The 72,089-nt window shown below is 37.8% G+C and overlaps 1 protein-coding gene across 1 annotated transcript; it reads left to right on the forward strand.

Annotated features, from left to right (window-relative positions):
- The first annotated feature begins 11,753 nt into the window (after positions 1-11,753).
- On the forward strand, positions 11,754-38,142 carry LOC146002175 (odorant receptor coreceptor-like). The gene is made up of 5 exons (XM_083139893.1): positions 11,754-12,145; positions 15,288-15,387; positions 15,765-15,869; positions 21,257-21,412; positions 38,092-38,142. Exons 1-5 carry the CDS (start codon positions 11,754-11,756, stop codon positions 38,140-38,142), a joined length of 804 nt encoding a protein of 267 aa, XP_082996019.1.
- Positions 38,143-72,089: the final 33,947 nt, after the last annotated feature.

A 72,089-nucleotide genomic window follows, 5' to 3' on the forward strand; every position in this document is an offset into this window, starting at 1 on the left:
CAGAAGCTGGAGAACTACAACAAAGAATACAATGATCTATTGCTGCAATATGAAGAAGAGAGAAAACAGGAGAAGGAAGAATTAGCAAATTTGACTAATATTTTAATGGGGGAATCCAGAGTTGAAGAAGTAGAAGAGTTAAATGATAAGGAATGTTCTCTTCAGTCTCCTCCAGAACAGGAAACATTACTTTCCAGTTCCAGCATAGTTTTTGCTTCAGGACCACTCCATGATACTCTCGAGCCGTTGCCTCTCGATGAAGAAATGAAGATGCAACCAAAAATGCAACCAGAGATTCAGCCTGTAATAGAGATGCAGCCAGAAATGCACTCTGTAATGCCCTTGCAACCAAGTGTGACTTTCCGCCTACCCGAGATGTTTCCTTGTAAATAAGAATATTGGAAACGAAAGAAGAAAAGGAGGATAAAGAGACTCTTCTACTCTAGCCATCTCTTGCAGAGGAAGAAGAAGAAGAAGAAGAAGGCTTTACAGAGGAAAGGAATGAAGCATCTATTCCACCGAAGCAGATGGAAGAGACATGACTGGCATTCTTCGGTTATTAGGATATGTAGAGATGCTATGCTTTCTTGTGAAGTTTACAAGGGCCGAAAAAAAGAAGTAATTAAAAGACAAACAAACAAAGTAAATTTTCTCATTCCAGTCTAGTGATGGTAGTCCTGATTGTGTCTGGAGGTTTCATACAATTGTGGAGCTAAATAATTAAATAAATGAAGCACTTCATAGATATTAAAAAGTGGGAAGAACACCAGCTGGTCAGCATAATGAAGGGAGGTATGACTCCAGTAAAATGAAGAAATGTAGACATATAAAGTTGAAGAAGAAGAAGATGAATGATAAATGAAAGGTTGAATTGAAGCTTGTGATAAGGGTGCCTACTTGAAGTTATTAATTAATGGAAGGAATGGAGCTAGAAAGAGTCGTTGCTGCCTGGTTCAAACCAATAAGTTTGAACACATTTTCGTTCAAACAAATAAGTTTGAAGGAATGTCATTTAGCCCGTCACACGAAGGTTCTTGAAAGTCAGGGAACGCCTGATGTCAGACAACACATTATTGTGCTTGGAGAAAATAATTTTCACATCCTCTGACACAACTGGAGCATACTTGAAATGCACTAAATCAGTATCTGGGAGTTCTTTTTCAATGAATGAAGTATCAAATGATTTACTAGTTAGCATTTGAGAAATGCGACACAAAGTTGTGTATTACATTAGTTCTTTGCAATTACGCCAAAAAACAAACAGAGAAGGACGTAAAACGTGAAATTGACAAAGATATGCCACAAAACTTTAAAAACATGACCTAAAACATAAAAATATAGAAATTATGACGAAAAATGAACAATAAAATTCACATATTTATAACCTGAGGATCATCTTCAAAATTTAAATACTTAAGAGCAATGCATACTAAGGAAAAAAGATGACGTCATCAAAATCCAAGCCCTGGTTTTAAATATCTATGAAACGTGATATTATGTGATACCCCATTTCATGTTTGCTTATTAGTCGTCAATTGTTTACTGATATATCAGGAACCTAATTTGCTAACTAAATACACGTTGATTGATAAGAATATACCAACTAACTAATTAACTATCTCTCTGGTATTTCTAAACTTGAAGGTGTATTGCCACAGGGTCATATGATTTCCAACCGTCCTTATCCTATGCAAGATCAGTTCACTTTTGACCATACGTTGCAAACTTCATATTACCATTTGGCTCTCTGGGAGGCACTCAAATGTAAACCCCATTTCCCTTAGTGCACAGCGCTAACTGCTTCTAGCTGGGGTTTAAATCCACGGGCAGGATAATCATTTATGTCGTCCTGTGTTTATCCTTCTTTGTGCTGAGTGCCCCTTCACAGCCTCAGCTTTTAATAGATAAGGCTATTTTATTTTTGGGATTTATTCTTGAATGGGTTAGAGAGAGAATGTAAAGATTCCACTTTTTGGTAATTTAGAACTGAGATAGACATTTTATTACTTTAGCTAAGCTCCATCAACTGACACAGAGAAAGCAAACATTCTTCCTCTCAGCTCGTTAGTAGGAAATATCATTGAGCTCTCAGCACCAACAAGAAGCAGACAACATTTGAAGTAAAAACTGTTGAAAATCAACAAATAATCAACTTTAAGCAATGGTGGCCTACGCTGTTGTAGAAGAGTACTAAATGCTTGCAAAGCAGAGAAATGTTTAAAATTAGCAAGTACAGGCATGTCATGTACTACAAAGAGGAAGAAAAATGATATGTTACAGTACACGAGTTTATAGACTTTATTGGGAGTGAAGGATTCAAGCTCTATAAAGGCGATGAGATTGTGGTTCCTACTACTAATGCTTATGGTGGGAAAGTTTCAATGAACAGTAAAAAAATGTGAGGACGTGTCTAAAATTGTTCATTATTTACCAGACAACATAAAGAGTTGTATGACAACATTTATATCATGTCCTACATCCATGCTATATGCTGAACATTCTGATAGTGACTAGCAGTGCTGTACAGAAAATACTGTTCGCAGTAATGCACATGATTCAGGTTCGCCCCTATTTGAAGAAAAATGTTGTCACTTAAAACTTATTATTGATAATTGTTAATGTAAATATTTGGTGGTCAGAACACTTATCTTCCATTCATAGTAATGTTATATGAACTAATAACTCGGTTGGAATGAAAATAAACTGCATTTATTTCTTGCTACGTTCAAACGATCGACAAAAGTAAAACATTCCACATTCCATAACTGGGGTGTAAGGGGTGAGCTTCCACGTAGTACACCCAAATGTCAACCTCACTTCCACGTTAGTGCACCCTGGACTGAAGACTAACGAGGCTCTGGCGACTGGCCCCATGGCCAGTATAATTTTGTTTGTATTGTCCTGTTTTTTTGTCCTTATGTGTGCTGAGTGCCCCTTTACAGCCTCAGCTTTTAACAGCAGTCAGAACATTTTAAATTTTTTAGTTATGCAACGTTAGAGTTGTTATTTGTAATGGTAAGGGGCTGGCCCCCATATAATGTGACGGGAGCAAAATAGCCTAAGTGCTGACGCTCCCAAAATTTTAAATTCAAATTCAAATTCACATTCCATAACTGTGTCAATTTTCGTATTAACAATCGTAAAACAACACAGTTTTTCTGAGTGCAGTTTACCACCACGAATAGCACTGAATCATGGTGTTTTAACATTACCGTAATTGTACGAGGATTGATCCATGAGATGCGTTACTTCCTAGCAAGTAGCTTAGGCTTCTGCGAAGGATGTACGTACATGTAACATAATTAAACGAACACTGAAATGAAAGGTGGCACACACAATTTTGATTTTAATACCTTCACGACTGAACCGGCACAGTTATTATCAATAAAAGGGTTTACCTGTCTCGTGTAGTAGTCCTCGTGAGGTAGCTGTTTCTTTATCTCACACACACTGAAAGTCTATTCAGCAGGTTGCCGATAACTCAAGTCCAAATAACATCTGCCTGTTCTCAAATTCGTTAGACTATAAAACTGAGTGTTCCTCCTGGACTTTAAGCGACAGACTTACACTTAACTTTGTCGCAAGATCCACCCTTTTCTCTCCCTCCATCTCCCAAGCAACATCTTCCTCTCTCTATAACTCCAGGACAACTACTCATCCTGTCTCCAAAAATCTAACACTCTTAACCTATCTCTCCTGCTCCAAGCATAGTTCATTCCCCTCAATTAACATCTCCAACTTTCTCCTCTGCCATTCAAAGCTTCCAACAATGTACAATAACGCCTATCTTAGTTGACACATTCTTAATTTTTCTGTTAGCTGTGGAATGACTGAACTACACAGGGATGTTAAGGATGATACAGAATTTACAAGAAAGTATTGCTTTAGAATATTGTCAGAGCTTCTTATTATAATATCACAATAGATAGTTTTTAATTAATACAGTATTTTAAGAACAAGAACTATTTCCTTGATTTCTCAAAAATTACATTCTATGGAATCTGTTCATTCTTTCTCTCATCCATTATATTGAATGAACCAGTTTTAATAATTGAGTGTGAGAATTTTTAATGTTAGGACCTGTTCTCAATTTCGTTTTAGTTATGTTACGTGACAGGCAAAAATAGCCTAAGAGCTGATATGCCCATAATACCGAAATCAATCAGATATTACCATTCCATCTTCGTCTTGGCCTTCCCATAGGTCTCTTACACACAAGGATCCTAAGCAATGACCATATTAACTTTTCTGTCGTCTCCATACGTGTTACATGCCCACTGGATTTAATTATCCAAATAATAACAGGGACTATAGATTATTCAGTTCAATTTTGTGTAACCTCTAGTACTACCCTGTTGTTTCATTTCTTGAATGAATAAACGCATTTGAAATTTTGGGTCCGTCAGCACTTAGACTATTTTCCACCCGACACATTATACGGGGTTAATCTCCTTAACTTACTAAAATAGAACATAAGTGTAATGTCGGGGGACTAAAATATTCTTACTTGGGTTGAAAGCTGACTGTAAAGGGACACTCAGCATAAATAAGGACAAGACACACACACGCACAGCCCTACAGAGGATTATTTTGGCCGAAGGTCAAGATCCTCGTTAGTCTGCAAAATGCAGTCCAGGATGTACTACATGTAAGTGAGGTTGGCAATTGAAGCATTCCACCGAATAACGCTGTATGCACATTTCAGTGAATGCAAGAACAACTGATAAAACCTGTTGTATGTTACTGGACTACAGTAGAAACAACATAAAACCTTATGCAAACACAGTAGCAATCTTTGGGCAACATCTGACCTTATGACTGGCCAGCTTGTAGCCTGTAGAAGCAGGGCTACAGCATGATTTCACTGGTAACTCAGCACATTCCCAAAAGTGTCATACATCGTTATTCGGTTGAATGCTTCAATTGGGTGTACTATGTGGAAGTGAGATTGACAATTGGGTATCTACGTATAAATGAGGTTAACAATTGAGTGTACTACGTGGATGTGTGGTTGACAATTGGATGTACTACGTGGAAGTGAGGTTGACAATTGGTTTTACTACGGGGAAGAGAGGTTGACAATTGGTTGTACTATGTGGAAGTGAGATTAACAATTGGGTGCCTACGTATAAGTGAGGTTGACAATAGAGTGTACTACGTGGCAGTGAGGTTGACAATTGGGTGTAATACGTGGAAGTGAGGTTAACAATTGGGTGTGTACCAGTTGGAAGTGAGGTTGACAACTCGAATACTACGTGGAAGTGAGGTTGATAATATGGGGGAACTACGTGGAAGTGAGCTTGATAATTGGGTGAACTACGTGGAAGTGAGGTTAATAATTGGGTGTACTACTTGGAAGTGAGGTTGACAATTGAGTGTATTACGTGGAAGTCAAGGTCCGTAGAGCCCGACCCTGTGGCCGAGTGGTTGGCACATCGCGCTGCGACGCCAAGGGTCCCGGGTTCGAATCCTGGTCGGGCTTGGTTGTTTGTGAATGTCCATTCATCACTTTCATCATTTCATCACTCATCCCCATCTTCGCAAATTAGCCAAGAGGCACAAAACGCGAAGTAAAATAAACTAAATCAATCAATCAATCAAGGTCCGTAGAGCGCTAGTTTCCCCCGCTTTTGAAGGTCTTGTCATAACTCGCCTTCTTTTCAGTCCCCATGTTTACAGCCTCGGCAGGGTCTCTGTGTGTCTCATCAGGATGAGACTTCGAGCGTCTGCTATTTCAAACAATGTAAAGCATTCAACGCTCATGTTTTTAAGATAAAAACACATATTGAAGAGCATCGCCACACAAGTTACACAGAAGAAATGAATGTGAGGGTGCAAAGAAAAAACTATAACTAATCAAACTCACAAATTTACTCATGGTTAGTGCTGGAAAGAATTGGAAAAAGAGCAGCACTGGATCCATTGTTTTTGCTTGATGGTATTTTTCCTTTCAATTTTTGGATCCTGCGGTACAAATATAGAATTCGGAAAAAATAATGTTCTTCCTTGACAAAACACGAAGCACTTTCTGTTGTTTTGTATTTACGATTTTTTTCGTTTTGTATTGAACGAAGGACGTATTTAGAGGGGTCTAGGGGGTCCGGACCCCATCCCGAAAGACTTATCAAGTACTAAAATTAGATAATGAAAAATATATTCGTAAAGCCTTTGTTGTATAATATTATTTATGGAGTCCGTACCCAACTCCCCATCCGAAAGACTAATTAAGTGCGAAAATTAAATAATGTAAATATATTCTCGTTTAGCCTTTGTTGTATAATATCCTCTGAACTTATTGGAAGACAATATTGGAATCATACGACTTTGAAGGACAGGAAGGACGTATTTAGGAGGTCCGGACCCCCCTTCCCACCCGAAAGACTTATTAAGTACGAAAATTAAGCAATTAAAATATTAGCATTTGTTGCATAATCGATGGTTATTAATTCCCTTTGAACAACTTTTTAGAAGGCAAGGATTACATTGGGATCAAACGGCATTGAATTACATTACAAGGAAAATTTATGTACATTATTACTCAAAATAAGATGCATAAAATATTAATCAGAAACTTACTTTTCTCCAACTACATGTAACATCATTTTTGTTATTCGATAAATATTCAATTCTTCATCTATTTGACATTAATTTCATTTCCAGGGCACTTGCATTTATTTAAATTATTCCGATCTTAACTACAGGTAAGCTACGTAATAAAGCGCTGTTATATCTGTATTCTTATACAGTATTTTTATCTATTCGTATAATAATATATTAATTTTTGTATTGTAATTAGTATAAACTTGATTTAATATAAATATTTTAATTAAAACATTATTATTATTATTATTCCAGAGACACTTGTTTTGGACCCCCCCCCCGAAACATATTTCTAGATACGTGTCTGTATTGAACAGACGAATCATAGGAGTAATCAAGATTCTTGTTCTCGATCTGACTTACCCAGAACTTTTTTCCTAGCAATCTTGCCTTCACACTAAGGATGGCCAAAAAAATCCAGATTCCGAAAAATCTAAAATCTCGATTCGGAAATTTTACTATATGAATTTCGGGGATATAGGTTTATATATAAGCACTTTCCACTTTTCAGGTCAAATTTAATAACAAAGATCTCAATATGCTGCACTTTAAGTATCGCTTTTATCGCCCAGAGATTCCTCCAAGTACCCACTTTATACGATGCTGACTGGGCGCCGGAGCCGCTTGAACATGTGTAAAAAATCCCGGTTCTCCCACCGGGGATCGCATCCGAGTCTCCAGAATGGTAGTCAGATCATATACTCAGTAAAAAGAAAAAGTCCGCATTTGGCAACCCCAAATTCACACGTCTTGCAAGAACGCTGTTATCGTCACTAAGCTAGTGTAACTGGGATTATCACTGTAGGAACGGCGCCTTTCTTCAGACTCTTCTTTGCTGTAATTCCTACTAATTAGGATTATAAATCACATTCGTAACACATTGGTATAAAAAGAAAAATAGCAACCTGAAATTTGTCTTTCAATAGCATTTGCTCGGAACTCCTTATTGGACGAAAATATACTGTAAAGAATATGGGAATTTTTTGTTTTTTTATATATATTTATGCTCTTGCTGCACAGTGAAACATTATTTATTGTCACCCAGCCACTACAATATGAGACGCATAAAAAATACTGGAAATACACGAATATAAGCGCGAGGAAAGAACAGAGAAACAAGTTTCCCTTGCTAAAGTTAGTGGATACCAAACTTTCCACAGCGATCTGTCATTACTATGACGTCACAGTTTTACAACCACCTCGGCTTGCTCAAAAGGGTCATTATGAACAGACCTTCCAAAGCAGGCGGCAAACAAGTCAACGGACCTTGCTTGCAAGTGAAGTTGGCAATTGGGTGTATTACGTAGACGGATTACCCCTTACGCCCCTGCTTCATTACTTTCAGTTCCAAATATCTTCTCAAGATTCCAGTCCGTGACCAACCTTGAAGGATATTAAACTTCATGGGACTCGTAAGCATGGGCACTGGCAGAATTACTTGTAGGGGTGTGCACCCAGTTTATAAAAATATTTTTGCTAACATCGAGTACTTTAAGAAGCTCCATGTTTCGCTTGATTTAACAGATTACACATACTGCATTTTAGAAAAGTAAATATGTAATTTATACGACTAATTTGCTCTAGGCTAACATCTAACTAAACACACATGCTGAAATTGAAGATATATATTTTTAATGAAGTTAGCTTTGTTATCCATTCAGTCTAAATAGCAATGTGAGATGATGACAGTTTACACCTCTCGGCAACCGCACACACACACACACACACACACACACACACACACACAGGTGGTCGGAAATATCAAACGACACGTTACGTCGCCATGCATGTGACACGCAGATAATTAAGAACTCATTGCTGCGACCGAAACGAAAACGACAGATAGGCTATCCTATTCCCTTGAGTTAAACATCAGTTAGATGCCGGTAAAAAGCAATGGTAGAGGCGAATTACAGAAATGTAGAGTTTAGACTACGTAAACACGGGTTGAATTTTAATTGTTATATAAAAATATATCTTCGTAATTTCAATGTAATAGGTTTTTAAGAAACAGTATATACATTTTCAAAATGTACTTAGTGATACACCAAACTCCCCCTTGGGACCTAGCAATGGGCCGCGCCCCATAGGTTGAGAGACGATCTCTAGACGTATAAAGTTGCTGTAATTTTGCAAATTATTGAAAGTAATTTAAATATCACTTCTTGTACGTATAAGGAGCAGAGATGTTCACCCTCCGGAGGGCGACCCTCATGAGGGCAGACATCACCCTCACCCTCCGGAAGAATCGTGAGGGTGAGGGTGTTGGCGGGAGGTAAAACTGAAAGTTAGGGTGAACCTTGCGGGTAAGATATATTGCTATAAGTAAATTAAATCTTTATTGGAGGGCAATGATCCAAATTTGGGTACCGACGCTGCTATCACTCCATCAACTGCAGGTTCAGCAGGTGGAGTTGTTAGCCTCGGGATCGAATTTTGGCCTGCGCATGGTTTTCTTTGTAAATGCTCCTTCCTCAACTTCATCATATTACCACTCATTCTGATCGTGGCTATTAATCACCTGTGAAAGAAAAGCGACTCTAAATAAAAAAATCAATCAAACGTTCAATTTTTGCGCTTGAAACAGCCATACATTTGACACGATCCAGAGGCATTATGGGAGTTGGACATCTCGAAAATGAGGTATTTGTTACAATCACGCAGTCATAACTTTTTCCTCATTAAAAATCGTTTGAAAAACATTCACCATTGTATTTCTCGTGAAATTCTAGCCTGATTTGATATATCACATCACCCATTTCCCATTCTAAAAAAATTGCGTTGAATTCAATATTATGGCGACCAATATGACGGAGACCGGCTTGGAACACACCAATTTGGTTCCTCCTAGCCCTAACCTGTTTCTATCATGACCAATTGTACCCAGCCTGACTCCTTTTCTTCTTATAGGGGGTGTTAGAGGACTTTTGAATCACCCTGTACACCATACACAATATGCTATTTGGGCTAAAAGAGCACTTATTTATCTAGCTTCTGTGTTTGCTGGGGGTGGGGGACGGTGGAGAGAGAAAAAATGTCGATTGGCGGAGGGATGTCCTTCCTGTCCTCGTCTGGCATTGTTGTTTTAAGAATAGTAACATATGTTTTAAAACAGACGAGAATTGACTTTAGATCTCGTTACCAAATGCGCAGATTCAACCTCTTGGGTGTGGTTTGTGACTGTCCTTTCGTCAATATATTCTAATCATCACTCATAATCCTGAGTGAAGTAATGGAAGAAAAGCGACATAAAGTAACAAAAAGTCCCGGAAGACCCAGGATATACCCATGATCGATACGTTATTTGCCAAACAAAATAATTGAAAATTGAATTTATAATGCCATGAACAATGTATCAGAGGTATTACTTCAGAAAACATGCCAACTGGACATCACTTTTTTCGTGCAAATATACTTAACTTTATGTGTATATCAAAATATTGTTCCAAGCAAATCGCACAAGGAGAAATTGATTAATATTTAGACAAGTTGAGTACTTCAATTATCTAAGTACAAGATATGTAATAAATTACGAATTATTCAATAATGTCCTTGACAGGTCGTTACCAGTAACCTTTTGGGTTTAAACATGTAACATCTTGGTAGAAGTATTTATAGGTACCACAGGATCTGGCAATAGTTACTAGAAATGAAACATTTACATAACTGACAGGAACTGTACCTTGTGCGTTGTGATAGTCTGGATGCGTCTTATGTGAACCAATATTACAACTGATTAAGTTTTTTAATCAAACAAGTTGATAAATTTTTAAGACCTACAGGAGGTTTATCATAAATTTTATTTAAGATAACTAACCATATTTTCATTCGTTTGTATGGCTTGAATATTTCAGACATATATATCAGAAGCTATATGCAATACTTATGAATTTCTAGAAGCTGATACTGGTGAATTTTTAGTGGCAAACGCAGTGCATACAGTCTCTCAGTAAGATATATATACATATTATTGGTAAAGGAAAATAATAGACGTGTTTGCAAATAAATATTATTGAAGAATACATTATGAAAGACAAGAAGGAAACAAATACCCGTGGAGAAAGATATTGAAACTTAGAGCATATTGCTGGCACTGAACAAAAAGTATGCTGTTCCTGTGCATCACAAGCATACTTTTTATAGTCAAAAGTAAAGCAAATGTCACCAACAAATTATACTTTGTCATATATTCTGTGCATATACACTGTTTATGCTAAAGAACCAGAGGAAATTGTGATTTACCTGCAGAAGGTCGACGACGTAAGGTAACAAAAATAGTGCAGAAAAGACGTGAAAACTGCAAGAAAGGATATTTGTATAAAATATAAACATTCATCGGGAAGAATTAAGAAATATGTGACTATGAAACAACCAAGAGACGAATGTGATGAAGAAGCGAGACCATAAATAATTGGAACGCAAAGTTGAGGAATGGAGCTCAAGACATTTGGATCAATAGAAAACGAGAAAGCAGAAAGACGTAAATCAAGACGTATGTAAAATAATCAACAATGAGAGAAAGCTGGAAAAAACAGGATTACGGAAACAAGAAGAGATGCAAAACAAAAAAGGAACACACGTGAAGTTATCAAACATAACACTAAACCATAAAAACCAGAATGTACAGAACCAATGATGTACTACAGAAGACCCTCAATCCATTAATCTATACACTTATTGGAAGTGGAACATGGAGCCCAACGAATGATGTAGAGAGAAAACAGCCAATGAGAATGCTCTTGATTATTTTCAGATGGTCATTATATCTTCTTGTTAACTGTTTTGCGATGATATTATTATTATCGGGCATTACCGATCTCTTCACGAAGATAGGGCGTTTTCATGATGCCATGTTCAATTGCTTAACAACCTTATATATACTCACGAACAACTTTAGGGCTCTCATATTCTTTGTGAACAGGAGAAAAATCAGAGACATATTGAAGTCGTGTTACAGAACAGAGAAATCCAGATTGCTTCTACGGTTTCAAGATGTGAAGAAAAAGAGGTATTTAAGTAGATTCCGTACCACAACAGTACTTTATCTCACAATTTCGACATTGAGCCTTGGTCTGTGGATGCTTGGACCAAATGTAGCGCCACTTCTAACAGTGGGAGATGAACACACTAGGAACAGCTCTTTCATCAAGACAATGCGTTTGCCAACGTGGTATCCATTCGACACGTCAGTTTCCCCTGGTTATGAATTTTCGCTAATGTTTCAAGTTCTTGGTTGCGCCTTTATGAACTTAAGGACTTACTCATGTGACCTCTTGTGGCTCAGCATCTTTCTCTGGATCTCCGAGAATCTTCAGATGCTCTCGACGGCTTTGCGGCAGATTATAAAGGAATTGTCCCCTGCACCTGTAATGTTCTGCCAAAACTGGTGTTCCGCAGAAATTCTGGACAAGGACTCAACTCGTTGCTATGGTGAAGGATTTAGGAGAAAGATCTGTCCCTCTTTGTTAGGAGATCCTGTCGATTCTAAGATCTCATCTATCGAAATGTTTCGGGAATGGATTTTTGTACACCAGAACCTCAGAAGGTAAATATGATTGTTAAATAAATACAAGTGTACAAAATGTCATGTATATGTAGGCCTAAGTTTCTTTTCAAAGACAGCTGTTGATACTTCAGAAACTGCTAGAGTTCAAAATGCTACGACGTAGGAAGCATCTCACGCCTTGCGAGTCAACTCAGGCTTCGTGAAGAAATTTCATCCCAATATTTAGGCTTCACCGAGACTAAAACTAATTTCTCTTGCATATCATGCCATTGGCATGCTCTGTGTGAAAGATCCGGATTCGAAATATGCATTTCTCGCTGAAATTTCTTCCTGTTGCATCTCGTGTGTGTGTGTGCCAAATCTTAAGGTAGTACTTCTTCATATCTCTGGAACTTATCTAAAGTGTAAATCACCAACCCGGAGACCTTCTGTAAACAAATCGTCTCACCGATTCGATGAATCACTGAACACGGAGATCTTCCTGTGCGCATACAACTCGCCATGTTGAAAGTGGCACTACTTCCTTGCTATTCACATGATTGTTTTTAGCAAATAACCAATGTTATAAAATATCATTATGTACAGAAATCTCTAAGCTCATTGAAAGTTATAATGCATATTCCTACAAAATGTTCACACTTATCTTGCCTTGCCATGTCACCAAGTTATTTTACGATTATTTAAAAAAAATCGTTATTAGGATGCTTGTCAAAGTTTCCAACCGCAATTTACGAACTTTCTTTGTCTTGTTATGATCATCATCATCAATATATTTATTGGACTTACAGCATTGAATATGGCTGTTTATGCTCATTATACAAGCCAAATGTATGGGAAATGATTACTGGTGCAAAGAGTTAACCATAAAGGTGAAGCAATAAGTACAAAAGAAAGAGCATTGGGTTTAAAGTGAGACGTCATTTACGGCAGCGTATCTCATACTACAAATTGGCCGTTGTTTTACCTTACGTAATGAATCCTGTAACAACGCTGGATTTTCGTGTGGATTATTTTACTCCTATGAGTTTGCAATCCTTTCTGCATGCACGTGGTTCTGTTTACAGAAGGTCTCAGGGTTGGTGATTTGAACTTTAGATACATTCACGATAGTCTGTAACAGTGTATACTGTAAATATTACTAGTCCGATTATATGAAAATACTGAAGTAAGAAAACTACTACCAATTTAATTTTTTAAGTTGCGTGTTTGTGGAAAAGACAGTATTGGTGAATCATGAATCATTTTACAATAAACTAGTTGAATTGTCGTCGTATTTATCTGAAACTATTTCCTAAAATACTATGCAAAAATTCGTAATCTGTAAACTCCTACAATGTCGACCCCAATTCATAAGAAATTCCTATGATCTCTAGTTTATTTGTAATCTACTTTAAACTTGACTATAGTGTATCGACTATCACGCCTATCGATCTGATTACGTGGGAGGAGCGCACGTGATATCAGCGCACAGCAAGATTTCGTGAGACTAGCGCATAGGATCTCAGGTGTTAGTGGGATTAGCGCACAGTATGATTTTCAATAAGAACCTTCCCTTCGCACTTTTCTTTCCAGACTTGGGATTAGACAACGTGTAGATTAATACACGAAGGTGCTTTAAAAGTTCTTCTATCAGCAGCTTCTATTACAGATTCGTCAACTTTTCAGAACGATCTGAAATCAAATTTACAACTTACTACCGAGAATTGAGGCAACGAAACAAATCTTCAGTTTCAACATATTTGTCTAAAATTGTTTTTATACGCCTGTCGGTTTCAATATACTGTTTTCTTCTCTTGCGACCTGGAATGCCTAGGTCTTTAGCTATAATTTTGGCGCTCATCTCCTCAGCGTTTTCCATCAGTTTCTGAATGAGGAAATAAACATTTGGTTTATGTATTCCCACCATCCTATTTAACTTGTTATTCCAACCTTCCACAGGGTTGTTTGCCCTGTGTCTTTGTCTATAAACATTCCACATGGTTTTCGGCAAAGAAGTATTGTCCAGTCCAGTGTTTTCCTACGTATTTCACACAAAGAGGTTTTTACGTTATCATATTTTGGAATTTCAGTAACTAGTTCATAACCTCTATTCGTCAACTTCCCAAATTCTTGTTTGTAGACGACGTTCACTGGCGTAGACAGTTCCTCCCTTGCTCTTTTCCTGCATACAGACATCGTTTTACAACTTTTAACTCAGCAACATTCGGAACACACTGATGATGTTTTCTTTGCAAAACGTCGTTGTTTAATGTTGTCTCTAGTGATCCCTTTTACTTCAGCCGGCGTTCCTTTACACATCTCCAGTAGATAACATTTTCAGTCTTACGGCCAACACGATACTGATGTCCGTCCAGTAAGAGACAAGGTTTACTCTTGGCACTGGTAATAACTTCCATTGCGTATTAACCTGCAAGAAAAGAAAGAAGAACATTTGAATGTGCGCTTCACCCACGATCTTTTTCTCTCTGTTCGCAGATCACACAGTGCGCTCCTCCCACGTGCGCTTCTCCCACGACACCATCGATCTACGTATAATGATAAGGAAGTTATGTAAGTTCTTACGTGTTAGCTTTACAAGACTATGGTCAAGAACTACTATCATCTTGCAAGGATGGCTATCTTTATGCTTCTATATAACTTATATAAGATGTAATATACATTACACGTACAGTCACGGACACTTCTGTGTTGTAACGCTGACATTAGCACTTCATGGGATTGTTACAACCCAGAAGTGTCCGTGACTGTACATAGTATGTATTTAATGATTCATTGGCTTGTTTCGTTTTACTTCGTTTTTCTGCCACTTTTGCTGATCGCAAACATGAGGATGAATGATTAAATCGATAAAGAGGTAATAATACAACTCAAGCCTCGCTAACCTGCAAAGTATAGGCAATGGTGTCTACTTTGAAGAGAAGTCGACATTTTGGTATTTTCATGAAGGGTCATCCTCTCACAATCCGTGTACATGTATGTGTCTTATATAAGAATTCATGATCAAATGTATGCACGTAGATACTACATGTATTATGGCTAATGCTATGCTAGTGCATATCCACCAGGATGATAAAAATTACACATGTGTTAGGAGATAAACAGGTTCAAAGCACTTTTAATTTTCCCAGCCTGTAAGAGTATACTTTGTTTCAAATTAATAATGCTTTGACATTTATTTCAGGTTCCTTAATGATGTCAATGACGCAATATCCCCGATGCTACTCATGATATTTCTTCTGAGTTCTATAAATCTGTGTTTCCAAGCATATCTAGCCAGCAGGGTAAGGCATGTTCTACTAATTTTGTTGAGATTGAAGGCTCTATGACTGAAGAATTCTATAGAGTTCACGAGCTGTATCTTTTGCGGGAGACTTTGGATACTTCATGAAGAGAGTGAGGCGAAGAGCAGTCGCCACCTACTCCCCGTTTACGTTATCTATAACTCTTACGAAGTAGTACAGTTCGGACTTGGTCAGGGTTGACTCGCAAAGATATAGCTCGTCACGTCTAGCTGAAAATCAGGTTTTTCATTCGTCATCTAATATGAACTTTAGGAAAGGTTTAATCATAGATTCTACAATGTTGCGAATTAAGATTACTGTCAGAAGTTCAGACGATGGTTTTTCTATATCTGTGCATTATTTCTTCTATTTTTCAGATTCAAGGAAACATTGCAATGGCTGTATCAGTTATCACATATTCCGTTCTACTCCTTCTGCAAATGTATTTGTACTGTAAATGTGGAAGCGATATAAAGCAACAGGTACGTGCGTTGGATGCGAGAATGCCATAAACTCTTTGCCCCTTCAAGGTATTTTTTAATTTGGGAAAGCACCTGAAGCTCCAGGGAGCTAAATCATATGAATAATGTAGATAGTCAATTTGTTTGATTCCTTAGCCAGGAACGCACTAAATCGTAACACATTATGAGGTGGGGCATTGTCAAGGCCGAGAATCCATCTTCGAGATTAATGTTCGCGTGTTTTCCTCAGGGCAGATTCTCTTAGCCTTGTCAACCCTTCCAAATAAGATTGTTGATTCACCGCATGTTCACAGAAGCTTTGAACTGCAAGCGAGATTAGTGTGTTTTTTAGGCTTAGTCGAATGCTGTGTTTTGAAATGCATTATATCGAGTTTAATTTTCAAATCATGTTGAAAGCACCACGTTTCATCATCGGTAATGGCCCTATCAAGTATCTCTGCACTGTGCATAAGATGAGAAATGTTAAGCCGTCGCTCTCTGTAATTATCTGTTAACATTAAAGGTGGAACTGTTTTTCCGGTGACACGTACTACTTCCTCTGCTGCTCAGGAACGAAGGAACCACTTAGTCTGTGGTTCATGTGAACTCAAGTTTGAATATGGACAAACGTGTTTTGTACATGAGTTTGCAACTCACACCTTAGCAACACGTTGTGGCCATTCCGAAAATTAAATTGTCACACATGGAACATATATGCTCATAAATGGGTGAGAAAATAGGATGGTACAAAGCGTCAAAAATGGTCCGATCTCAATTCTGCTTTTCTGTTTTGATGTATTGTTACTTCCTTTGCTTCTCTTTGCTGAAGTTACTATTCTGCACAATCTAAGCATTCTGAAATCATGAAGTTTTGAATTAAGACTATACTACCGTCTCTTAATGAAACTCGCAAGGAAAGTTTTCAAATGAAAGAGTTAACTTTTCATCTACACACCTTTAGACATTATGGTAAAATCTACAGTTTTTTTACACATAAAATGCAAGTCTGACTGTCAATTTAAACTGTCTTTTATTGAAATTTTAATATTTTATCGTCCATAATGACTTACTTATTCAGATCCTCTTCTACCGATTGGTGTCGGGGTTTTGCAGAGAGCTCGTCATCTGTCACGATATTCTGTCAACTTCCTTCCTTCACTCCACGAGATGTTCCTCATGCTCAGGATATCCTTCATTCCCTCATTCCATGTCCTACGTGGTCTTCCTTTCGGTCTCTTGGCATCAATCCTGCCATTCTTGCTTCCCATACCTGTTTAGGCTTTCGATGTTCGGGCATTCTGCTTAGGTGTCCAAACCATGTGAGTTGTGCTTGCTCAACATCCTGATATATTGGTTTTCTGTTTAATGTTATTCTGATTGTTTGAGTTCTGATTTTGTCCCTTATGGTCTTTCCCAATGTTCTCCTCAAATATTTCATTTCTACTGTTTGTAAGTTTTGTTTTTGTTTTTCAATAATTATCCTGGATTCACTTCCATATATCAATCTTGGCACATAAGTTGATTTGTAAACAATCATTTTTGTTTTTTGGCTTATTTATTTTTTCCCTACAAATCCTTTCTTTATGGCAAAATATAATCTGTTTGTATTATTTATTCGAGTGTTTAATTCTTCATCTATTTTTCCATTACTATCGATTGTAACACCTAGATACTTAAAACTTTGTACTTGTTTTAGCTCTGAATCTTCAAGACTTATTATGCAGGGCTTTTATATTCTCCCTATCCTTAACACAGTTGTTTTATCTTTGTATATTTTCATATATTTCTTTGACATATTACCATTTATTATTTCTAAATTTCTTTGTAGGTTTGCTTGTGAATTTGCAAACAATACAATATCATCTGCATATAAAAGTTCAGATACAGTTACACTTTTCAGTTTCCAATTTCCTACTTTGAATTTTCTCATCTTTGGTTTTATTTCTTTCAGAACATCATACATCAGAATGATAAACAAGTATGGAGATAAAATATCATCTTGTCTTACTCCTGTTGTTGATATGAATTCCTCTGATCTGTTATTGCCAGTTCTGACATAGCATCTATTTGATTTATAGAAACTTTGTATTGCTTCTACTAATTTTTTGTTTACATTGTTTTTCTTTAGGGTTTTCCATAGCTCTTGCCATGACACCCTATCGAAAGACTTTTCCAAGTCTATAAAGCATAGGTATAATTCTCTATTGTATTCTATAACTTTGTCTATTATTTGCCACATTGTAAATATGTGATCTTGGACACCCCTACCTGATCCGAATCCACTTTGTGTCTCCTATAATTTATCCTATATTTCTTGTCTTAGTCTAGTTTCCAAAATTCTTGAATAGACTTTGCCACGCACACTGAGTAGTGAAATACCTCTATGATTTCCGTTCCCTGTTATCTCCTTTCTTATATATTGGTTTTAGTATTGATATTCCCAATCCTTCACTATCTTCTTTTCCTTCCATGCCACATTTATTATTCTTAGAAACAGATCTTCTCCTTTCATTCCCATATACTTGATCATTTCCGGTGCAATGCCATCATGACCAGCTGCCTTTCCTAGTTTCATTCTACTAATAGCTTTCTTTAACTCTTCCCGTGTAATTACTTCTTGTTCTACATCTGGGATATCTGGTTCTTCAGACCTGTTCTCCTCCTCCTCCTCCTCCTCCTCCTCCTCCTCCTCCTCCTCTTCATTTGGTACGTTTCTTCCTTCATTTTCACTTAATACTTTTTGGAAGTAGTTTTTCCATCTTTTCATTATTTCTTCAGAATTTGTTAATATTTTCTTATTTTCACTATATATAAATTTTAAAGGGCAAACGTTTTGTTTCCTCATGTTCTTCAAAACTTTGTAAAAAGGTTTTTGATTTTCTTTACGATTTTGCTCCATATTTCTTCCAAATTGCTCCCACATTTCTTTCTTTGCCTCTTGAACCACTTTCTTCACTTTATCTCTCTGCTTTCTGTATTCTTCAAATGCCTCCAGAGTACCCACAGACAGGTATTTCTTAAAGTTTTATTTCTTTTCTTTTACCTCTGCTTCTATTTCTGGATTCCACCAATTTGTTATCTTCTTCTTGCTTCCTACTCTAGATGTTCCACACACTTGTTCAGCTGCAGATATTATTGCCCCTTTCTATTTACTCCAGAGTTTTTCTAAGTCCTCTTGTCTTTCTTCAACTTGCTCATTCGCTAGTCCTTCTTTCACTTTCTTTCTAAATTCTTCTTGAACAATTTTCTCTTTCAACTTGTAAACTTTTATCTTCTATCTTATGTTGTAATTTATCGTTTTCTTCCTTCTATTCATCCTCGATGTCTTACTTTTAACCTCTATGGTCATATTTAATAAAAGGTTTATGATCAGTGTTTATTCTGGCCCTCTTTTAACTCTTGCGTCTCTTATGAACTTTTTCATCTCTCTCCACACAATGATGTAATCTATTATAATTTTTTCATTTCTACTTGGTTCTTCTCTAGTATATTTGTGTATGTCTTTATGTATATACATAGTGTTGGTGATAATCAGATCATTTATTATACAGAGTTCCAATAGCCTCTCTCCATTGTTATTTATCACTTCTTCTCCATACTTTCCTATTACTTTTCTCCATCGATCAGTGTTATTTCTCACTCTGGCATTCATATCTACTAGGATAATAACTTCTTTATCTACGTCTTCAATAGTTCTTTGTAGTATTTCATAAAAGTTATCTTTGTTGTTTGAAGTTTCATTCTCGTAAGGGGCATATACAATCACTAGAGTTAATTCTTTCTGCTCTAAAATGTCTACTGTCATTATTCTCTCATTTATAAATTTCCATTCCTTGACATTTTCCTTTCTATCTTTATGTATCATACATGCACACTCCTGGTCTTGCTCTTTCTTGTTTTGGTACTCCACTGTAGAATGGAAGAAAGTTTTCATCAAGTTCTTCAATTCCATTTCCTTTCTTCTTTGTTTCTGTAACTGCAAGGTATTTCACTTTTGTTTCCTTTATCTCTTACTAATTCACATTCTTTCCCATTTAGACTCCTTACATTCCATGTTCCAACATTCACTGAGCCATATCCTCGCCAATTCGTCGTCATTGTGATCTGTCCGGCTTGCTCTCTTGTTATTCTTTTAATCATTGTAGGTTCAAATGTGCAGGGGATTGGCCTACAGCATTTTAGCCTAGTGGAGGAGCTGACTCTTTTCTGCCTCTGGGCTTGCAGTGAGCATAACCTAGCTGTTCTGCTCTATGTTTTACGGGTAGAGTTAATGTCTCTCACTCCAACCCCCAACCTGGCGGACCAGGATTTTCTTTCGGGGTTTACTCCCTTTGCCTATGAAGTTCCCCTTCTCAACAAGCCAGTGGTTTCCCTCTTCTTCCAAGAAGGTGGGTTGTCTCTTCCGCAATCTCTGCCGTTCCGAAGGTCTCCTTCTCCGCCACAGATGTCGTTGAGGTCTTCACCGTAACCCTGGCAACGGGCCCTTACAAGGTGCTACCAGCCGGAGCCAGATGGACCAAGGTTTTTTATAGAGGTATTACTCCTCTAGGTTCCTCCGCCCCCTCAGCCGTTGAGATTACCATCCATCTTCTTCCGCCTTTGGAGCCGTTGACCGTTAGGTTGCTTCTTAGTCTGGCTCTTTACCCGCTAGCCTACCCGGCATGGGAGACCCTGCCAGTAGCTATGCTACCGCCGGTACAGCCTAGGGGATCATCAGAGAACGGAAGCCCTAACCACTAACCACAAGGTCCTGCAACCACTAGGTGGGGTCGTCCATAATGCTATAGTCAAATACATAAATAAATATACTTTTAAAAATTGAATAATTTAAATTACATTAAATTGCAGTTAACTTTGTAATGGTGGTTAATTAAGGCCCTGCTCCTTATGTTGTTTTGGAGTATACTGTTAGAATATATGTTATTAATTTTGGCCTACAATGTAATCTGATGTATTTTATGTTGGTTATTCCATTTACCTTATGCACATGAGCACATCCAGGATTTTTAAGTGGAAGTTAAACTACAGAACATTTTCATGAATATAAAGTCTAAATTAGGGAGCATTGCCCCCATTCGGAACATCAATGCTTCTACACAATAATGATAGGCTCTAAATAATCTATATAAAATATGACAGGCAGAGTGTCTAAAATATTAGTTTACTTTACGATATGCCGATTGGGCAAATAAATTGATTTAAAGATACACACAGACTACTATTTTCAAATATCCTTCAATGGTGTAAACAATTATTATATTAAGTTTTGATTTACAAACTGTTTTTCTCTAATTGGATACATTCTTTTTCTTGCACCCAACATACTTCTCCTGTGTACTATATCCATATAAATATAAGATTATTGTGTGATTACGTACTTCACCTTTACACAATTCATTTTTCCACAGAGCATGTTGCTGAATTCCACTCTTTACGAGAGTCCCTGGTTCGAAGCCCCGGACGAATCCATGAAGTACATCCAAGTGATTCTGCAAGCAACGCAGGTCCCCATGACCCTCAGCGGGGCTGGATTCTTCACTCTCTCGCTGGAGGTTTACGCGTCGGTAAGACAGGTTTCTTATTTTCAAGTAAGGCATGTTTCTTATTTTCAAGTGAGGCAGGTTTCTTATTTTCAAATAAGGCAAGTAGTGGCAGCGGGCAGTTTCTAGGACCTCTATTGAGGCTCGCCTTAATGGATTTGTCTCGTAAGGCATGAGCCTCATTTGATGGCAGTGTTGCCAGCTGCTTACTCGAAAAAATCACTAAGGTTTTTTTTTGGGGGGTAACGTAGCCTCAAGCAAGGAGCTGGCAATTTTGCTTGAGGCTCGCCTTAATAGATTTTTCTTGTAAGGCATAAGCCTTATTTTCTCGCAGTGTTGCTAATATTTTACTCGAAAAAATCACCAAGGTTTTTTTTGTCTAACCTAGCCTAAAACAAGGAGCTGGCAATCTTGCTTGAGGCTTGGGGTTACTCAGTGCATAAAGCAAGGAGCTGGCAATCTTGCTTGAGGCTTGGTTTACAGTGCATAAAGCAAGGTTGCTAACCTACTGGTATTTTTGCCATGGCTTTTTACAAAAAAAAAGAGAGGAGAGAGAGAGGGAAGAGTTAAACAACCGACAAGTACCAACACCCATCTACAGCTTTTTTTGGTCTAACCTAACCTAAAGCAAGGAGCTGGCAATCTTGCTTGAGGCTTGGTTTACAGTGCATAAAGCACTGGTATTTTTGCCATGGCTTTTTACAAAAAAAAGAGAGGAGAGAGAGAGAGAAGAGTTAAATAACCGACAGCTGCCAACACCCACCCTAACCTACTCTAACCTAACCTAACCTAACCTAACCTAACCTAACCTAACCTAACCTAACCTACTCTAACCTAACCTAACCTAACCTACTCTAACCTAACCTACTCTAACCTAACCTAACCTAACCTAACCTAACCTAACCTAACCTAAAGCAAGGATTTGGCAACCTTGCTTGAGGCTTGCCTTACAGTGCATAAAGCAAGGTTGGCAACCTACTGGTATTTTTGCCATGGCTTTTTACAAAAAAAAAGAGAGGGGAGAGAGAGAGAGGGGAGAGTTAAACAACCGACAGTTTACCTACAGTTTTTTTTGTCTAACCTAGCCTAAAGCAAGAAGCTGGCAACTTTGCTTGAGGCTTGCGTTACAGTGCATAAAGCAATTTTTGCCAACCTACATATACTAAACAAGAAGATAGGTTAGGTTAGGTTAGGTTAGGTTAGGTTAGGTTAGGTTAGGTTAGGCAACAAATATATATACTGCCGTAAAAGAGAGGGAGATATGGGTGGATGGTAATATAGTATGTGCGTGCGTGTGTCCGTATAATATGTAGCATTATTAACTAGAGTGTGTTGGCAATTTACTTGCAACTAAAAAAAAATAGAGATGTCAATTTTGCTGTAAGATGAAAAGAGAGAGATTTATGGCTGGCAACAGTGGTGAGCGAATGCATCTTATCGTAATTTTCCAAGTCCCCGGGGGACCAAATGTTTATATATTGTGATTTTTGTAAACTTCTCTTGGGGGAATGATGTGCCACACGCGCACGCGCGTACCTCTTATTATTTCCGTATTGTGACGCAAACCAAACAAATAACATGCTATTCATCATCAATTTAGCTGTATTCTGTTTGGCGTCTATTTCGAGCAGTTTGCCCGGCAGTAAAGTCTTATTGTAACAATCGGAGGTGTATATTGGCTGCACTGTATTCTGTTTATTGCAAAAATAATCCACAGTGGGTTGGATATTACAAACAATACGAGTCCGAGTTTTGAAAGTGTAATGTCTGGTATCGAATACCCGGTGACTATTTCTGATATATTAAAATTTGAAATATGAGCACGAGATGCAGAAGGAAAACGCTTAATCATCAACGTGTATTCCTATACGTTGGATAAACATGTCGTGCATCCCCTCAGGATAAGCGATGTCGACGATGATGATGCTCGTGTGATTAATCTTCTTCTAATTTCAAACGACAGTGTTCACCATTACTGTCTCAGGAATGTTATGTTTTTTTTCTCTATAAAAAAGAGAGATTTGTGTTGATTGTTTGGTTAAAAAGAATTTCCTAATTATTTGTTTTTTGTCACAAGAATTGTTTGAATTTCAAACATTCCTAAGTGTTTGCTTAAAGATTGATGCATTAACCTGTTAAGAATGTCATATTAATAATACCGGCTCGGAAATGTTATGTTCTCTTCCTCTATAGAAGGTTATATAAATGTGCTAATTGGTTGGTTAGGGGGGATTTTTTGATTAGTAAATTGAGGTTATAAATACGTACGTATAAAGGTTTTGCTAATATGGAATGCTAAAGCTTAGTACTTGGCTTTCTCAGAGATTCGAATTCTATTAGGTTAAACAGCATAGAAATTTCACAGCAAGAATTGGCGTATACAATGTATATATTTTGAGAGGGGGGTTATAGCTTTTTATGCTGTACGAATACTGGAAGCTTGACAGTGACAACCAACAGAGTAGGTAAACCTACATCCAGGAACTGGCAACACTAGTTTCTGACAGTAAATTTGAAATAAAATATTAAACAAAATACATGAGTAAGCACTGTGATTGCAAATAGTACCAGTGTTATGCCCCCAATTCCAACTGGACAACTGGGGAAAATAATTGTACAACAATTTGTACCTAATTGTACAACATATACACAGACATAAAAGAGGGAGCCTTCCCGTAACTTACTTCATGTACAATTTATATGATTTTACAACTGTGAAAAGAAAGCATATGTGTTCTGTATGCACACATTTATTCTTATTTTTTCGAAGTTGAATGAAAGCACATGTTTTTACGTTCTCGTAATACTAACCTTACTCCACTGATTTTAAATTGCTTCCATCCGCTTTTTTTTCTGTGTTATTTCCGCATGCACGCAACATTCGCTTTCAATAGACAGAAGGAGTGTTAGTATAGCAGGCTCCGAGTTTACAATTTATTAAATTAAACAATAATTTATGTAAGAATATACTTGTACTTAACGAACACAAAATAATAAAAGCACATGTGAATGTTTGCGTGTGTTCATGTTATATGACGACTGAGTAAAAAAATAATGTTGACTCCTCGAAAGATAAAGTACTCCACGTCACCAAAAAAAATATCTCCTCTTGTTGATAAGTTGTCACGTTGTAATTAAAGGGTCCCGGGTTCGATACCTACTGGATTCCGATTCTATTTTAAACTGTATGCCCAGTCCTCCGATTAATTTATTTGTGTATAGAGTAAACTTAAAAAGTCGGTCAATTATTGTCGCGATTAAGGATTAAAAAAAAAGAGTGGGTGAAGTCAGATTCAAAAAGAATGCCACGTGATTATTTTGATTCAATAGCTTCGTCTAGTTTGCTGCATTTTTTGACTGCACTCACGCGTTTAGTTGGTTACACGGTGCAACCTACCTTGTTGATTTTGGGTGTCATGTAGTGTATTTGGTGTCTGCACCACGTCTTAGAGAGGTGTAATATGTGGTGTGGTGTATGACCACGTGGTGAGTGGTTAACTAATCAAATGAATGTTTAAAGCAGCAGACAGGCATTTGTTGAATCTTCTGAACTTGAACACTGCTATTTGTCTACTCGGTTGAATGTTATTTTTTTTCACCAGCCTGACACCGGGATACACCTGCACTGCATCTAATGTCAAAGAAGTGCAGCGTACTAGACGAGGATATTAAATTGCATACTGATCTATTGCATGCTAACCAAACCTCTTGGGAGGTGGGCCACGGATCCTCCACATGTATGTATGTATGAAATGCGATTTGGGGGAGGCCAAATTTTAAATTTACAGCTTAATTAATCTGCATGCATGCTTAATGTTTGATTTTTTTGTTTCTAGTTCGACATGAGATACACACAATTTTATTTTTTGAAGTACAGTTAATATTACCTAGGTTAATCTGTGACATACAACTAGCGATCGACACGACCACCTGACACACAGACACAGAGAGAGTAAGCAAATTTAAAATATGATCTATCATCTCCCTCACCCACCCACATATAGCCTTACAGGTGACTCAAAAGCAGAAATTGGTCATAGCGTGACAGGTCGATCTATCGTGAACTAAACTACATGTAAGGGCTGACGGTTGCCAACACACACAAGATCTATTGCAAATTTTATTAACCTACGACATAAGCCATGGACACACACACACCAAGCCTTCCAGATAGGCTATAAGCAACTCACCTCTTGCAATTGTATAACGGGGAAAATTAGCCTACAGCTAGCAACACTGTTTGAGCTGCTTTCGACGAGTAGTGTTACCAAACTTATTTTTTTGCAAATAGGCTCTACAGCTAGAGGCTTGAAACATATACCCTACCAGAGTATGCCAACTTACCTCATGTAAAAATATTACCTAGTACGGGTTAAGCTGTGACATACAACTAGCGAACGACACGACCACCTGACACACAGACAGAGAGAGTGTGATACAGCTTATACGCAGTTTTTCCTACACACGTACTGGGTTTAAAAGATAACTTGCAACAACCATTTCACTCACCTCCTATCATATAATAAAATTACCACAGGTTTTTTGATACTTGCTGCCAGAACATGGTGGTTTTAGACTGGAAATTCAGCCCGATTATTCTATTTGTGCAAGAGAAAAATGATGATGCCTGCATTTGGAATATATAATTCTTCTTACGGTATTTTGCGTGCCCCCAGTAACCTTGCTTTCGATTCACGGAAGCTATGACGTGTATTTCCTGTTTCGCGAACATAGGAGAACTTTTCACAATGTCGCATCAGATAATATATTGCAAGAGCGAGTTGGTTGTGTATATAAATCTAGTCTTGGGGAATGGACATGAATATAATGTCAAAATTATTGCATAACTTAAAAAGAATATTTATTGCACTGCGCTTTCTAGCAAAGGTAAATGTGGAATGCCCCGGCCCCTCAGAGATTCGAATACTGTTAGTTAAACAGCAAGCATTGTCATATGGACTGACGATTATTATTTTTTTAAAAAAAACAGACCTCGTAGTAAGTTATAACCTGAGCTGTCTTGCAAGTCTCTCGAGTTTGATATCTGGTGAAGGAATATGATGCCACTATAAACTGTACACAAGATATACCTAGTCCCTGGCATGAGATGGACGAGGACCTATACAGTTGTATAATGGTTGTTTTTTTATTAAAGCATAGCGCTTATTTACATGTCAGCGCAACATGCATGCAAAGAAGGGAGGGAGACCATAACGGATAATTCTTATTTCGATTTCAATATTTTTGCTAGTCACGCTATCTAGACGAACACTGGAAGATGGGCAAAAGCGAGGGGAAGAGAGAAATGTTATTTTTTGCCCCTCTGCCTGTGTGTGATATACTAGTTTTACATGCATACGGCTGTATCGTGAAGCGAGGCCGAAAATAATTTTTGAAAGCAGTCTCGAGCATCTTCGCGTTCAGCCAACAAGAGAAATAAAACATTACACATGGGTGTGAGGCGCAACAGCCACAGTACGGTAATGTGCATGGATGTTAAAACTTTTGGGTTTTTCTGAATAGACATACATATCAGTTTTGCAGTCTCCAGATGGGACCGGAGCTTACTCTTTATTTGGACAAGGGGGTTCAGATCAACTATAATTTTTGTTCACATCAAAATGAAACAAAGGATTTTACTCCACTGCTTACTTATTCAATATTTTTATTATTGTAAAGAATGGGGCGGTGTGTCTTATTGTATATAGTCTTCCAACAACCACCTCGGGGGCGTAAATTTATGTTTCTGCATGTATGCAAAATGCACTTAACTTCAGTTGTGAAGTTTGTTTTGCTGCTGTGATTAAATACTAAACCAAAATCTTATTACATAAGTTTGAAGTATATTTGTTAATACGATCTATATTATATCATCGCTATAGGTGGTCCATATTATGCGCAGGAGAATTTTTAAAAATGTCTTGTTTCTCGAACTTGTGGCCTGCAGATTTGCTTTGTTGGCAAACAGAAACAGAAAAATGGCACCATGTTATTCTATACTGATACAGGTGTACTGTAATCATAACAATTTTCTAGTAACAAAACAACAACTATGTCGAAAAGAAATGGTGGGGGACTTGTCTGTGTGGGGTCTTATTAACTACTTCACATCTGTACCCGCACAACTCATCGACTACAAAGCAACAATGTTAGGAAGTGTGTGCATGGTCCCAAAAATACAAATTTAAAATCACTAATGAGACATGAACTCCCTTCACTGGTGTGTATTTGAATATGCGAAAATGAGGTATTTTGAATAACCACAAAAAAGCTTGCATTAGGAAAGTATGTTGTATGCTAGGTTAGCTAATTGTGTCTTCTACAGCTTCACTGTATCGAGGGAAGATGGAAAAAGAGAGCTCTACGGAAACTGGTGCTCTTAACAATATTGTATGTTTGTGAAAATTATATATAAATAAGACTTAAGCGTATTATCTGCTTTCATGTCAGATTTTACCAACCTGTGAGCTGTAGTGTTTAGGTGACAAACGACCTGCTCAAATATGATACTGTTGACAATATTGTACGCCCGTGAAAATTATATATAAATAAGACTTAAGCGTATTATCTGCTTTCATGTCAGATTTTACCAACCTGTAAGCTATAGTGTTTAGGTGACAAACGACCTGCTCAAATATGATACTGTTGACAATATTGTTCGTATATTGTATTGTTCAGTCGGTAACGCGTCTGACTACCATGCTGAAGGTCCCGGGTTCGATCCCCGGCCGGTTCAAATCCGGGAACTTTTCTAACGGTGGAAGCGGCCCCGGCGCCCACCCAGCGTCGAATAACATGGGTACCTGGGGGAAACCCTGGGGGGTAAAGGCGGTCAGGGGCGTGATGCTGATCACATCACCCCCACTCACGACTGGATCAAGAAAGTGTGGGGCGTTACCCCCACACCCCCTATACGCCTTCATGGCGTGGTGCTATGCACAGGGGAACACTTTACCTTTTTTACACTTTTTTTATATTGTATTGTATAGGAGACTAGAAGCATATAATTTGGCGAAAAAAAAAAAACCAAGTAAGGTCATAGAGAATAGTTAAAAAAAAAAGTGAACAATTATATTTTGCATTGCACAGCATTGGATATTAAATAACATACCCCCAAAAAATCTCTGCATTATGCGTTCTGTAAAAAAATTGCCCAACGTGCCAAACTGCTGTGTCAAGTAAACATTTTCAAAAGCACTGTCGTACTTGTGTGCCGGGAAAGCAAATATGTGCGACCAAACTGTGCTCTAAGTGTGGAAAAAATATTTCTATTGCCAACTTCAAGTTGTTTTTTTTTTGACACGTATATATATTATTATTTTTTTTAACAGAGGAAGAAAGTCCGTGCTTCGGAAAACGCGATGATGTGCGTAATGATATCTTCCGTCTCCTGCTTAGACTTGTACCAATCTACTGTGTACCGTCTTCTTCCCTGCCTTGCCTCGTCCAGTTTGTCCAACCTCTCGTTTAATTTTTCCCATGCAGCCGAAAGCTGAATGTTGAGATCACCGCACCTCAGGCCGCCGATCTCCCGAAGATGGTCCTTGAGAACCATTTCACAAGGGATGCGAAATTCCGGCGTCGTTCTTGCTATGATTACAAGTTTCCCTACATCCTCACAATCTCCGTTTACTGCGTGTTTAAATATTTTACATAGTAGCTCGGGCGGCAAATCAGTTATACGAGACATGTTGTTATTATTATTATTTTTTCACTCTATGTTATTTATATACCCTACCCCAATTTTTGTTTCGTGTTCATGGCGATGGTGGTACCCAGTGCGGCGACCCGTTCACCCAGCGATGCGTCTCTGCTCACGAACCTTTCGAAAGCTGCGTGCTCCAACTTTCTGTCTGCTTCGTGACGTGCATCCAGATCCGTCTGCGTGGTGTTGTAAGCGATGTCGTGATTTTTGCATGCGGCGTCCAACGGATTCACACCCTTGTCCCCTCTCTCCAATTTTTTCTCGAGTTTGGTACCCGGTCCGCAGTACTGGTAGCCAGGTAAATGCATCTCGAAAGGTAACTTGTTGATGATGTCGTTCACGAGTCTCTTTCCTTCGGCCACGTTCCAAAATTTTGGAGGCAGCGTGTTGATGATTTTGATCAGGTAACCTATGCCTCGGAAATAAAACCACTCGACGATTGTCGTGAAAATTCAGTCGTTGTGTTCGACGACGCCATCCTGGAAAATCAAAATGAAATTCGCAATTTTTTCACGCAAGGTCGTCACAAAGAAATATATTACTTCTACCTAGCTCAAACGTTTTCCAAAATTCCAAAACAGTTACTACGCGACAACGCTAATTTCATATGTTTGTTTCGTCAAGATCACACCAACCTCAAGCACGCGTACGATGACTACGTAGGCGGAGACATGAACTACAATCAATTTTCGGAACGCTGCTGCTCTACTTGCTGGAACGGTGACGATTTCGGATTCGCGACGATCGACATGACGAGGAAACCCAACGACGGAAAATACAGAAACAAAATCAACAACTTTCTAAACGTTGCAACGTTGTGAGAAACGACGTTCATTTGTTCGTTGAAACGTTTCAACGTTTATGCAGAAAGGTTGAACCGTATTGTCACGATTAGTCGAACATGTCGCGAAAGGCAAAATAAAAAAAATAACTCCCAAATTCAAAATCGACCAAACAAGAGATAGTGAAAAAAAAAAACATGGAACCTTACAACATCCATTGAATAATCGACATTTTGCTGAAATGTCTCAGGCGTTCGCTGGATGATTATGAAAAATTACATTTCTAAAATTGCAGGGGGGAAAAATAATAATCTAGAAGTCTCGATTGTGATAACAGAAGAAATAAACGCGACGAAAAAACAAAAAAAAGAACATAAGAAGATTAATCGATGCGGACAAGATAAACGATGATCTAATTAATAACATTACAGCATTAAGTGCCATGCATTCTTTCCTCGTTCGTAATAAAATTTAACAAATTATAAAAAGGATAGCAATCCAACTTGTCATTTGACCTCCTTAGTGAAGTATGTTATAAAAAAATATATATATATTGAAAGTTTCCAGTTCGTTTCATTTCGCGATTTATCCTCATAGCCGCGATAAACTTAGGAGGCACAGGCTTGTATACATTCCATCTTTCGTTCGGAGGGACAAGATAAACCGAGCACCTAACCAACTATTCAATAATAATAATATTCATGAATTTTTGTTTGAATTGAGAAAATAAAAAAATAATCACCTCCTTTAAATATCACATCTACTCTAAAGCATTCATTCGCTGTTCATATTTTCCGTCCTTGAATTCGAATGTATGTTTTGTCTAACAATTGATTAAATTAAGTACCGAACATTATCGAAAAACAATTCTGAAAACATTATACTGAAATATTAACATTATAATAAGTGTCCTTCCATAGCCGTTTCAGTCTTCAAACTGCTTCCAACACTGCTTCTGCATACTTTTCAATAAAATCAATTTACCGTACGCCCTGGCCCTTTGCAGATTAACAAAAAATCGTCTAAAGTTTGAAGTTGTGACCCTTCTCTATACCGTTGCAAGCTTTTTTTGTGGTTATTCAAAGTACCTCATTTTCGCATATTCAAATACACACCAGTGAAGAGAGTTCATGTCTCATTAGTAATTTTAAATTTGTATTTTTGGGACCATGCACACACTTCCTAACATTGTTGCCTTGTAGTCGATGAGTTGAGCGGGTACAGATGTGAAGTAGTTAATAAGACCCCACACAGACAAGCCCCCCCCACCATTTCTTTCCGACATAGTTGTTGTTTTGTTACTAGAAAATTGTTATGATTACAGTACACCTGTATCAGTATAGAATAACATAGTGCCATTTTCTGTTTCTGTTGCCAGCAAAAGCAAATCTGCAGGTCACAGGTTCGAGAAACAAGACATTTTTTAAAAATTCTCCTGCGCATAATATGGACCACCTATAGCGATGATATAATATAGATCGTATTAACAAATATACTTCAAACTTATGTAATAAGATTTTGGTTTAGTATTTAATCACAGCAGCAAAACAAAACTCTCCATTCGCTTTACAACAGAAGTTAAGTGCATTTTGCATACATGCAGAAACATAAATTTACGCCTCTTGAGGTGGTTGTTGGAAGACTTTATACAATAAGACACACCGCCCCCATTCTTTACAATAATAAAAATATTGAATAAGTAAGCAGTGGAGTAAAATCCTTTGTTTCATTTTGATGTGAACAAAAATTATAGTTGATCTGAACCCCCTTGTCCAAATAAAGAGTAAGCTCCGGTCCCATCTGGAGACTGCAAAACTGATATGTATGTCTATTCAGAAAAACCCAAAAGTTTTAACATCCATGCACATTACCGTACTGTGGCTGTTGCGCCCCCACACCCCATGTGTAATGTTTTATTTCTCTTGTTGGCTGAACGCGAAGATGCTCGAGACTGCTTTCAAAAATTATGTTCGGCCTCGCTTCACGATACAGCCGTATGCATGTAAAACTAGTATATCACACACAGGCAGAGGAGCAAAAGGTAACATTTCTCTCTTTCCCTCGCTTTTGCCCATCTTCCAGTGTTCGTCTAGATAGCGTGACTAGCAAAAATATTGAAATCGAAATAAGAATTATCCGTTATGGTCTCCCTCCCTTCTTTGCATGCATGTTGCGCTGACATGTAAATAAGCGCTATGCTTTAATAAAAAAACAACCATTATACAACTGTATAGGTCCTCGTCCATCTCATGCCAGGGACTAGGTATATCTTGTGTACAGTTTATAGTGGCATCATATTCCTTCACCAGATATCAAACTCGAGAGACTTGCAAGACAGCTCAGGTTATAACTTACTACGAGGTCTGTTTTTTTAAAAAAAATAATAATCGTCAGTCCATATGACAATGCTTGCTGTTTAACTAACAGTATTCGAATCTCTGAGGGGCCGGGGCATTCCACATTTACCTTTGCTAGAAAGCGCAGTGCAATAAATGTTCTTTTTAAGTTATGCAATAATTTTGATATTATATTCATGTCCATTCCCCAAGACTAGATTTATATACACAACCAACTCGCTCTTGCAATATATTATCTGATGCGACATTGTGAAAAGTTCTCCTATGTTCGCGAAACAGGAAATACACGTCATAGCTTCCGTGAATCGAAAGCAAGGTTACTGGGGGCACGCAAAATACCGTAAGAAGAATTATATATATTCCAAATGCAGGCATCATCATTTTTCTCTTGCACAAATAGAATAATCGGGCTGAATTTCCAGTCTAAAACCACCATGTTCTGGCAGCAAGTATCAAAAAACCTGTGGTAATTTTATTATATGATAGGAGGTGAGTGAAATGGTTGTTGCAAGTTATCTTTTAAACCCAGTACGTGTGTAGGAAAAACTGCGTATAAGCTGTATCACACTCTCTCTGTCTGTGTGTCAGGTGGTCGTGTCGTTCGCTAGTTGTATGTCACAGCTTAACCCGTACTAGGTAATATTTTTACATGAGGTAAGTTGGCATACTCTGGTAGGGTATATGTTTCAAGCCTCTAGCTGTAGAGCCTATTTGCAAAAAAATAAGTTTGGTAACACTACTCGTCGAAAGCAGCTCAAACAGTGTTGCTAGCTGTAGGCTAATTTTCCCCGTTATACAATTGCAAGAGGTGAGTTGCTTATAGCCTATCTGGAAGGCTTGGTGTGTGTGTGTCCATGGCTTATGTCGTAGGTTAATAAAATTTGCAATAGATCTTGTGTGTGTTGGCAACCGTCAGCCCTTACATGTAGTTTAGTTCACGATAGATCGACCTGTCACGCTATGACCAATTTCTGCTTTTGAGTCACCTGTAAGGCTATATGTGGGTGGGTGAGGGAGATGATAGATCATATTTTAAATTTGCTCACTCTCTCTGTGTCTGTGTGTCAGGTGGTCGTGTCGATCGCTAGTTGTATGTCACAGATTAACCTAGGTAATATTAACTGTACTTCAAAAAATAAAATTGTGTGTATCTCATGTCGAACTAGAAACAAAAAAATCAAACATTAAGCATGCATGCAGATTAATTAAGCTGTAAATTTAAAATTTGGCCTCCCCCAAATCGCATTTCATACATACATACATGTGGAGGATCCGTGGCCCACCTCCCAAGAGGTTTGGTTAGCATGCAATAGATCAGTATGCAATTTAATATCCTCATCTAGTACGCTGCACTTCTTTGACATTAGATGCAGTGCAGGTGTATCCCGGTGTCAGGCTGGTGAAAAAAAATAACATTCAACCGAGTAGACAAATAGCAGTGTTCAAGTTCAGAAGATTCAACAAATGCCTGTCTGCTGCTTTAAACATTCATTTGATTAGTTAACCACTCACCACGTGGTCATACACCACACCACATATTACACCTCTCTAAGACGTGGTGCAGACACCAAATACACTACATGACAACCAAAATCAACAAGGTAGGTTGCACCGTGTAACCAACTAAACGCGTGAGTGCAGTCAAAAAATGCAGCAAACTAGACGAAGCTATTGAATCAAAATAATCACGTGGCATTCTTTTTGAATCTGACTTCACCCACTCTTTTTTTTTTAATCCTTAATCGCGACAATAATTGACCGACTTTTTAAGTTTACTCTATACACAAATAAATTAATCGGAGGACTGGGCATACAGTTTAAAATAGAATCGGAATCCAGTAGGTATCGAACCCGGGACCCTTTCATTACAACGTGACAACTTATCGACAAGAGGAGATATTTTTTTTGGTGACGTGGAGTACTTTATCTTTCGGGGAGTCAACATTATTTTTTTACTCGGTCGTCATATAACATGAACACACGCAAACATTTACATGTGCTTTTATTATTTTGTGTTCGTTAAGTACAAGTATATTTTTACATAAATTATTGTTTAATTTAATAAATTGTAAACTCGAAGCCTGCTATACTAACACTCCTTCTGTCTATTGAAAGCGAATGTTGCGTGCATGCGGAAATAACACAGAAAAAAAAAGCGGTTGGAAGCAATTTAAAATCAGTAGAGTAAGGTTAGTATTACGAGAACGTAAAAACATGTGCTTTCATTCAACTTCGAAAAAATAAGAATAAATGTGTGCATACAGAACACATATGCTTTCTTTTCACAGTTGTAAAATCATATAAATTGTACATGAAGTAAGTTACGGGAAGGCTCCCTCTTTTATGTCTGTGTATATGTTGTACAATTAGGTACAAGTATTGTACAATTAGGTACAAATTGTTGTACAATTATTTTCCCCAGTTGTCCAGTTGGAGTTGGGGGCATAACACTGGTACTATTTGTAATCACAGTGCTTACTCATGTATTTTGTTTAATATTTTATTTCAAATTCACTGTCAGAAACTTGTGTTGCCAGTTCCTGGATGTAGGTTTACCTACTCTGTTGGTTGTCACTGTCAAGCTTCCAGTATTCGTACAGCATAAAAAGCTATAACCCCCCTCTCAAAATATATACATTGTATACGCCAATTCTTGCTGTGAAATTTCTATGCTGTTTAACCTAATAGAATTCGAATCTCTGAGAAAACCAAGTACTAAGCTTTAGCATTCCATATTAGCAAAATTTTTATACGTACGTATTTATAACCTCAATTTACTAATCAAAAAAATCCCCCCTAACCAACCAATTAGCACATTTATATGACCTTCTATAGAGGAAGAGGACATAACATTTCCGAGCCGGTATTATTAATATGACATTCTTAACAGGTTAATGCATCAATCTTTAAGCAAACACTTAGGAATGTTTGAAATTCAAACAATTCTTGTGACAAAAAACAAATAATTAGGAAATTCTTTTTAACCAAACAATCAACACAAATCTCTCTTTTTTTATAGAGAAAAAAAACATAACATTCCTGAGACAGTAATGGTGAACACTGTCGTTTGAAATTAGAAGAAGATTAATCACACGAGCATCATCATCGTCGACATCGCTTATCCTGAGGGGATGCACGACATGTTTATCCAACGTATAGGAATACACGTTGATGATTAAGCGTTTTCCTTCTGCATCTCGTGCTCATATTTCAAATTTTAATATATCAGAAATAGTCACCGGGTATTCGATACCAGACATTACACTTTCAAAACTCGGACTCGTATTGTTTGTAATATCCAACCCACTGTGGATTATTTTTGCAATAAACAGAATACAGTGCAGCCAATATACACCTCCGATTGTTACAATAAGACTTTACTGCCGGGCAAACTGCTCGAAATAGACGCCAAACAGAATACAGCTAAATTGATGATGAATAGCATGTTATTTGTTTGGTTTGCGTCACAATACGGAAATAATAAGAGGTACGCGCGTGCGCGTGTGGCACATCATTCCCCCAAGAGAAGTTTACAAAAATCACAATATATAAACATTTGGCCCCCCGGGGACTTGGAAAATTACGATAAGATGCATTCGCTCACCACTGTTGCCAGCCATAAATCTCTCTCTTTTCATCTTACAGCAAAATTGACATCTCTATTTTTTTTTAGTTGCAAGTAAATTGCCAACACACTCTAGTTAATAATGCTACATATTATACGCACACACGCACGCACATACTATATTACCATCCACCCATATCTCCCTCTCTTTTACGGCAGTATATATATTTGTTGCCTAACCTAACATAACCTAACCTAACCTAACCTAACCTAACCTAACCTAACCTAACCTAACCTAACCTATCTTCTTGTTTAGTATATGTAGGTTGGCAAAAATTGCTTTATGCACTGTAACGCAAGCCTCAAGCAAAGTTGCCAGCTTCTTGCTTTAGGCTAGGTTAGACAAAAAAAACTGTAGGTAAACTGTCGGTTGTTTAACTCTCCCCTCTCTCTCTCTCCCCTCTCTCTTTTTTTTTGTAAAAAGCCATGGCAAAAATACCAGTAGGTTGCCAACCTTGCTTTATGCACTGTAAGGCAAGCCTCAAGCAAGGTTGCCAACTCCTTGCTTTAGGTTAGGTTAGGTTAGGTTAGGTTAGGTTAGAGTAGGTTAGGTTAGAGTAGGTTAGGTTAGGTTAGGTTAGAGTAGGTTAGGTTAGGTTAGGTTAGGTTAGGTTAGGTTAGGTTAGAGTAGGTTAGGTTAGGTTAGGTTAGGTTAGAGTAGGTTAGGGTGGGTGTTGGCAGCTGTCGGTTATTTAACTCTTCTCTCTCTCTCTCCTCTCTTTTTTTTGTAAAAAGCCATGGCAAAAATACCAGTGCTTTATGCACTGTAAACCAAGCCTCAAGCAAGATTGCTAGCTCCTTGCTTTAGGTTAGGTTAGACCAAAAAAAGCTGTAGATGGGTGTTGGTACTTGTCGGTTGTTTAACTCTTCCCTCTCTCTCTCCTCTCTTTTTTTTTAAAAAAGCCATGGCAAAAATACCAGTAGGTTAGCAACCTTGCTTTATGCACTGTAAACCAAGCCTCAAGCAAGATTGCCAGCTCCTTGTTTTAGGCTAGGTTAGACAAAAAAAACCTTGGTGATTTTTTCGAGTAAAATATTAGCAACACTGCGAGAAAATAAGGCTTATGCCTTACAAGAAAAATCTATTAAGGCGAGCCTCAAGCAAAATTGCCAGCTCCTTGCTTGAGGCTACGTTACCCCCCAAAAAAAAACCTTAGTGATTTTTTCGAGTAAGCAGCTGGCAACACTGCCATCAAATGAGGCTCATGCCTTACGAGACAAATCCATTAAGGCGAGCCTCAATAGAGGTCCTAGAAACTGCCCGCTGCCACTACTAAGGCAGGTTTCTTTCTTTTAAGAGTAAGGCAGGTTTCTTATTTTCAAGTAATCAGGTTTCTTATTTTTAAGTAAGGCAGGTTTCGTTTTTTTTTTCAAGTCCGAGTCTATGGTCGTATCCGAATTCGAAAGCGTGTCGTGCTGTTCATTTACGTCACTTTCCCGTATCGTTACTTTCTTTTTCATTACTTTCACGTGTCGTGGCAGGTTTCCGAATTGTGAAGCATCAAAAGAGCACAATTGATACGTTTTATCGCCAGGTGTCAAGTTCCACAAAAAATCATGTTGTTGAGTTTAATTTCAAATCTCTCGCTGAAGGTTTATGCATCGGTGAAACAGGTTTATCATATTTCTTCTTCTTGATTTTTTTTCTTATGACACTACAGTTCACTGATGAACCTTTGTTTCTTCTGTGATTTGTCTCCATGTATCTCTACGTCGTTCATTCACTTTCCAATTTATCCACTTGAGCTTTCGGGCATCCTCATTCACTCCGTCTACCCATGTTAATGTTCTCTCTTCCTACAAGTTCTGATGGAAGGGAAATATGTTTTTGCCTGAAGACGTTTCTAATTTTAAGAGGTGTAACGAATCAGGTGATGCTTACGGTCAAGAGAAATCTTTCTACTACCATCCATACTATCATGGACTAACGTACTCATAGGTCGATTGGTATGAGGTATGATATAGTTTCAGTAAAACATATCAGTTTTCTGCAGCGCCGGTCTTCACATTACAGCCTTCATGCTTCCTCTAAAATCTACCTTCCCAAAGAATTAATAATAACCAGGAGGCCTTACTTCCACCTGCCAAGGTGGGAGATCATTCAACCAGTTATGGGGCGACATGTGGTCAGCACGACGCAAATTTTTCAATTATAGTTGTATATACATGTTCATTTACATTGAAATGTTTAGCATGAGAGTGTAACTAATACATATTAATTTTTTCCCTTTCAGATTTTAGGCGCCATCTTCACCTATTTCCTCGTTCTAATACAGTTAACGTAAAGCCTATATCCATGGTTTAAATGTTTTGAAGTTTCAACAGCAGCAGATGGTTAACTATTTATGTTCTTTGTTTCTGCTTCTTTCCGCTTTGAGACAGAATACGCTTTCTAATACACGTTAAAGGTTTCTTTCTAATATTTTCATATATTTTTGATGTTCCATCAGTGAGTGTATTAAAGTATGGAAAATTGACATGTAGATACATTTATTGTTCTCCTTGCTTAGATATATTTATTATTATCGTTATTCCCTAGGAAAAGTCCCTACAATTGGTAATCTAACTACCAATTGCTTCGGAAGATTACAGCGCCAGGCCGGGGCATATATGCGTATTGGTATAAACTGTTCTACGTACGCACCTATGCGTTAAGCGTGCATAATTCGCAACAATGCATTTATTGCAAAAGTAGAACATTTAAATATGTTGAAGGTACAAGATGTTTTAAAAATAACTGAGGGTTACAAAAAAAGAATTCAAGTAAAGTATTGAATTTACGTTAATGAAACCACTCCAGAACGAACGAGAAACGCTAACAATTTGAGCGTGTATATTTTAAGCTGAAAGTTCATATTCATGCCGTTAGGCGACACTCAAATCACTCGCAATGTTTTGTTCAGTTGCAGCTCGCAGTTCGCATTTCTTCGTATACCCTGTTCCGGATATCTCTGGAGCAAAACCGCGCATAACGGCAGAGAAGGGGTGGGGGTGTGGGAGCGTTTGGGCCGAGCGTAGCAGTACACGCTGCTGCTGATAGTGTATTGTTTGCAAATTCACAAGCAAACCTACAAATAAATTTAGAAATAATAAATGGTAATATGTCAAAGAAATAGATAAAAATAAACAAAGATAAAACAACTGTGTTACGGATAGGGAGAATAGAAAAACCCTGCATTATAAGACTTGAAGATTCAGAGCTAAATCAAATACAAAGTTTCAAGTATGTAGGTGTTACAATCAAAATCATTAAATCATGGAAAAATAGATGAAGAATTCAACACCGGGATAAGGAAAGCAAACAGATTATTTTCTGCCATAAACAAAGGATTTATAGGGAAAGAGAAAATAAGCCCATAAACAAAAATGATTGTTTACATATCAACGTATGTACCAACATTGATATATGTAAGTGAATCCTGGAAAATTAATGAAAAACAAAACTTACAAACAGTAGAAATGAAATATTTAGGAGAACAGTGGGAAAGACCAGAAGGGACAAAATCAGAAATCAAACAATCAGATTAACATTAAACACAATACTAATCGTATATCAGGATGTCTAAACATCGAATACCTAAGCAGGTATGGGAGGCAAGAATTGGAGGATTGGATGTTAAGAGACCGAATGGAAGACCACGTAGGACATGGCATGAGGGAATGAAGGATATCCTGAGCAGGAGGAACATCTCGTGGAGTGAAGAAAGGAAGTTGGCAGAAGATCGTGACAGATGGCTAGCTTTTGGTAAAACCTCGATACCAATCGTTAGAAGAGGATCAGAAAAAGTAAGTAAAAATTCGAATTTTCTTTAATATATATATATATTTATTAATAAATCATATATATTTTAATTCTATACATAGCTGTTGTATATCAAACAATGTTACACATCTGTAATTTATGCAACTTGTTAATAATTATAAAGCAATATTATTACACATTGTAATGTGTACAGTACACATAGTTTGGAATTATCCTCGCAGAATTACAGAATGTTACGCTTAAGGAACATATCGGCAATAAAGGCGGAGTGTTTAAAAGGATTTTTTGTTTGTGTGGTTTTTATAACATGAAATATACACCGAGGAGCATGCTTCAGTTGTCCAGGCTTTACCCTTTCGGATATATTGATGATTGCGTAAAAGTGTTCAAACAAAAACTTATGTACGCACTGGCGTAGGCAGGAAGGGGAGCTGGTGGGCTAAAACTCCTTCCAAAATTTTGAGAATATCAACATTTCCAAATAAAAGCAGTGATACCAGTGTGAAAAATGCAACCCTTCCTTAAAATGACACGTAATTTCCTTCTTTTGGAGTATCTAAATGTATGAATTAACTTATTGTGTATGTCGTCCTCCTCTAAAGCGGCTCTGTAGTATCCACCGTTACAATCCCCCCTCGAATCACAATCTTGGATACACCAGTTTCTGTAAGCACTATGTTAGAAACATGGCTGCCATTTCTCAAACGCACAATATATTGCTTGAGATTAATAGCTACACTGGTAAAAATTTCAAAAAACAATTTTTTTTCGAAACTGCCGAGCGACCAGTTAATTCAAAATTCATGAGTGAGTACAGTTTAAAATACTAACAACAGAGGTCAATTTATATTTATAAACACATGAAACCTTTTTTTTTGAAACTGTCTAACATTACTAGTGGAACTCAATATTGTTCAATTATAGTGTGCTTAAATACACATTTGAATCGAACTAAACAGTCTTCAACACGTTTTTTATTACTGAGCACTTTCTTAAACACGAAACTTATTACGAAGAATTTTACGTCAATTCCACCTATCTATCATACAGCATTATTTCAGGGAGAACTATAAAATATGCTACGAGCCAACTCGGTACCTGCCAAGTTACGAACATTGAAGGATAAATAACTAACAGTAACATTAATTAAAATAGCAACAGTATTTCTAGTTCATACAAAGGATGCATTTAGGGGGATCCAGGGGGTTCAGACCCCCTAAAAATTTATTAAGTAAAAAGTTGAATAATAAAATAAATACTGAAATATACTTGTTTAATCTAGGGTTATTTATTTCGTCCAAACGTATTCGAAGGCAAGATTACATTTTGATCACATGCCTTTGAATGACAGTACCAGATAAGTTTTATGAAATATGTATTACGACTCACAACGTAACATTAATTAAATATCACCAGGAACTTTACTTTTCGTCAACTGTATCTAGAATCCATTTCTTATATTCAATAAATATTCAATTCTTAATCTATTTCACATTAATTTTCTTGCCAGGGCAGTTTTTTATATACAAATTTTGCCGATCTTAACTACACAAAGGCTATATAATGAATACGTGCTGTTATATCACTATTCTTATACCGTTCCTTTACCTATTCATGTAATAAAATTGTAATTATAATTAATTTGAACATATTAATTAATGTAATGTAATTATAATTATTTTAGTTTAAGCATTTTTATTTATATTATTATTTCCATTATTATTATTATTATTATTATTTTATTATTTTGAGACAGTAGATTCGGACCCCCCAAACATATTTCTAGATACGTTCCTGTTCATAAATTATTCACACACACGCACAGACCGAACGTTATAGCCTCAAGGTGTTAGAGACTACATGATACCCTTCGTATCACCTTCTGTACATAACATGTCTAAAATCCCTGCAATTGTACTGATGTTTCATAAGGTTACGTTTATTTAAACCACTCCTTTAAATTTTATTTCGTTAAGTTGACTACCAAGGTACTCATAATTATTTGTCAAGATGGACGAAAGTGAGAGCGAAAATGAGAATGTGTGATATTTGAACAAACTTCTTCTTCAATGACGCAAAAAAATGTTTTTTTTTTTTTTAACAGAAATGTTGTTTCTTATTACTGCTGTACTGTGAAAAATATGTAGTCGGGACTAAAAGTTAAATCATATTTACTTTGCATACCTGTAGCTACTAGGTTAAGTTATCAACTGAAGTTAATTATTAAAAATGTAACTATTGAAGTTGACATATGTATGTTCCTATTCATAGAAATAAAGCTACCATATTTCCAGAGCGAGTAATCCGCACATATATATGTTGAAATAACGTTTTTTGCCCCTAACAATCTCCTTGGAAGAGTGGTTAGAAGAGTCATGTGTTCCTTGTTCGAATCCAGGCTTGGGCATGAGTTTCATTGATGAGTGTCTTCCCTTTATCAGTTTTACTAAGGGTTTTTGAACAGCAACGCTGTGAGTGCTTCAGCTGTGAAGCCTATTGAAGATTGAACAGCTCTTAGATTTGAAGATACGTTCAAAATCCAGTGGGGGATGGTGGTCTGGGTATATGGGTGTGAACCTTGTTCTCGCGTCCAGAAGAAGAGTAGTTATTCCCACTCAATTATTCTTGCCCGTTTCTGCTAATCGCATTTGCAATCCAAGTTATGACGCACCCTGCCCTGATAATGAGACAATAGCAGAGTTATATTTCATAAACATTTTAAAAATAGGGTTCATTATAAAATCGAATTATCCTAGTGATTTTTTTGAAGCGATCACGAGAGAAGATGTGTTGTTTGGTCTCTTTCGTGACCTGTGGAAAATTCAGCATTCGACGACCTGACAAAATCCCTCACAACGCTACCGATAAACTGCTATGATTTATACGACGCAGGGTGGGCGCCGGAGCCCCTTTAACTGATAGAAGAAATACCTATTCTCCCCGCAGGGAATCGAACTCGGGTCTCTCGCTTCGTAGTCAGACGCCCTAACGACTTTTTTTTATGTATATATCCGCTAGTATCCCCTGTCATTCACCATTTTCTCAACTTCGACAGCAATCAATTTTTACTATATTCTCGATTTTTCTCATTACGGACAAACAAAAACAGCCATGCCCTAGCAGGGATTTGAACCTGGCACCCCTGGCATTGTTGGGCGCTGTGCTAACCACTCCGTAACGGAGGTTGACATAACGATATTTCAATGAAATATTTAATATACGCCATAAACCATACATATTTGTACTAAAATAAGATTTATTTATGTAGGTTTTATATGCTAGGGGGTAAAGAACCTGCCGTTTGGTGAGGGTATGTGCTTCTTGTCATCTGTGATTGTCACTGGTCTTGAGATTAGAAACATGTGCTGTAAAACAGACGAGAATCGACGTTCGATCTTGCTACCGAAATGTACAGAATCGATCCCTGGTGTAGGTCTCAATTTTGACTGTCCTTTAGTCAATATCTTCTAATCATCACTCATAGCCCTGAGTAAAGACATGGAAAAAAAGTGACGTAAAATAACAAAAAGTCCTAGAAGATCCAGTATACGCTCTTGATCGATACATTATTTGCCCAATAAAATAATTGAAAATGGAATTCATATTACCACAATGAATTTATCATAGATATTATTTCAGAAAACATGGCAACTGGACATCACTTTTATCGTGTAAATATACTTAACTTTATGTGTATATCGGAAGATTGTTCCAAGCAATTCACACAAAGAGAAATTGATTAATATTTAGACAAGTTGAGTACTTCTATTTTCTAAGTCGCCTTCGAGACATCTAATAAATTATCAACGATTCAATCTTGTCCTTGGCAGTAGCTATTGGCTCATACATTGGTAACGTCTTGGTACAAGTATTTACTGGAATCACAGGATCTGGCAATAGTTATTGTGGCTGCTACTTGGAACATATATATGGCTGACAGGAACTGTAACTTGCGCATTGTGATAGCTTGATTGCATGTGTCTTATGTGATCCGATATTACAACTGATTCAATTTCTGGATCAAAGAATGTGATACGCTTGAAAAATGTGTAACAATTTGTACAAGATAAACGTTGTGAATTATTAATGGCACATGTAATATATACACGGTCTTATCAGATACGTATATCTATATAATTGGTAAAGGATGTTAATATATATGTTTTGAAATTAATATTATTGATAAATACATTATGTAAGACATCAAGGAAACATATAAGCCATTAAGAATTTTGAGTATATCAATGAATCTGAATAAAAATACATTGTTCCTGTCCGCAACAAATTTACTATTTTTTCCAATCAAATGTTATGTAAATGTCATTAACAAAAAATACATTTTATAATACGTCCTGTGTACATATACACTGTTTATGTGTTTAAGAAACAGTGTAAATTGTGGTTGACCCACACAATTGAGACGCTAAAGAACGCAACTACAAATACAGAAATAGTGTCAGAAAACATGAACATTAAAAAACAAGGAAGGAATTGGTTTAAAGGAATTGGTTTAAACGAAGAGACTGAAAAATTGTGGGAATAAGCTATGTATTGAAATCGTACAAGAAGAGCAAGAACAGAGAAGAGAAATAATTTGAACACAAAGTTGAGTAATATAGTTCAAGTTATTTGGGCCAATGAAATATAAATATCAGAAAAGCATATAACGACAAACGTAAAAGTAACACACAATAAGACAACGCTATCAACACTGTGATAAAGTAAATAGGAAAAGGAGAAGAAACTTAAATATAATGACAAACATAAAATTATCAAGATAAGATAAGTCTGGAAAAATCAGGATTAAAAGTTAAGAAAAGAAGCAAAAAATATAAACAGGTCACCTGAAATTATCAAACACAACACAAAACTATAAAGGCCAGAATGAAAGGAACCAATGATATAATACAAAAGACTCTCAATCCATTAATCCTTACACTCATTGCAAGTGGCACGTGGAGTCCAACGAATGATGCAGAGAGAAAACAGCCAATCACAATGCTCTTGAAAGTTTTCAAATGGTCATACTATATACTTGTTAACTGTTTTGCGGTGGTATTATTATTATCGGCTATTACTGATCTGTTCACGAAGATAGGTCGTTTTCATGATGCCATGTTCAATTGCTTAACAACCTTATATGCACTCACGAACAACTTTAGGGGTCTGATATTCTTTGTGAACCGGAGAGAAATCAGTAACGTATTGAAGTCGTGTTACAGAATAGAGAAATCCAGATTCTTTACAATATTTCAAGAGGAGAAGAATAAGCGATACCTACGGAGGTTTCGTAACACAACAGTACTTTACCTCACAGCTTCACTATTGAGCTATTGTCTATGGACGCTTGGAGCAAATGAAGGGCCACTGCTTACTGTGGTAGATGAACATACTAGGAACGATTCTTTCATCAAGATCATGCGTTTGCCAACGTGGTATCCATTCGACACGTCAGTCTCCCCTGGTTATGAACTTTCGCTAATGTTTCAAGTTCTGGGTTGCGTCCATACGAACTTGAGGACTTACCCATGCGACCTCTTGTGGCTCAGCATCTTTCTCTGGATCTCCGAAAATCTAAAGATGCTCTCGGTGGCTTTGCGGCAGACCATAAAGGAATTGGCTCCCCGACCTTCAATATATAGTCAAAACTGGTGTTCTTCTGTAGACGCTCTCAAGGAGGACTCAACCCATCACCATGATGAGAGATTTGGGAGAAAGTTGGGCCCTTCGTTGATACGAGGCGCTGTCAATTCTAAGGTCTCGTCTAACGAAATGTTTAGGGAATGGATTCTTGTACACCAGATGCTCAGAAGGTAAATACATTGTGAAATAGATCTACCTGTATTCACTCGTGTGTCAGTGTTTAGTTCAAGTAAGGTGTTGATACTTAAAAAACAATCGATTTATACAGGGTGGCCGCAAAATAAGAGGCATCTTTTTTTCATCAATTACGTCTAACAATTAGAACATATTTATAATCGTAATATACCCCATCGGTACGAGTAGAATCTTGCCAGACTTGTCAGGACTTGCTTTTAGATTTTGTTGAGGAAGAGGTTTATAGACAGGATGCTCCCCGAGGCTCACCTTGGGGGAGGTGAATGAAGGACGGGGCAACATGAACAAAACCAGGTAATCTAGGAAGCAAGGGTATTTTGATTGTCATTACTGAGAGGAGTAACCCTGCAAGGGGAGAGTCTATTCGTACCGAACGGGATGAGTTATCCCTTTACCTGTAAACTGCCATTCTCAGTCAGATGGTTGGGGAATTAAACATCTGTCATGTCATTTACTTGCTTGTTTGTTTAGTTACCTCTCATCCGGCTCTTCTAGGGCCGTCGCAGCCAGCAAGTGTTGTAATTTCAAGATGCCCTATAAGCCCATTCGTTCATTCCACAGTTCTACAGGGTAGAATGTTACTTAATATTGCAACTTTTACTTACTGAAGCTAGTAACTTAGACATCATAATGACAATTTTTACCTGTTTTCCACATAATTATCTATTTGAGCTCCATTTAAATCAATGCAAGCTTGGAGAAATAATTGGTTTTCCTTCTATCTGTTTGTGGCTTACCAGATTCTTTCGAGGTCTGAAACACTTCTGGTTGCATGAAAAAACTTGTTTATTTTTTGAGATAGTGTCACGTTTAAGTGCTAGAGGTTCACATTCCTGCAGCATTCATCGCTGAAATTCAGCTACACGTTATTGGTAATGGAAAACACACGTACACATTTGCCACACTGCTGAATACTTAGGCGACTTGCTGCCAATCTAAACAACATCCATTCCTTCCTCTATGTCGGTTAGATTTTATACACGTGTAAAGAAAGATAAAAAAGAAAGAAAAATACTTCCTCAATTAATACAAAAGTTACAGAGTGACAAAAGATTCCCCTTAATTCGTGGCCACCATGTAGGAATAATACTCCTTGCTAATCAACTGAGACTTCTTGCAGAAATTTCAGCAAAAAATAATTTAAACGTGTTACATCTCATGCCTGTACCAAATTATAAGGTAGTACTTCTTGGTATCTCAGGTACTTTATTATCCATAGAAATTGACGATATTCTGTAATAGTTTGTATTGTAAATATTGCTCCTAGTACTTGGGTTGGAAATGTAATAGTGGCAACACTGCTGTATATACTCCATGAAAAGAAACTGGTGCTTCTCACTTATACCGCATATTAGTTTGATGCCTAAGCTACTTCCCAATAAATGGACTCTTCCTTCCAACACTAGGACCCTGTACAGTAACGATATGATTAGAGTATCGTTGTAGTTGGCGGTATAAAGATGTGTAGTCAGCACCCCATTAATGTTAAAATCCTTGTGATCTTCTAGACGTACCTTCAGGACAGAAGTGAATATGAAGTATTGCTGTTCATTTTTGGAACATAACCTGCGACCTGCTTTGCGAAAGAAGACAGGACACTTTCTTCTGAATCCTCCCATCATTTTGCAGGACAAAGCTTGGGTGCATGTAGCGCAATCTGTGGTTGGTTTGTTAGCTCGATGGGGCTGGCATATGCTCTACCAGCTCCTGTGACTTTGATTTGATCCCTAAGATGAAGCTTCCGAACTGTTCCAGAGCATCTTCAGGCAATATACCGTTCCATTCAGACCAAACAGAACAGACGCTGCTACAGATATACTACGCCTTTCACATCACTGGCAACGGTTGTACACAATGCTTGTGACTACATCGAAGGGCTGTAAAAGTTTCACAGAGGTATCTCTTTTGTATAATTTGAGAATAAATCGTTGCGACTATTAAATTTCCAACCCACATATATTTACAGGCAGAAGTCAGAAAGCTACTACGGATGTTAATTTTTAAGATGTGTGCAAAGAACATTAATTGTTGAATCATGATGTGTGCTGAATGTCGCATTGTTGATCTGTTAGAACTTCCTAAAATACTGTGTGAAAATTGGTAATATCAAACTTCCATAAAGTTGACATTATTTCATACGAAATTGATATTGCCTCTTATAAGTATATTCATGAACTACTCTTAAGTACACTATAGTTTATCGATTGATCACGCCTGTATATCTAAGTATTACGATGGAGCAATTTTATAAGATCTTATCGATTGTTATGTGTTACCTGTACAAGACGTATGGTAAAGAAATCTTATCATCTTGCATCTAATGCAGATAAGCTACATAGGATGTGATATGTATCACACGTGTGTGTTTATTGATTCGTTGATTCCATTTATCTTATTTCTCTTTTCTACCAATTTTGCTGATCGAAAACGTGAGGAATAATGATTAAATCGATGAAGAGGCAATTCAGGCATGAACAAAACACAATGAAAGCCTAGTTAACCTGGAAAGCATAGGCAAGGATGTAGAATTGTAGCTTTCCTGGCGACATGATTCGAACAAGTGTTCTCGAATTACCAGCCAGGTTAGATCTATGTCAGCTTCCAACGTTTTGAGCACATACATTGTTCTCGTCATCAGGGAATATAGAAATAGAGACCAGCGTGGGGTTAAATATTGACAATTATGGTGCGGAATTTGGATTCTGTCTTCTTATTGGCTCGCTATGGATCATGTTCTTCTTATTGGCTCGCTCTGGATCCTGTTGTTTTTATTGGCAGCAGTAGAACAACAGAATCCAGAGCGAGCCAATAAGAAGACAGAATCCAAATTCCGCACCATAACTGTCAATATTTAACCCCACACTGGTCTCCATTTCTAAATTCCTTGATTACGAGAGCAATGTATGCGCTCAAAACGTTGGAAGCCAACACCAACTTAACCTGGCTGGTAACCAGAGAACACTTGTTCGAATAGGCAAGGGTGTCTACATGGAAAAACATTTGGGCATCGCCAAATGTGTACATGCAGACGCTAATGTTTCAGTACATGTATTAGTTAGTTCATATACACCAGAATATCTTAATTTGTTAGGAGATAAATAGTTTCAAAGCACGTAGCTTATAAGAGTTCACTTTGTTTCAAATTAATGTTTCGAAATATATTTCAGATTCCTTAACGATGTAAACGACGCAATATCCCCGATGCTATTCATGATATTTCTTCTGAGTTCTATAAACCTGTGTTTCCAAGCATATCTAGCCAGCAGGGTAAGATCTTTTCTACTAAGTTTGTGTAGACTGTAGACTGCATGACTGAACAATCCTAAAGAGTGGACGAGCTGTACCTTTGCTAGAGACTGGATACTTCATCAAGAGTGTCAGGGCGAGAGAGATAGATACTAGGAATGATAAAAAAATACAAAGCCTACAAATTCCAGTAGGTATTTATTAGACGAATACAAATGGACTCACGTGAAAGGACACTTCACACAACTTCTCAACATAGTCCCTCCACGGTCCAGGCATTTATCCCAGCGCTACCTGAGGTTCATGGTGACTGTCTCATAGAACTCGGGGTCCTTTTGCGGAGCCCAATCCTTAAGTCCTTGTCTGGCTCCAGCATACTTCCCGGAGCTTGCTTCGAGCGATTACCATCTCGTTACTTCTTTGAAGAAGCATCTCAGAGGACACCGGATGATGTTGTCAAGCACGAACAACAACTCGCCGTTTACGTTATTGATAGCTCTGACGTAGTACGTAGGTGTTGAATGACGTACACTGGCTACGACAACCTGTAACTCCTTCTGTTGCTGCTGCTCATCAGAGTCTGGTTATGGTAGACTAGCAGAGAGATAGTTCATCAACTCTAGTGGGAAATCAGGTTTTTCATTCATCATCTAATATGAACTTGGACAAAGCTCTAATCACAGTTTTTACAATGTTCCAAGTTAAGATTATTGGCAAAGTTTCAGACTATTGTTTTTCTATATCTGTACATTATTTCTTCTCTTTTCCAGATTCAAGAAAACATTGCAATGGCTGTATCAGTTATCACATATTCCGTTCTACTCCTTCTACAGATGTACTTGTACTGTAAATGTGGAAGCGATATAAAGCAAGAGGTATGTTTTGCCAAAGTTAAAACGTACATTCAACCATCTACTTAATAGGTGACTAGATCAGGTACAAAAGTTTTGCAGTAGCTTCAAATACGAGATGAGACAATTTAAATCCGGAAACGCGCCTGAGAAAGCAAAATTTGCTTACCTGTACAGCAGCGTCTGCTCTCGCCTTCGAAATACTCTCCTTGTGAAACTATGCACTTTGTGACACGATGGTGCCTGTATCGGAAGCAGCCATGTTTCATTAATGTTGTCACGGTGCGTTGAACGTGAAAGAATGCCAGAAAATCTTTGTCCTTTCAAGGTCTTTTTTATTTCTGGAAAGATCCTGGAGTTGCAGTGGTCTAATAATGAATAATGTGGATGACTTATTTTTGTTATTCGTTTGCCAGGAACTGGGTAGCTCTTAACATATTATGCGCTGGGGCTTTATCATGGAAATAAAATCTAAATTACGGCATCTTGTCGCCAATTCGGAGCACCAATAATTGTGCTCAATTGTATAGGCTCTAAATAATACAACCAGAGAGACTAAAAAATAAGTTATGTTATGATTACCAGGGGGGGAGCCAGTTTGATGATCCTTAATGGTGTAAAAAGTTACAGAGTGTTTTGCTTTCAACGGATACATTATTTTCCTTGCACGCAGCATACCTCTTCTGTGAACTTTATCCATATTCCTCACAAAATATGAGATTATGTTGTCACTATATATTTCACCTTCATACAATTAATTTTTTCCACAGAGCATGTTGCTGAATTCCACTCTTTACGAGAGTCCCTGGTTCGAAGCTCCAGACGAATCCATGAAGTACATCCAAGTGATTCTGCAAGCAACGCAGGTCCCCATGACCCTCAGCGGGGCAGGATTCTTCACTCTCTCGCTGGAGGTTTATGCATCGGTAAGGCAGGTTTCTTATTTTTCAACCAAAGCAGGTATCCCATTTTCAAGTAAGTCATGTTTCTTATTTGCAAGTAAGTCAGGTTTCTTTTTTTTTCAAGTAAGTCAGGTTTCTTATTTGCAAGTGAGGCAGGTTCTTTATTTTGAAGTAAGTCAGGTTTCTTATTTTCAAGTAAGACAGGTTCCTTATTTTCAACCAAACCAGGTTTCTTATTTTCAAGTAAGTCAGGTTTCTTATTTGCACGTAAGGCTGGTTTCGTATTTTCAAGTAAGGCAGGTTTATTATTTTCAAGTAAGGTAGGTTTGTTATTTTCAAGTAAGGCAGGTTTCTTATTTTCAAGCAAGGCAGGTTTCTTACATTTCTTCACCTTTGTCTTGTTCTTCTTAACGGCATTAATGTCAACTGATGAACCTTTTCCTCTTCCGCGATTAGTCTCAATCAATCTCTACTCGGTGCTCCCACTATCGAATTTCTGCACTGGAGTTTCCACTAATCTTAAGTTCCTCGTTTCCTACAAGGTAGTACATGCACAGAGGGAAGGGAAATTCTAGTTTGTGATGAGGCGTTTTACAGCTTAGGTGGTGTAACGAATCAGGTGATGATTACGGTCAAGAAATATTTTTATACTCCTATGGACCAGTGCGTACTCATACGCCTATGGAAATTAGAGATGGGACAATTGAAAAAAGTAATAGAACATATCAGTTGTGTTCAGAGGTAACAATCTCATTACAGCCTTCATTATTTCTGTAAAATACACGTTGTCGAAGAATGCACGTGTGCTTTCAGTCTGAGTTGTTGGTCCTGCTGTTGTGGCGCACCTGATACTGGTTCGTGTTTATTGAGGTTCGGCTTCTGGCAGTTTTGGACGTCCTCCTTCGTGCACATCTAACAAGGTTCTTGTTGTTTTCAGTTTCTTCACCAAATATTGAATGGAAGAATTTGCAGCCGGTTTTCGGATCCCAAAATGTGCAATTAATTGTTGCTGGCACGCCCTTATGTACTCCGATTTCCAATACGTGCAAACGATAAACAGAGTTTTACTGAGTACCGATTCATAACCGTACTACTTCCTTACTGTACTGTAATCACGAACCACTGATTGTAATCATGAACTTTCAACCGAACCCGAGGAAGCACGAACCATTATATGCATATTAATTTACATTGAAACGTTTAGCATGAGAGTATAACTAATGTACATTAAATTTCTTCCTTTCAGATTTTGGGCGCCATCTTTACCTATTTCCTCGTACTAATACAGTTAACTTAAGGCATATATCCATGGTTTAACATGTTTTGAAGTTTCAACAATCACAGCTTGTTTTGTGGTTAACTATTATTGTTACTTTTATATCCTGCTGCTTTCAGGTTTGAAACAGAACATGTCTAACACATGGAAAATGTTTGTTTCTAATATTTTCATATATTATGTTATCTATGATTCATTAGTGAGAAATTGTATTAAAGTAAGGAAAAGTGAACATGGAAATAAATATAATCCGTTTCCTCACTTACATATATTTATTATTATTGTTATTCGCAGAAAATTGATTCGGCAAATTCACTGGCGTAGACAGGATTTTATTTCGGATGGGTCTGGAACTGCGTGCTCCCTGCTCAGAGCAGGGGGGTACACAATAAAATACTTCTTAATATCCATTTTAAATCTAAGTTTTAAGAGATGTTTAAAATGGTAATCGGTGTTAATTTATTTTAAGGGGGAGTCAGTCATCACTTTGTTTTTTTCCGAGTTCTTTACCGCTTTTATTTGAAAATGTTGTAGCCCATCAGCTTGCTCCCTGCGTACGCCTGTGGACATATCGTAACGACAGGCCAGAAAAACATATGCTTCCCTCTATCGGTATAAACTGTACTACGTACTCAACCTACAGTATTCGCTAGAATTCTTTTATTGCAAGAGTAGAACATTAAAATATTCTGAAGGTATTTAATGGCAAAGTTAAATAAATTAAGTTGCATATGAATACTGAAACACACGGAACTGGATATCCAGTTAGTTGGCGCTGAACTGGCTACCTACCCGGATGTGATAGCTGCCTGGCTGACTGCTTGACTGGTTTGGAGGAGTAGGACATATTCTAATTGCTACTTGCTTTCCTCGACTGGATTCTGCGGAACAGCCAATCAGAGAAAAGTTTCGCCATGCGAAGATAATCTGTGAGTTTGCAAAGGGGAGTTTCTTGTCTGTGGTTTCCGAGTCTTGGCTGTTTTGTTAGTGTCTCCATAAAAAAGGAAAGAGATGACGTGCAGTGCATTCGTGTTCAGTTCATTAATATTTAGGTATTTATGCAAAGCGATGAGATGTGTTCGTGACAAATATGATTAGTCGAAAATGAAAATCCTTATTATTACAAGTGTATTAAATTAAATGTTTTATTTTTAAATTTGTGAATGAATGCTGCGAATCTCATGTATTAAAAACCTTGTTCGGTACGCATTGATTACCATATTTTTTTCTTTCCAACCTCTAGTCCATACTTTTTCTTATTTTCAATTTTTAATAAAAGCCAAAAGCAGTAATTCTCCTACAACATTCACCAAATTGCTCGTACATATTGTCTGCTCTGCGCAATTTCTTACGGGAACGAAAGTCTATGGACAACTACGATAACAAGTATCGTGTGAGGCGAGAACTAGCAAATGGGTAGCCAGTCCATCGCCAACTAGGGCATTCCTACTGGAAATCCAGTTCCTTGTGATTCGGGCTTTAATTTGGAAACAAGTTCTGGACCCGAATAAATGTCTCATATGAAAATAGGATATAAATTATTATATATCGCCAAGGGTTCTAGCTTCTAATTTTGAGTGTGACCCCTAGTTTCTTGTATTTGTGCATCCTCATGGTCGCGATTAACATAGAAGGGTTACCCAGAGGCTTAAAATATTCAGAATATAAAATATTGTTAAGAAATAGCAACTTATTCCAAATTGAAGAACAGACACATCACAATACTGCCAGAATTGTGATTTGATTTATTTTACTTCGCCTTTTGTGCCACTTTTGACTAATTTACGAAGATGGGGATGAGTGATGATATGATGAAATTGATGAATGGACACTCACAAATATCCATGCCCAGGCCAGGATTCGAACCCGGCACCCCTGGCGTCGTAGCGCGATGTACTAACCACTCCGCCACAGGGGCCGGCAATACTGCCAGAATTAAAATAGTGACTAAGGGGCAGAGATGGACACGCCCATCCAAGTACAGCCTGTGCCTTAATACTTTTCAAGTATGAAACATACATTGAAGAAATAGTAATGACAGGAAATTTTCGTCAACAGCAAATATTTCAAGTATTATTTAAAGGCATAGCAAACTTGATCCTCCATCGCGGACGTTAAAGGAAACACATGAATAAATGAAATAAAATATCTTCATATTTACTTTTCTCCATTCATACTGCAAAGATATATTCTCTACTTCTGTAAAAATACTCTACTTTAGTCCTATAAAATAATGCTTTATATGTTCGTAGGTGGCAAATTTTTAAAATGCGTTTTCTTTTTATCTATACATAGATGTTGTATGTTGAACGGTTGCAAATCTGTTATTCATGTCACTTGATAATAAAAAGAAAGCAATCGTGTTGTACATTGTAAATGTGTACAGGATGGAATTCTACAATGTTACGCATAAGTAATATGTCAGCAATAAAGGTGGAGATTTTAAATGTATTTCTTGTTTGTGTGGTTTTAGTGACATGAAATGTGCACCGACGACCATGCATCAGGTATCCAGACTTTACCATTTCGGAGATACTGGTGATTGAGTAAAAATCTTGAAACATAATCTTTTGTACGCACTGGCGCAGGCAGGGGGGGCTCATGGGTCGACAGCCCACATCCGAAATTCTGAGAAAATCCATCCCTTCCCCAAATATGCAGTGAATAGCTCGGTATAGGCCAGAGTAATAAATACAAACCACTTTGAAATGATTGCCTCTTTTGGGAGCGGAAAGTTCTAAATATACCAAATAACTTTTTCCGTATGTCGCTCTCCTAGAAAGCGGCTCTGTAGCCTTACAATTACAGCTCCCCTCCCAGAACAACAATCATGCGTAGGCCAGTGTCTGTAAGCACTATGTTAGAAACATGGCTGGCTGCCATTTCTCAAACACTCAATATATTTCACCAGATTAATAGCTACTCGAGTAAGAAATTCAAATAACATATTACACGTATTTTCGAAACGGTCGAGCAACCACTAATTGCAAATGTGAATACAGTTTAAAATACTAACAAAAGAGGGCAAGTAAATTTTTGAACACGGAACACCCTATCTTGTAACTGTATAACGTTACTAGTGCAACTCAATATTGTTCAATTGTAGTGTGGTTATATACTCATTCGAATCGCACTAAACTTTCTTCAATACACTCTTTATTGCTGAGTACTTTCTTCAAGATGAAACTTCTTACGAAGAATTTTACGTCTATTCCACCTATCATACAACATTATTTCAGCTGGGGAGGACTATAAAATATGCTAGGAGCATTACGATCGGTAGCTGTAAAGATAAAGATAAACATTGAAGCTTAAATAACTAACGATAACATTAATTTAGTTCATAAACTATTCACACAGACACACAACGAATATTATAGCCTCATTGTGTTATAGACTACCCATATCACCTTCTGTACATAACACATCTAAAATTCCTGCAATGGAACTGATGTTTCTTGAGGTTATGTTTAAGCAAATCTTTTACATTTTATTTCGTTAAATTGACTACTCATAATTATATGTCAAGATGAACGAAATTGAGACAGAAAATAAGAATGTGTGATATTTGAACAAACTCCTTCAATGAGGAAAGGGAATGTCAATACGCAAAAAAATTATAAAGGAAATAGTGTTTTTGTCTATTACTGCTGAACTTTGAGAAAATTGTTCACACTCGAAGGGACTAAAAGTTAAATGATATTTACTTTGCATAGCTATATATTATGTTAAGTTATTAACTAAAGTTAATTACCAAAAATATAGCTATTGAAGTTAACATATCTATGCTGCTATTCATAAAAGTAAGGCTACCATATTTTCAGAGTAAGTCACCTGAACGTAAAATCATTATTTCCTTTGTGCCACTACCAATCACCTTGGAAGAGTGGTTAGAAGAGTCATGGGTTCCTTGTTCGAATCCAGGCCTGGACATGAGTTTTATTTAAGAGTGTCCTCCCTTTATCAGTTTCATTTCATCACTCATCCTCATCTTCTGGAACATACAGTGGCACACAAGCAAGGTAACTTAAACTAAATCAATCAAACCTTTCTGCCCTTATACATGCCAGTTTTCAAAAGTCTTGTTTAAATTTTCGGATCAGCAATATGCATCGGCGGCGCCAGAATTATTCATATAGGTGTGCTGAGGGGTTGCAGAATGAAATTTAGGGAGTGTGATGTAGAAAAGAATGAAAAAATGAAACATGCATGTATGTTTTAGCCACTACAACAAATACCAGTCAACTTTTAGTAAGCTTCTATGAAAATATGCCAATGACTTGATTCAATTTTGCTTGCTTGCTTGACCAAACATGTACAAAGAGGTAGGAATATGTGGTTCCTGTTTAAGATTAGTATCAATAGCTTGCCTGTAGTATACAAAAATAATTCTCTCTCTTCAATAGTTAATACATATTATACGCTGATGATATAGTTTCCGAAAGTCATAACTAAATGACACTGCAACACAAAAAAACTGATTTGGTTAAATTAACAAAAGACGTTTGGTTATGTAATTTGGTAGCTGTAAACAATAAACATAGTATCATTTACTAAAGTTAGTAATTTTGATAAAATATTTAGTAACTATAAGTCCATGTGCTCGATTACTAAATAGCATTTAGTACTTGTGAATAATCATTTGTTTGCCGCCTGTTTCAACGAGTGTTTGATTCTGCAAGCACCTATTTGCGCCCTCCTTGGCGTTGTCACTGGCAATGTCAGAGAGGGAGTAATGTTTGTGTATATATAATGTCCTGTTTTTGTATCTTGTTACATTTGTGCTTGGTACAGAGTGTGAAGAAGACCTTGCTAGAAGGTTGAAACGTCACGTTTAGTTTATGTTTTATAATAAGATAAATTACTGCCTTGATCAGCATATTTAGTTGTTTTTTTTTAATTTTACAGAGAGAAGACGCAATATAATTAATTAATTCTCCTTTCCTATAATAGGCGAATTCCTTTCAAAATGTTTTTTAGTAGTTAATTTGAAATGTACCACTCGTGGAATGAAACGTGGTTGACGCAGTTTAGGTTTAGCCCCTCGGAGCGCTGCCTGCTTCCATATCATGGATTGTTTACACACGGGAAATGTTCCTACTTTATTTCGCTTGTTCAAAAGTTTCGGTTATTGTTGAGACTATGCCATTCTTTGATTTCACAGCTTATTTCTCTAAGGGTTTTTGAACAGAAACGCTGTGAGTGCTTCAGCTGTGAAGCGTATTGAAGATTCAACAGCTCTTAGAATAGGTTATCCACAGCTCAATGTTGGAAGGGTATTTTTGAAGGGGTTATAATTTGATTGTGACCACTATTCAGGAACCCCAAGGTATATTCATGTCTTTTCTAGGCAGGTGAAGATGGCTCTGATGATTAATTCTGCGAACATGTCAAAATTGAAAGAGACTTCATACTAAATTCAAATGTTATGCTCTACAATTTTTAGCATCATCATCACAATCCCTCACCGTTTCCTGCCTCTGCCTGGGTCGGCATAGAAGTCAAGCCTCTCTATTTTTGCCTGGTATTCCACCACTTCTCTCTTCCCACGTTGTTCCAATATTGTCCTATTCTCCGCTATCTTGTCTTTCCAGCGACATCTCGGTCTCCCCGCTTGGCCTTATTCCCACTCCTTGTGCATGGTAAGCTCTTACTGGTAATTTTTCTGCATCCATCCTCTTCACGTGTCCGAACCATCTCATTTGTGCCTCATCTATCCTGTCCTGAAGCTTCACCACACCCACTGTCTGTCGTGTCTCCTCGTTCCTCCTCATTCCATCCCTTCTAGTCTTCCCCAATATACTCCGTAAATATTTTATCTCCACTGCCTGCATCAATCTTTTGTCTCTCTCTGTCATTGTCCAAGTCTCTGCTCCATACGTAATTTTTGGCACATAGTATGTGTTATATATTACCTTCTTGCATTTCATAGGTACATTCCTGTTCCATATTAATCTTCGAACGCTTTGATATAGTCCACCACTCATTTGTCCTCTTCTATTTACCTCTTCATCTATTCTTCCACTTCTCTCAATTATACTTCCTAGATATTCGAAGCTCCCCACTACTCCAACCCTTCCGTGTCCATCTTCATTCTTGGTTCATTATTGGCTCCATTTTTTGTTGTTATTAGCACCTCGCTCTTTTCTGCACCTAATTTCATTTCTGCTCATCTGATTTTATCATTCCAACTATCGAGCTGTCTCTGTATTTCATCTTCCCTGTCTCCGAATATTACTGTCATTTATCATACTAATTGCAAATCTTATCAACTATTAAGTACGTGTACTGTTATCCCTTATTCATTAATAGAGTCTTTAAAAAATGTATTAAAAGAAACAGGAAAAATTCATGATGGTTGAGCGGTGAACGCAACCAAGGGTCATTCTTGTCACCCAAATTCCCAGGTTCGAGTCCTGGCGTTTAAATGGGCGATGTTTGTGAGTGCCCCTTCAACTATTTCTTCTTTCCAACACTTTATCTCGAAACTAAACAGAAGAGGGAGAATCGACGTATATTAACAAAATTATCAATAAAACCCACGACACGCCCTTGATTAATACATTGAATTGACCAATAATATAATTAAGAACATAATCTACAATAGCACGAAGACTAATCATAGATATTAGTATTTCAAAACGTGCCAATAAGACGTCAAATTTATATTGCAAATACAATTAACTTTGAGTGTACACAGGAAGGACGTTCCAAGCAAATCACACTGATAGGTAAATATTTTGACAAGTCAGGGTATTTGAATTTCCAAGGTCACTTCAAAAGATTAATAAATTAAGGATGCTTTTAAATTGTCCTTATAGATCGTTACTTCTGTATACATTAATAACACAATTGTAGAAGTTTTCTCAAGAATCACAGGACCTGGCAATAGTGATTGTGACTGCTACTGGGAAAAATCACATGATTGATAGGAACTATACCTGTGTGTTGTGATAATCCGGTTGCGTGTGTCTTTATATGAACCAGATTACAACATATGCAATTTCTTTATAAAACAGTGCGTTACACGTTACGAAAATACACAGAAGTTCATCACAAGTTTTATTTTCAATAAGTAACCATAAAACCATATAAACCAAACCATAAACGAAAGAATATTTCAGACACACATATCCACAACTAATTGAAGTTACATGTATTGTCTCGCGTGCAAATATGGGCAACAATATGTACAAGTTGAAACTGGTGAATTATTAACGGCAAAGATAGTGCAAATTTTGCCATATGAACACGATATATCCATATGGGTGATGGAGGAAAATAATACACGTTTTGAAATGATTATTATTATGAATTACATAATAAAAGACAACAATTGAACAATACAATCTCGTGTAAAAAATAGAAATGTGAGATGGTACTGTATTAAAATACATTACTTCTATCCGTGACAAACATTACTCTTGTTTGAAATGAAAAATAAAGTAACTGATATCAAGAAAAGAACGGAAATTTCTGTTATCAAATCTTCGGGGTACATATACAGGGTGTTTCTAAAGGTCGTTTACAACGTTTGGGAGGTGATTCACCTCGCAAAAACAAGCAAAAAGTGTGAGTTCCATTTTTACGACTGAGGCTTCGTTTCCGAGATAGGAGCCTCGCAAAAGATGACAAAGTGAACGTCACACCTAACTGGGACGAATACTATCACAGATAGAGAGGCGGTTCCAAGGGAATCATAAAGGAATCGTATGTGCTCAGTCCGGAAGTCACTATGAAAAGTTCACTGCACGCATGCGCAATGGAGTCCTCAAAGGAATTGGGGATTTCCAGCAAGAACAATGCATGGAAAGGGTATGTAACGCAGCAAGAGGGACCGTCACAATGAGAAATGCATTAAAGACAACACATCCCGACCTCAAACATCAAAACATGAGCACGGAACACAAAATCCGAAAAGTTGAGCACGGTTGCATACCCCAGTTACACGCGAGGAATAAACGGATCATGTCATGTGGCATACGAGACACACATTACTCCACAAGGAGGAGGGAAAGAGAAACACATTATCAGATGATTGCGACAACGTGTATTTTTACACGCGACAACTACGTAATATCCCCTCCCCCCCTACACACACAACAAACAACAAATGCTACAATGTCTTACGCACAGACAGTGCGTGTCACTGTACACCAACTGAAGATGTCACTTTCACCACACAAAGGGGGTGGGGAGCAATACCAAGAGTTTTCTCACTGGGATTTGCCGAGGGCGATAATCACAGACGGTTTTCAAAATGTCTGGCGTTCACTTCGCAGAGATGACAGAGACGAATCAAGGATTGTCGAGTACGAGCAAACAAGCCAGGTGTATCTGCCACCGTCGCGGCGGCGACGTTGATGCGAGCAACGAGGTCCTCAGCTGATGTGACAGGTGCGTCGTATACGAGGGTTTTCATTTCTCCCCATAAGAAAAAAATTGAGAGGGTTGAGATCTGGCGACCTCGGTGGCCAAGGCACTGGCTCATCCCTACCAATGAACCTATTATGATACACGTCATGCAGTAAATGTCGTACATTACGATCGAAATGAGCTGGTGCCCCATCGTGTTGGTAACACATTTCTTGCCGCAGTGCCAAAGGTACGGTCTCCATCAGTTCAGACAGAACCTCACTAAGAAATGCATGATACGTGCGACCATTCAGGCAAACAGGGAGATTGTATGGTCCAATTAAATAATCATGTACTATCCCGCACCACACATTCACTGAAAACCTGTGCTGATGATGGGCCACAAAAAGTTCATGTGGGTTGTTAAAGTCCCATACATGACTGTTTCTACTATTGAAGACATCCATCCTGGTGAAAATGGCTTCATCTGTCCACAATACCTTTGCCCCGAAGTGAGGGTTTATGTCCAGGTGATGCAACAACAGGTAACAGTTCTTGTACTTTCTGCAGTTTAAAAGAGTGAATTCCTTCCTCTGACAACACTCGCCAAACATTCACATGAGACGTGTTTCGTGTCCGAGCGAGCACGCGCGTACTGGTGCCAGGATGTTCTGCGACCGCTGTTAACACATCTTCTGCAAACTGATGTGTGCGTACACTTCAGGGTCTTCCAACTTCTTGCCGCGGTGGTAACACTGACGCTGTTTCACGCAGTCGACTGTCCACTACCTGAAAGAAGGCATGAGACGGCAAACGTCTATGTGGAAAGCGTTCTCCATAAAGACGCCTTGCCTCACGGCTATTATCACGTGCCTCCCCATACATGACATGTATGTCTGCTAGCTGCTGGGTGGTATACGCAGCCATCTGTGTAATAATGAGCTGGAACTGCAAAGTATCGTTCGTGTTTAACACTGGCACACTGCACAAATTGGCCGTATCACCGTACGAACACCACAGACCAATTGTTGCGATACTTGACTTGCCCACTCCACCACGTCAACTTCTTTCAATACAACATACTAGTACTCTTCAATGCGTATGACAACCTAGAGCGAACTGCTGATCATATCCCAGCACCTGCAACACGACTGGGACGACTGCCAGAGAAAACCAACCCTTCGAGCTCCTCTCGCGGGTACAGTAGTCATGAAGGTCAAACGTAGACTACGAGAGCCAGACTTGCCTGCGCAGCGCTTCCCAAACTGGTCTCTTTTACGTCACAGTGATCGGGTGCGAACACTCTTGGTATTGCTCCCCACCCCTTTGTGTGGTGAAAGTGACATCTTCAGTTGGTGTACAGTGACACGCACTGTCTGTGCGTAAGACATTGTAGCATTTGTTGTTTGTTGTGTGTGTGGGGGGAGGGGATATTACGTAGTTGTCACGTGTAAAAATACACGTTGTCGCAATCATCTGATAATGTGTTTTTCTTTCCCTCCTCCTGGTGGAGTAATGTGTGTCTCGTATGCCACATGACATGATCCATTTATTCCTCGCGTGTAACTGGGGTATGCAACCGTGCTCAACTTTTCGGATTTTGTGTTCCGTGCTCATGTTTTGATGTTTGAGGTCGGGATGTGTTGTCTTTAATGCATTTCTCATTGTGACGGTCCCTCTTGCTGCGTTACATACCCTTTCCATGCATTGTTCTTGCTGGAAATCCCCAATTCCTTTGAGGACTCCATTGCGCATGCGTGCAGTGAACTTTTCATAGTGACTTCCGGACTGAGCACATACGATTCCTTTATGATTCCCTTGGAACCGCCTCTCTATCTGTGATAGTATTCGTCCCAGTTAGGTGTGACGTTCACTTTGTCACCTTTTGCGAGGCTCATATCTCGGAAACGAAGCCTCAGTCGTAAAAATGGAACTCACACTTTTTGCTTGTTTTTGCGAGGTGAATCACCTCCCAAACGTTGTAAACGACCTTTAGAAACACCCTGTATATACATGGTGTTTATGTCAAAAAACAATTTACATTGAGATTGTGATACCAAATGTGACTTAAAATAACACAATCAAGAATGCTGAAAGATAACAACAAAAATTAACAGTTTCGTGGAGGAACACTTGTGTGAAACTGGAACATTCGCTTGTTGAAATCAAGCAATTAATTTCAATAGCTCCTTGATACATGGTTCGAGCGTGAATAAGGAGTGATTAGAATATAGAAACAAAGAAGAATTATATAATTTATGGAAATGAAATATCCAAAAGACGAATGAAAGTAGCACACATTTCAAAATATTGAAATCATGTGAAGAGGTGATATATTGATGACGTATTGAAAGAGTATGAAGTAAGAACAGGAATAATTGTAATCCAAAACTTGTGATAGCTGCAAAGAAAGTGGGATTATAGATATAATTAAGGCGGCAAAACATAAATAACGACAAACGTACAAAACTGATAAGACCAGGATGGACAGAACGAATAAAGGAATACAAAAGACTCTTAATCCAATAATTCTTATGCTTATTGGGAGTGGAACGTGGAGTCCGACGAATGACGTTTCGAGAAAACAACCAATCAGAACACTCCTAAAGGCTTTCAGGTGGTTCTACTATCTCTTTGCCAACTGTTTCTCCTTGCTATTATTATTATCGGCCATTGCTGATCTGTGCACGAAGTTGGATCGTTTTCGCGAAACCATGTTCAATTGTTTAACAACTTTATATATACTCATTAACATATTTTGGGCTGTCTTATTTTTTGTGAAGAAAAGAAAGATCAGAAACATATTGACGTCGTGTTATAGAATAGAGAAATGTAGATTTCTAGTCAGATTCCAAGATGAGAAGAGAAAGGGTTATCTTAGGAGGTTAGGTACGCCAACAGCACTTTATTCCATCGTTTCGATATTGAGCTTCTGCCTGTGTATGCTTAGACCATATATGGAGCCACCGAATATGATTGGAGCAAACTATGAACAGTTCTTTTACCAGGACAATGCATGTACCAACATGGTATCCATTTGACACTTTAATGTCACCCGGTTATGAATTTTCGGTGACATTTCAAGTTATTGGTGGCGTTCTAATGAACTTGAGAACTTATTCGTGTGATCTCTTATGGCTCAGCATATTTCTCTTGATCTCTGAAAATCAAAAGGTACTTTCGATAGCTTTGCGGCAGATTATAAAGGAATTGTCACTTCGATGTGACGCGTACTACCAAAAATGTTGTTCTTCAGCAGACATTGTCAAGAAGGACTCAGCTCATTGCTGTCATGAAGGATTTAGAAGAATGAGCGGTTCCTCGTTGTTTCGAAGCTCGGCCGATCCTATGATCTCATGTAACGAAATGTTTCGGGAATGGATTCTTGTGCATCAGATGCTCAGAAGGTAAATATGCCTTAAATTTGACCCGAGTGTACGTATTCGTCAGCTCGTGATATTAAAAAAAATAGACTTTTAAAGAACTTTACTGTCTAGAAAAATTCGTGGTAGTCTGTAAGAGTGTTTAATAAATATAATAAGAAGAGAATATTAAATTTCAATATTACTATAGCTATATCTGGTCTTACGGCGGGCGGCCTACATGCTTTCAAGGGAAGTGCGGAGCGGGGAATACGCCGAAGAGCAACCAGTCAACAGCGGTGGCGCCGAGAGTTATTACGTTACGGGAGGAGGTGCTGCGAGCACCTCGTTCTACAGGATCATCGCGCTGTATTGGTAGCTTCACCGCTTCCTACTTCCCTTGCCAGCATGTAGGCCACCCGCCGTAAGACCAGACAAGAGCTATAGCAGTAAATGTGAATATTTTCTCAGAGTCGAAGATAGAAATCAGGATACTAGTATGAATGTTAATTTATAAACTGATTTTGTGTGCAACGATACTCATTGGTGAACCACAAGTTACTTTACAAGAATATTTCAAAAATATTGCCGTGTTTATCTCGAACCACTTACTAAAATGTGGGCAAGATTTAGAACTCTGAAAACTTCTATAAAGTCAACATAAAACTTAAGAAATTGTCTATAATTAGTATTTCATAATATACCTGGTGAGTTTTTTTTTGCTTGACACAACGAAATATCTTGAAAAGTACGCATCTGATCAAAAAAAGAGTTCTGAATTAAATTTGTTCGTCTCGATGGGCTCATCCAATGATGCCAAACACCACCCCCCACCCCACCTCCTGGGGGTGGGCCGATGGGCAACTTTAAAGTCTCAAATGGGAACCCTCATTTTTTTATTGCAGATTCGAATTCTCCAGACAAAAATACGTAGGTTTTGTCTGAAACTTTTTGTTGGATTTGTGATAGATGGAGCTGTAATCGCAAAAAGTACGATATTGCACAATTCTCAAGAAATACACTGTCCTCTTTGTAAGGCTTCGTGGCAGATTATGCTGTGTCTGTTTGACCAGGAAACAAGGTGTAATGGTTTGTAAGATAAAACATGCGGTCCTGAAACATGCTCGGCAAATCTGTTAAAAACGAGGTTAACCAATTATAAAACTGTAAAACGTTGAAGAAAGGGAATGTAGAGGAAAAATGGGCAAAGATGTTTAAGAAAATGAAAGAAGATATACACAAATAGTCTTTAATGTAACGAAAGAAATGACACGAGCGTTCATGATGATAGAGGAGTTCCAAGGCGGAGGTATGACGTAATAATTCAGGAGTAGCGGGGAAAAGGAGGGGTAGAGAGGAATCAAGTGGGCGGGGCCAGTACCAGCCATCGGCAGAACATCAGCAGCGCATCAGCAGCACAACATGAGCTGTGAAGACGACTAACTCGAAGATCCATTCCGCGGAAGTGAGACTGTTTATTTTCACGTGGTAAAATATTTTTACGGAGCTTTGAAATCTTCAACGTTTTACAGTTTTATAAGTGGTTAACAACGTTTTGAATAGATTGCCGAGCATGTTTCAAGACCGCATGTTTTCTCCTAAAGACCATTTGACCTTGTTTCCTAGTCACACAGACACGGCATAATCTGCTACGAAGCCTGAAGAAGATGAGGGAAGTAGTGTTTTTCTTCCTTGACTCCATTAGTTGCAAAGTATAACGGTGCAAGAGTTAATTGAAATGGTGTACATTTATGGAGAAAGTGGCAGGAATATCAATGATGCTGTGATTCTTTATGCCCAACGTTTTCCAAACCGGGTGCGATCGCACGCTTCTTTTCCCAGAGTTGTTCAACAATTCTCCACCGAGGAAACTGTACAACAACAACAACAACAACAACAACAAAAAGGATACGCAGTAGAACAATTGCTGGAGAAAATAATGATATTGCGGTATTAGCTGCAGTGGCTCATAACCCCCACGTTAGTACTCGACAAATAAGTCGTGAATCGGGAATTTCGCAGACTACTGTGTACCAAATACTGAAGCGTAGAAAATATCATCCGTTTCATGTTTCGTTGCATCAAGAACTTCATGGCGATGATTTTCAGAACCGAGTGACATTCTGTCAATAGGCGCTTCAGTAAATACAAGGAGACCCAAATTTCTTTATTCGAGTTTTGTTCTCTGACGAGTCGACTTTTACAAACCACGTTACGATTAATCGACACAACATACATTATTGGAGTGTCGAAAACCCGCCTTGGTTACTCCAAGTTGAACATCAGCTCCCTTGGATTGTAAATGTTTGGTGTGGAATAATTGGCGATAAACTTATTGGTCCATCGATGGGAACTTAAATGGTGAGAAATATCGAAACTTCTTGCAGAACGAACTTCCAGTATTGCTTGCAGACCTTCCCTTAGACGTGCGACACACAATGTGGTTGCAACATGACGGTTGTCCAGCACATTATTCCGTTGCAGCACGGGAAGTATTAGATCGCGTGTACAACCGTCGGTGGATCGGAAGAGGTGGTCCAGTGTCTTGGCCTGCAAGATCGCCAGATCTTACTTCGCTTGACTTTTGTTTGTGGGGCTACGCGAAGAGTGAAAGATTACACCGGGCACACTTCTCAGTTGTGTACAATGATTCCAAGTGCGGATAAATCAGTGTATCGAAGTGGATGGTGACATTTTCGAGCACTTATTATAAAATGAATATTACAAACAAGCACCCCGATGGTGAGAGGCGAGAGGACTCACCTTACAAAAGTACCCCGATGGGAATAAAATACTGCTACGTCCACGTCGTTGTTCCTGGGTTATGCTAAATGCAGTTCCTTATAAAAATTCAATATGCCTACGTCATTTTGTGATTAAAAGTGCTTACCATTTACGCAATATTTCATTTTTGTGATTACAGCGCCATCTACCACATATCAAAAAAGTTTCAGACAAAACCTAAGTATTTTTGTCTGGAATATCCGAATCTGCAATAAAAAATGGGGATTCCCGTTTGAGATTTGAAAGTTGCCCCTCGCCGCACCCCCAGGAGGTGCGGTGGGGGGTGGAGTTTGGCATCATTGGATGAACCCCTTCAAGACGAACAAATTTCATTCAGAATTTTCTTTTGATCACATGCGTACTTTTCGAGATATTTCGTTGTCTCAAGCTAAAAAACTCACCCGGTATAAAGAATCATGTCTAGGGATATATGTACTATTATGATGTAAGTTGTTATTGTTTATTATGTGGTAGCTGTACAAGACGTATGGTGTACAGTAAAAACCTCGTTAATCCGGACTAATATGGGGATAAGTCGACCGGTTTAAGGAAACGGATTTACTGAAATAACCTAAAGAACTGTAGAAAGTGCATTCAAACTCCGTTTATAGCAACATAACACTTTTGTTATGGTGTATTTAAAGAGCATAGACCTAATACACAATACAGTACAGTACAAAGTCTACGAGAAACAGAATTTCATCAGTGGTTGACTGCCTTTTCTTTGGGAAGTTCTCTTCTTGACTTTTAGCCACATTTAAAACCTTGCATTTTTTTGCCATTTGCCTGTCCGGATTAAGCGAAGTCCGGCATATCGGGGTACGGATTAACGAGGTTTTACTGTTTTTACAAGAAAGGCTTACAAGCTAATGGCTATCATTTACGTAAGCTAGATAAAGTATGTGAGAATGCTATATTGTAACTATGTTTCGAAATTATTTTCAGAATTCTTAACGATATCAACGATGCAATATCCCCAATGCTACTCATGATATTTCTTCTGAGTGCTATAAATCTGTGTTTCCAAGCATATCTAGCCAGCAAGGTAGGGCACATTTTATTACTTTGTATAGATTTTAACTGAACAATACAACAGAGTTGAAGAGCAGGATCTTTGCTGGTGAATTTTGTTACTTGATTACACACACACATCTGTTTTCCCATCCGACATTAAGAGGAAGCTGTACTTTTCACACCAAACCGAGGAAGTTTAAAAAGTGCTCTGATTGGCCCGAGATTTTTACACGTAATAGAGCTACTCCAGAGGATACCGGGAATCTGGGTGTGGCTGCTATACACTCCATGGAAGTTGAGATATTGACAAAGAATGGGCGGACAAGCACAGAACCCCCAAGAGAAGAACGTCCAAACTTAAGAGTACTCTCCGCTTTGATATTCGATAACCCTTACGAAATAAGATATAAATGACACTCGGTGGTTAAGGTAGTAGCTTGCTACTTTAGTCAAGTTTCGATGGATTAACCCGCAAAGATACACTTCATAAACTCTAGTGGCAAATCAGGTTTATAATCCATGATCTAATATGAAGTTTAGCTAATGATAGATCGTAATTTCTGTAGTGTACTAAACTTACGATTACTGGCAAGAATTCAAGACAATTTTCAATATCACCATAACTTTTTTGTATTTTCAGATTCAAGGAAACATTGCAATGGCCGTATTGATTATTACGTATTCATGTGTACTCCTTCTGCAAATGTATGTGTACTGTAAATGTGGAAGCGATATAAAGCAACAGGTATGTTTTACAGAACCTCATACGCGCATATGAAGTTTCTTTTTAATAGGTGCTTAGATTAGAAACAAAAGTTTAATGGTAGAACCACATATGTGCACATTTATATGTGAATAGAACTAATGTAAGAAGATCAAGAATTGTTTTTGAATATCAACTAAAATACTGTTTAACGAACCTGTGGATTGAAAAAATCGAAAACGAGATGATTTGAAGGGTATAAAAGTATCCAGTCGTTGCTATATTGCTGCACCTAGAGCTTAAAGTGGAATCGTAATCCCTATATGTGTTAATAGTGTATGGAACCCGACTCTCTCTCTAGCCTTCTTAAACCCGAAGGTTCATGGCTGCAGCAACACAGGCCTTCCATCTGTCCCTATCTTGAGCAAGATCTATATACTCTTTTCCATCCCTACCGATTTCCTTTAGGTCCATCTCAACGTTGTCCCTCCATCTTCGTCTTGGCCTTCCTACAGGTCTCTTACCATCTGGTTTCCCAACAAGAATCCTGTAAACTCCTCTTTCCTCTCCCATTCGTGCCACATGGCCTGCCCACCTAAGTCTTCTTGATTTAATTATTCTAATAATATCTGGACATGAATACAAATTATGTAGTTCTAAATTATGTAACCTTCTCCCGAAACCCTTTCATTAAATTGATTGATTGCTTTAGTTTATTTTACTTCGTGTTTTGTGCCCCTTGGCTAATTTGCGAAGATGGGGATGAGTGATGAAATTATGAAATTGATGAATGGACATTCACAAACAAAGAAGCCCGAGCGGGATTCGAATCTGGGACTCTTGTCGTCGTAGCGCGATGTGCTAACCACTCTTCCACAGGGTCCGGCTCCGCATTTGATTAAAAGGTGACAAATTTACCAGTACGTCACTTTCATTTAAGACCATAAACCCTTTTTGTCATGAACTCTTGAAAGCCATGAACATTTTTTGTAAGCAGTAATTTTCATCTTTACATTGTTAGAAGTCACCAGAAAATTTACAAAATTCTACTTTTAATTGTAAAACTCTTATATTTTCAATTTACAAAATTCTACTTTTTAATTGTAAAACTTTTTTTTTTAATTTACAAAATTCTACTTTTTAATTGTAAAACTCTTTTTTTTTAATTTACAAAATTCTACTTTTTAATTGTAAAACTCTTTTTTTTGAATTTTGTAAATTCAACTTTTTAATTGTAAAACTCTTTTTTTTCAATTTACAAAATTCTACTTTTTAATTGTAAAACTTTTTTTTACAATTTTCAAAATTCTGCTTTCTATTTGTAAAACACTTTCATTTTAATTTAAAAATATAAGACGCAATCGTTTTTCTTATTTACATTCGAATATTTGTCGTCCAGAATGATGTGTAATGATTATAACTTCAAATTATATGCACCATAAATATATTTTTAGAAATTGGATAATGAAATTACGTCTTATTTCCACTTATCTTTTTTTAAAGCCGTTAATATAAAAATACCTTGGTATTTTTTTTCTCGATTCTAAGGTTGTTGTGGAAATTGGCTGTTTCAGACCGCAATTACGTCAGTCAACTTCTCTCAATGCAAAGATGTAAAAAGAAAGTAACGATGAAGTTTAACATTTAGTTTATCACTTCATTCGAACTGACTCATTAATTAGATTGTATCAACTGTAATCATTAAGTGAGAAAAACATGTCTAAATTTGTGTTTAGCTTCTGTCTAGTCTTACGGCGGGAGGCCTACATGCTTTAAAGGAAAGTGGGGAACGGGAAATACGTTTCAGACCAACCAGACAGCAGCGGTTGCGACGAGAGTTACGACGTCGCATACGACCAATATTAGTGTGGAATCCATAGTTTTCGGGGTCGCTAAGATGAAAAGTGACACTACGAATGCCGTTCAAACCCGTGTGAGGTAGGGATGGGAAGGGGGTAACATTTAAAAGCAATTGAAAATAACCGATATTAGTGTGGAATCAAAAGTTTTCCGGGTCGCTAAGATGAATAGTGACACTACGAATGCCGTTCAACTCCAAGTTCATCACCTATCGGCGTGGGGGGTGAGAGGGAGTGAAAAATAAAATGTCAAAAACGACCTACATTAGTGTCCAATCCCTAGTTTTTGGAGTCACTAAAATTCTTTGGTAAACCCACCTTTCAGCAATCAACACTGCAGTTAGAATTCATTATTTCCTGTCTAATAGAAGATTGTGATAAATAAATACCCGGGTAAGACCGGGAAATCATGTTACTAATTTTGGTCTACTGTGTAATCTTTTTCGAATACGTGAAATATTCTTTCAGTGTTTAATTTGTTTACGTAGACAGACCTTGGAATTTCGAAAGTGAAATTACGCGGCTAAACATTATTGGGGGATTAAAGTTCAAATAGAGAGTTTTGGCCCCAATACCCTTCTCCCTTCAGTGCACTAATGCTTCTGCACAATAATGTTGTATAAATCTACCAAAGAGCTTAGTTGATTTAAGGGTACGTGGAAGGGTGCGGGGTTGGGAAAAATAAATTTATTTAATTTCACATACACGAAGTATTATTTTGAAAGACATAAGTAAATATCTGTTAAATTTTGTTTTGCCTTACCAACTATGCTTTTTGATGGAGATTTTCGTTTCTTTGAACCAATCATACTTCTGCTATGTACTCTTTCCACATTCTTCATGAAATACATGATTGATGTGTCATTACATACTTCATCTTTATAAGATTAATGGACATACTCCCTGTTTCCACAGAGCATGTTGCTGAATTCCACACTATACGAGAGTAAATGGTTCGACGCCCCGGACGAATCCATGAAGTACATCCAAGTGATTCTTCAAGCAACGCAAATTCCTATGACCCTCAGCGGGTCAGGATTCTTCACTCTCTCGCTAGAGGTTTACGCGTCGGTAAGACAGGTTTCTTATTTTCAAGTAAGGCAGGTTTCTTATTTTTAACTAAGGCACGTTTCTTATTTTTAAGTAAGGCAGGTTTTTATTTTTAAGTAAGGCATGTTTCTTATTTTCAAGTGAGGCAGGTTTATTATTTTCAAGGCATCCAGGTTTCTTATTTTTATTTGCGAGTCTACGATCATGTCCGAATTCGAAACCGTTTCGTGCAATTTTCATTGCTTCCCATACCGTGGCAGGTTTCCAAATTGTGAGGCACCAAAAGAGCTTCACATTTTACCACCAGGCGTCACTTGAAAAACATGTTGTTTGGTTTGTTTTTTAGTCCACTTATGCACAGAAATGCTAATCGCGACTTCACCTACAGCTTAAAGTAGAATAAGAATAACTATGTGCCTCCGCGGGTATCGAACATGAATTTAGAAAAACGGAACAGATTGAAACACTACAACACTGTAATAATAAACTAATATTATCAGTAGAATGTCCGACTACCGCTGAGTTTCATATCGTCGAGCCAACACATGTGGCCTCTATAATTTGAAATTTTGATTTGAATTAACATTCCTGCTCAACCCGATAGATAATTCTATCGCTTTGCAGCAAGTATGTTAGAGTTGAATAAAGTATAGAAAGGGGGAGTTAAGAAATTAATTTTCCCACATTTACCATGCTCTGGGACATACCAGGGAGTCATTCTGGGACTGAGGTTTGATCAGGGGATGCAGGGTGGTATGTGTAACTGTGTGACTGATGAAAACCTCATTGCATGAACTATGTACACTTTGAGTTACTAAAGGTGCTCTAATATGGATCTAAAAGCTTTTCAACCCAGAGGATCTAGCTGCGAAAATATACATCATCCTCTAAGATCTTAGTATAGGGAAGGTCTAAATTCCTTTAAGGTTCACATCAGGCAATATATCCAAATTCAGACTGCGAGGAAGATTCTTGTGTAGTGGTTGTTATGTGTTTGTGTGTCTTGTGCAGTAGTTGTGCTGTGTAGTGTGTTTGGGTTTGTCTTGTGTAGTAGCTGTGGTGTCTAGTGTGTTTGTGTTTGTCTTGTGTAGTAGTTGTGGTGTGCTTGTATGTGGGTTTGTCTTGTGTAGCAGGTATGCTGTCTAGTGTAGTTGGGATTGTCTTGTGTGGTAGTTATGCTGTCTAGTGTGCTTGTGTTTATCTTGTGTAGTAGTTATGCTGTCTAATGT

The sequence above is a fragment of the Lepisma saccharinum genome, chromosome 18 (genome assembly GCF_977018435.1).
Source record: "Lepisma saccharinum chromosome 18, izLepSacc3.1, whole genome shotgun sequence".
NCBI classification, from domain to species: Eukaryota; Metazoa; Arthropoda; class Insecta; order Zygentoma; family Lepismatidae; genus Lepisma; species Lepisma saccharinum.

Excerpts from the sequence above, each read along its gene's own strand:
- LOC146002175 (XM_083139893.1), top strand. The coding sequence starts at position 11,754 with ATGCGTTTGCCAACGTGGTATCCATTCGACACGTCAGTTTCCCCTGGT. Across the intron at positions 12,146-15,287 it reads GTACACCAGAACCTCAGAAG|GTTCCTTAATGATGTCAATG; the intron begins GTAAATATGATT and ends CATTTATTTCAG. Across the intron at positions 15,388-15,764 it reads AAGCATATCTAGCCAGCAGG|ATTCAAGGAAACATTGCAAT; the intron begins GTAAGGCATGTT and ends TCTATTTTTCAG.